The sequence below is a fragment of the Aplidium turbinatum genome, chromosome 9 (genome assembly GCF_918807975.1).
Source record: "Aplidium turbinatum chromosome 9, kaAplTurb1.1, whole genome shotgun sequence".
Taxonomy (NCBI): Eukaryota; Metazoa; Chordata; class Ascidiacea; order Aplousobranchia; family Polyclinidae; genus Aplidium; species Aplidium turbinatum.
The window spans coordinates 4,842,965-4,897,647 of NC_137480.1; the positions used below are offsets into that span (position 1 = coordinate 4,842,965).

The 54,683-nt window shown below is 37.3% G+C and overlaps 2 protein-coding genes across 2 annotated transcripts; both read left to right on the top strand.

Annotated features, from left to right (window-relative positions):
- Window positions 1–3,587: 3,587 nt before the first annotated feature.
- On the top strand, window positions 3,588–21,210 carry LOC145776988 (spermine synthase-like). The gene is made up of 12 exons (XM_082588249.1): window positions 3,588–3,880; window positions 4,872–4,955; window positions 5,931–8,260; window positions 8,907–9,027; window positions 9,317–9,401; window positions 14,408–14,481; window positions 15,321–15,496; window positions 15,704–15,830; window positions 16,422–16,548; window positions 16,911–17,102; window positions 17,372–17,487; window positions 20,744–21,210. The coding sequence occupies exons 3-12, from the start codon at window positions 8,197–8,199 to the stop codon at window positions 20,820–20,822; spliced, it is 1,161 nt and encodes a 386-aa protein (XP_082444375.1). The 5' UTR covers window positions 3,588–3,880; window positions 4,872–4,955; window positions 5,931–8,196; the 3' UTR covers window positions 20,823–21,210.
- A 2,501-nt stretch (window positions 21,211–23,711) lies between these two features.
- On the top strand, window positions 23,712–30,603 carry LOC145777479 (uncharacterized). Its single transcript, XM_082588857.1, has 5 exons — window positions 23,712–24,438; window positions 27,412–28,314; window positions 28,525–28,669; window positions 28,849–28,990; window positions 30,544–30,603. Exons 1-5 carry the CDS (start codon window positions 23,712–23,714, stop codon window positions 30,601–30,603), a joined length of 1,977 nt encoding a protein of 658 aa, XP_082444983.1.
- The last annotated feature ends 24,080 nt before the right edge of the window (window positions 30,604–54,683 follow it).

Genomic DNA, 54,683 nt, shown 5'->3' on the forward strand with positions numbered 1-54,683 from the left:
TGGAATAAAACTATAATCCGCAACACGTGCCACTTAAATTTTACATGCATCGGATTCAGTATTAAATTACCTTTCCAGGGATGTGCACCAATAGGTGCGTATTTGGAAGGAACTCCCAGCAGAACGCTTCAAAGATGGAGGATATATTTACGATAAACATTCAAATAATACGATTATTGCAGAATTGACACCTCTTCAAACATCTTCGAATAAAATAATGATCCGCAACACGTGCCACTTAAATTTTACATGCATCTGATTCAGTATTAAATTACCTTTCCAGAAATGTGCACCAATAGGATGGCATTTGAAAGGAACTCCCAGCAGAACGCTTCAAAGATGGAGGATATATTTACGATAAACATTCAAATAATACGATTATTGCATAATTGACACCTCTTCAAACATCTTGGAATAAAACTATAATCCGCAACACGTGCCACTTAAATTTTACATGCATCGGATTCAGTATTAAATTACCTTTCCAGGGATGTGCACCAATAGGTGCGCATCCCTGGAAATGATGAATCCGATGCATATAAAATTTAAGTGGCACGTGTTGCGGATTATAGTTTTATTCGAAGATGTTTGAAGAGGTGTTTATTATGCAATAATCGTATTATTTGAATGTTTATCGTAAATATATCCTCCATCTTTGAAGCGTTCTGCTGGGAGTTCCTTCCAAATGCCATCCTATTGGTGCACATCCCTGGAAAAGTAATTTAATACTGAATCCGATGCATGTAAAATTTAAGTGGTACGTATTGCGGATTATAGTTTTATTCCAAGATGTTTGAAGAGGTGTCAATTATGCAATAATCGTATTATTTTATTGCTTATCGTAAATATATTCTCCATCTTTGAAGCGTTCTGCTGGGAGTTCCTTCCAAATCCGCACCTATTGGTGCACATCCCTGGAAAGGTAAATTAATACTGAATCCGATGCATGTAAAATTTAAGTGGCACGTGTTGCGGATTTTAGTTTTATTCCAAGATGTTTGAGTGGTGTTTATTATGCAAAAATCTTATTATTTGAATGTTTATCGTAAATATATCCTCCAGCATTTGTGAAGCGTTCTGCTGGGAGTTCCTTCCAAATGCCCACCTATTGGTGCACATCCCTGGAAAGGTAATTTAATACTGAATCCGATGCATGTAAAATTTAAGTGGCACGTGTTGCGGATTATAGTTTTATTCCAAGATGTTTGAAGAGGTGTCAATTATGCAATAATCTTAATATTTTATTGTTTATCATAAATATATCTTCCATCTTTGAAGCGTTCTGCTGGGAGTTCCTTCCAAATGCCATCCTATTGGTGCACATCCCTGGAAAGGTAATTTAATACTGAATCCGATGCATGTAAAATTTAGGTGACACGTGTTGCGGATTATAGTTTTATTCCAAGATGTTTGAAGAGGTGTCAATTATGCAAAAATCGTATTATTTGAATGTTTATCGTAAATATATCCTCCATCTTTGAAGCGTTCTGCTGGGAGTTCCTTCCAAATGCGCACCTATTGGTGCACATCCCTGGAAAGGTAATTTAATACTGAATCCGATGCATGTAAAATTTAAGTGGCACGTGTTGCTGATTATAGTTTTATTTAATTTTTTTGGAATGTATGTCTTGTCGCATTTTATGCCTCGCACTTATTCACGGATAACTTTTTTAGGCGGAAAGCTGAAAAATTATTCTGCCTGAATGACGGTGGTATTTAAATAGACAAAAAAATTGAACATCTGGCAACACTGCTTTCAAGGGATGACAATTGACCAAAGTTGCCAGATTGGGCTACTTATCGCGAATTGGGCTACTTTTAATTCGCTTCGCGACTTGAATTTGAAGGTTTGCGATTTTTTGACATTTGCGACTTTTTGGGCTACTTTTTACTTCTCTTAAGTTATAATGCCCAACAAAGATGAAAGTGGAAAGAATCACAGAATAATCAACTTGCATCACGTCCCTCACTTTTGAGCATTTTTATGTTCTATCTCTTCTTTCTCTTTTTGGTAAAAATGGCGTGATGACCATGTATACTGTTCCTAGCCTAGGGGCGACTTGCTGAGTTACCCAGTTGGCCGAGTATTGTAGCCTCTGCCCTCTATCCGGTTCTATGTGTTTGTTGAAAGGCAGAAGTTCCCCAGGGTTTTTTTTCAAGTAGGCCTAGTTGCTATTGTTGGAGTGTGAATTTTGTGATAGACTCATTTTTATGGTTAAAAGTTGGGTTTAGGTTTGAATTAGTAAACTTTAGACAAGATATAGTTTTCAAGTCCGTTTTCCCGCAATGCAGGATAACGATAATAATAAAACAAGCTAAGCTAATAAGACGAAGACTAGAGGTGTAATGGGTAGTAATGTAGCAAATCTTATTAGCCTAACGGAGGCTAGCTGTAACAGTCTTATACCGTAATATTTTAAGTCAGCAACAATGGTAGCACAATAAAGCTAATAGAGTGATGTTAAAACCAATTTTGTGACCAGTTTTCTTCTGGTTAGCGCCACCCAGCGAAATTGGGCTACTTTCCAATCCATTTTGCTACTTTTTCGCTACTTTTTCTGACAGAAATCTGGCAACTCTGCAATTGACAACGCCGTGGGACGACGTGGACATGGGATGACATCGGTGGCATCCATACAGATGAAATCGTTTATTCGTATACTATAGGCTACTGCTTAAACATATCAATTGTTTAATTGTATCGAAATCCCAAATCCTAGCCTATCTAATGTTAAGTAAATTATTGGTCGTATGCTCGTATCCCACTTAAAGGAAAAAATTGGATAGCCTAATAGTATCAAGTTTTGCTTCTTGTTTGCTTGCTTCATTCATTTAATCGTAATCATTATATGCGACTTCAAGAGCAAAGTGTAGAAATTAAGGTCACCAGACAGATGCGTGTGGTCAAAAGACAAACAAGCGACTTTAATCCCTGTGCAAGACACAAAGAGCCTAGGCTACCCAAGCAGCAAAGCAGTCGCTTTTTACATGGATTAAACATCTGTTACACAATGTATCTTCGCACAGGTGGACTTCATTGGGATGAAAGAAGAGCAAAAGGATTGATCATACTCATCAACTCAAAATTGTAGTTACACAGCCTTGTAGCAGCAACAGGGCTAAAAATATCACCCTTGAAGGGCGTCAGAATTTGCTTTGTGACATACGGTAACAGAATTTAAGATAAAAAAGTCTGATTGCCACAGTTTGCGAGAAAATGCATTGATTGTACTACATGCGCTGAAACAATCGCTGACAATGCACTGTGATGCAACAGGACACAAATTAACTCTCAAATTTAACCAGATTTCTAACAGTTGTTGGATTGTATCGATCATATCATACAGTTGTAATGCTTGTTGCAACCGAGTTAACGCGCACACATTCCCAACTATAACGCCTGATCATGATCAAAATTTTTTCTTGAACAAATTGGTTAAATGTATCAATCGGATTTATAATCATAACAAAACTGGCAATTAGGTGATTAGGCAATTGAGTCTGGCAATTAGGTGATGCCATTAACCGATTTTGTTTGTATTGATATCCAGTTACTAATCAGGGTTTTATTGTGTTTGTAGACAAAAAAGAAGACAAACTGTCCAGGCAGTTTGTGTAATTGTATTTAATAGTATACGTACACTATACAGTATACAGTGTCTATTGAGTGTATATAATTTTAAATGGAGATAAATAACCTTGTTTCTTCATCGCGGCATTTTGTTGATGAGTTAGAGCAGTATAGGGATCCATGGGAAAGCAAGGCACACTGGCATGCAAGAAAAACATTTCTTCGACATAACTGGGAAAATTTTGTGGATAAGACTCGGCTAATATGCTTGTCTTCTGCATGGGCTAATATTCACTTTATGGGAAATAGGTAAGAGCATTTTCGTGGCTTTGTGATTGCGATCTTATCACATATGTGAAATGTACATTCATAAAATTGGCTATTGTTTCTATCTGTATTTGTAGAAATGATCTATTTTAAAGAGTAAAGTTAAATGCAGAATACTGAATCCTATTTAGATTATTTCTAGAACTAAACTCTAATGTTTATCTGCTTTTCTGCACACCATTCTGCCAGTATTGTGCCGACAAACTAATTGCAGATCATGGCGTCAATGATTGTAACAATGCAACATTCTTCACTCACCCACTTCAAATGAAATAGAATGTCTTGAATAAAGCCAAAAATTTCCTTCTCTTTTGTAGCCTTTCATTGCCTTCTTCATGTAGTCATATCATGATTAAAGAAGGCCAAGAGCCCAAGACACAAACTGTTGCCAAATTAGTAAATATATCTTCTTTGAAACTGCAGCTTAATTCAATCAACAAAAGTACAGCCTGAAGCAACTTGATTGGATATAAGGTGGACTGATCTAATAAAATTCACAAATGAAAAATCGTTAACTGAACTTTTCATTAAAAATCTTCATTTAAATTTAGCAATGATCCACAAGAATGCGTAATGTAATACAAATAATCAAAAAAGCGAGGAAAAGAACATTTAATGTTGTGTAATACTTCTTGCTATTGTGATATAGCCTATTGTAATAAAGTTCAGTTCGGTTTGTTTGTTTTGTTGGCACTTTTGGACAAAAAAATGGCTGCCAAACGCTAAAACATCACCAAAGTAAAGTTTAAGCTTACACATAGTCTTCAAAATGTTTGTGTCTTGTACTTGATTGATTGTGGGATTTTTTTTATCCTTGGTCTAAAAAAGCTTCTTTGAGATCTTAATCTTAACAGTTTCGCAATTCGCATACTTGTAGACAAGTAGAGGCTTTGAACCGATGATGCAGACCTGATCACTGAGACTCACAGAGTGCAATGTAAAAATAGTGCTAATTGTAAAATATTTCTATCAGATATCCATCTAAAGTAATGCGACAGATCCTAGCTATGGAAAATGGAATAGACAATGCACATCAGCTTCTACGTGAAGCAGAAAGGTACGGTATGCATTGTCTTTACGAGCTTTATATGATATTGTTTTCATTAAAATAGTTAATTATTGCAAATGTACCAAAGACAGGCAATTGAGAGAGAGAGCGAGAAGTTCTTTTATTTGCATCAACAGCACATGTGGAAAAAATAATACAAGATTACAATGTGAACTAGGTTGTTTTAATGTTTGCTGATGATGATGGGAGTGGCAGAAGGACCGAACTGGTCATCAAGTCTGCCACACCCATGTGGTGTTGATACAATAATACAACAGGGTTGAGCAGTATAACAATATATTTTACATATATTTACGTATAGTTTTAACAGTCGAACGTTTTCGGCTTAACTTAGTCCTCATCAGGAATCTGAAAATATTTATAAAAAATTAAAAATATATAATATACAATAAAATTTCAACTTCTTGTAGTTGTTGTTAATGGAATTTATTGCATTTTTATAAATATTTTTAGATTCTTGATGAGGGCTTAAGTTAAGTCGAAAATGTTCGACTGTTGAAACTATTTGTAAATATGTAAAATATTTTGTTATAATGCTCAACCCCGTTGTATTATTGTGTGTTGCTTGTCTTTGGTACAAGATAGCAAGCTTTCTTCCAAAACTATACTTCTTTATAATTGACAAAATTAACAAAGCCGTAAATGTGGTAGACAACTTGATCCTTTTTTCCATATCGATTTTTACACTCAAGGATTGTCTGCAGGCCTACAAACTTAATTGAACATTACTTTCGGTTTACAAGATATTTGTTTTAATTTTTGTTTGTTTTAAAATTGTTGATTTTTTTTATTGATGTTAATTTCATCTAAATAGAAAGTTTTCTGCCCACCAATGTTTGAAGTTCAATAACGATGACAGTTTGTCTCAAAATTCAAATTATCTATCAAGATGCAAATGACAGTTTGGTTTTGCTTTGCAACCAATTTAAGCTATGATTAATCAAACTTTGTTTTTATCTGTAGGTTGTCCTTCAACAGACAGTGAATCTTGAAAGAAGTGAATTCCACAAGTTAAAGATATGTTTTTTGTGAAAGTTATGTTTTTTGTGATCGCAAATAGTATGTTCAGTTGATTTTTACAAAATCCCAAGTTTCAAGAATTAAAAAAAAAATGTTAAGTTTGTATAACTGATTGAATGTAACTGCTACAAATTACAAATTGTTAATTTTTACGTTGAAAATAAGGAAAACTTGTCAAAAACGCCAATGATTTGTTTGAAAGTTGATATATACTCAATTTCTATGAACTGATGCTATTCGCTCTTGAAACAGTTTGTTTGTTGCTAGGCAATGGAGTGGCACTAGGCACCATTTGTGGTTATTTGACCTAGCTTGACTGCATTGCATTTTTATAAGTGAAAAGCAAGATGATGTCGCACCATTTCTTTCTCGTCATTGTTTTAACTATATACTATTTCTTGCATTGATCACAGTAGTTTAGACGTCTCTTTGGTTATGATCATCTAATATTTAACTCTCAAGGAAAAAACTTGACTGATTATTCTGTAGTATAACTCTGTTAGATTAGAAGATTTTTTGTAATTATTATGAAGTAAAGTTATACGGTAACAGCTACAGTATGTAGTATCAGCAATCAGCGTGGTCCAATCATTTATGTGCAGTAACATTTACGTCAAAGAAGTTGATTATAGCTTTATTCTAGTCTTCAGTCCTTTGTGTAGGTACACGACTTTATGCTGCAGGTCTGAGTGATGTGAACACGAATGATGCTATCCTTAGGCTGCAAGGAACGAAGGACGCGAGACTTATTTCTCACTGAAATTAATTGTTTTTTTAATAGTTCAATCTGTGATGACTGCTTTGAGACTACAGTATCAATACAAGCCTAGTAGATTGAGGTTTGCACCAACCAAGTACCACTTAACCACATGGCACAGTTTACGTATACAACTATCCTAGACAACAGCGTACAAATTTTGGAAGCCAAATTAATAATTCTCTTGCTCACAAATATTCGCCAATGTTAATTGTATCATTATTTTTGTTTACATCAAAAACATAAAAAAATGTGTAGCTAATATAGAAATTTATGTTTTTTGCCTGCTGTAAGCATTGCTTTTGTTGTTTATTAGCCTAGTGAGTGTGATAAAAGCAAAACTAGGCTACTGTCTACCCAGACGGGGTCTGCTACTATTCGGTGAGTCCGATTCGGTGAGTTCGATTCGGTGAGTCTGATTCGGTGAGTTCCTAACCTCTAACCCCTAACCTTAACTCCTAACCCTAAAACGGCAATGATAATTAGGCCACGGTACCCGATAATTAAAAAAAAAAATTGAAAAAATCCCCCGTTAAGAAATCGGACTCACCGAAATGGGCCATTCCGACCCAGACGAACCACCTACTTGCGTAGGCATGCATTGCATAAGCCTACTGGCGAGTTGCATGTACGGTATTTTATCATGATTATACTGCGGGAACTGTACCATACTTTCAATAATTAATTGTTTAAAACCCCTTTGCTGAATTCAGGAAAATCAAAACTCTCTGGCCAAATTGCGCATATGTGTTAAGAAATAATTCAGTTTCGCGTCATTGATGTAACACAGTATTTGTGCGTTGCGACATTCAGGTCTGTCTTGCGTCATTCGGACCACGGCCCATTAAGTCGTGTACCGCCTCTGTGTATGTGATTGGGTATACTTTACAATACAATTCTTTTGATATTAATGTTTTTTTAAACATAATTTGAAGTCCACCTTTACAAGAACGTCTATCTTTCTAAGCAGTATGTGTTACAAACGTAGTAGGACACAGCTCAAAACTAATGATCATCCACTGGCTGAAGAAATTTGATTCTCATGGCCCAATCTTCGAGTGTTTTGTGTCATCAAATGTGTGTTCGGTCTTGCAAAGGCTTTCAGCTAGCCAATTTCTGCCAGGAAAATATTCATGAGCTTTCCTATTTGTCACATCTTCCCAGACCAGTCAATTCTGCAGGCCAATCACAATGATTTGATTTGTTAGTTTAGTAAAATTAATTAAGTGCTGAAATCTTGAACTTTTGTTTTTGTGATAACAAAAATGAAACTGTTAATAAACGTTTATGTCGTGTGTGTCTAAAAGAAACAACCAAGCTAGGCGGAAACTGGCTTTACCTTAGTTTTGGGATTAAAGTTTTGCCATTCAATTTTTTTTTAACACTTTAATAATGTAGGTGTGGTAGGTTGTGAAGTCAGTAGATGATTTGCACTGAGTTGGTTGATCAAGCATGAATTCTTGGGTACTGGATTTCAGATTTGACAAAGCCATCTATGAAAATAAAGAGATTATTAGTGAGTATTGTATTGTGTCAACAGACATGACGCTTTCAAGACCATTGTTTATTAATTATAGATTTTTTTTTTGGGAAACAAAGGTGGACCAAATATGCAAACAATTTTCCTTTATGCTTGATAGTTGTTATGTGCATTTTATTGTTTCTACTAACCCATTTGTACTAATTTTCAATCAGTGTTGAAAATTAAGCAGTTTATTTTATATACCTGTAACCTGTGGAGTGTGTATCTACAAAATTGGTCTGCAACTTATGCACTAATAATTTTAAATTGTGACTTATAAATTTTGTACCATTTCAAGAGACCTTAGTTAGGGGGTGCGACTTCAACCCATAGACAAGTTAAAATACAAACAAAAATAAGTTCAAATCATTGTGCTGCAGATTGCGGTTTCGGTTATTCAATCTTCTTTAAATTACTTATCCCATTTTTTAAATACATTTTCTCATGTTGAACAATAAATTGTTGATTGAAGTACCATAAATATGCATTGTTTTATTGAATGACTTCCTTTGAAAAGCAATTAAAAAAGTTTTCCACCTTTAACTCCACTGGGCCATGAGAGAATTTTGCTTTTTTCAAAGTTGTGTCGTTGAAATAAAGTGATTATTGCGTTGCATTTCTCATGTGGATACGTGTATAGATCTTATCGAAAATGTGAGAAATGAAATTGAGGCGTTTGTTGGTCAAATGAAACTGGTTTACAATGATGCTCTTGTTGGAAATACTAACTTCACAGTCTTGTGCAAACAATCGATGGAGTGGTAAGATTGTTGATAATATGTGTACTTATTTTTGAATTTGAGTTAACTACTAAGAATTTTACAGTTAGTCTACATTTTGTTATTTCAAATCATTACCATTAATGTTTGTACTGTATTTTTTATCAAAATTTTTTTCAAAAACAAGTTCATACTTTGCTTTCCAAACAGTTAATGTGTTACTGAACTGTTTGTATTAGTTTGTGGCGTGTTTTTGAACAAGAAAACCAGCACTGAGTCTTTTACTCTCAAACTTACCAATCAAATGGTTGCATGTATTTGATATCTTCAGTTCTGTCCTTCTGCAAGGAACGGACCATGGCCTCTTTTGTATTGATATTCACACCATGAATGGCTTCACACTCCTTGGCGATGAGGTATTGTTTAATGAATAATGATGTTTAGTTTTTTGAGGATGTGTGATAAAAAATGGTGTTGTCAGTTTGTGTACGTATTTATTGTTTTAAATGTTATTGGTACATTGCTACTTTGCATTCATTGAATGCTAGAATTGCACAACAATTCGCATACTTGTAGAGGCTTTGAACCACTGACATACGCCCGGTCATCGAGATTGACAGAGTTAAGTTTCCGATTGTTGAAGTCTTGTTGCCGAGGTAATTATTCCATCCATTAAATCGGAATGGCCCGTTTCGGTGAGTCCGATCCCTTAATGGGAGATTTTTTCAATTTTTTTTTTTAATTATTGGGTACCGAATAGGGTGGTCCTCAAATGTATGCAAAAATTTTAAACTTAAAAAATTGTAGTGCACAAACTTCTGTTTGGTTCCTTTTTATATAAAAACATTTTCCTGAAAGTTTCAAAGAATTTGATAAAGGTTTAGAGGTGCCAGATTACAGGTGAAAATTTAATAAATTGAGCGATTTACGAAACCCACCCAAGATAATGTAACATTTGTAATTGTACCTCAAAAAGATATAACACATCATGGCAGAACGGACATTAACCATGAGAATAATGATATGTAAGAATACTGTACTCTCATCCAACTCTGCAGTAGGAAACACTGATATAATTTTCTGGTACTGTGCTTCGTGCATCATTATAATTCCAAAGTATATTACTGGAAAACTAAAAGTTTCACTTGCAACAAGATTAACTAGTGCATTCTAAAGATAAATACATAATACAATTCAGTCTGTAGATTGATACGCTTTCTAAAGATTTTTTTTGCTGCAAGTCGGAAGAGCATGCCGGTGCTGTTGAATGTAGAACAACTTGTAGAATGGCTCGGGTTCCAAATAGCGACTGTCAGAACAGCGACTGTCAATAGAGCGACCACATGACAGCGATTCATTTAAAACAGCGACTGTCAATAGAGCGACTACACGACAGCGACTCATCAAAAACAGCGACTGCCACAACAGCGACCTCACTTCTTTTATTAAATCCAAGGCTTACGCGCACAGCCGCACACGCACTCTTTCACCCCCTCCACACATACCTTCCATCCCCCACACCTCTCTACTAATGTTGGGCGATATAGAAAAAAACAAAACGATACGATATTTGAAAAAATACTCGATATTTCGATACTTTTCGATATTTTTTGTACTAATTAAGAAAAGAGTTTCTCAGTCTTCGAAATTAGTGTCGGCAATTGCAGAGGTGATTGCAGATGCATGAATGGCGCATTAGCGTCGGCAATAAAAATGCCAAGGCCGCAAGAGTGCTTGTAAGGTTAGGGTTAGACATTCCTCCCAGTCGTTATGCCACAGCCATAGATTTGCTCCTTAGTCAACACCCTGATGGAGCTCTGCGAAAGAGGCGTGTGGATGGGTATCAAAGCACGAAAGCGGCAAAACGTGGACGCTTCATTGCGAACGACGAAGACAATGTAGATTTACAGCCAAGCGATGAGCCTCTTGATGTGTCCGATTCCAGTGATGACACAACAACCTCATCCTCCGATACAGCATCTGATGATTCCGATTCTGACATCTAGTTCTTCATCAAACAGACTTTGTGTTGCTCGCAGTATCCCAACTGTGCCGAAATTATGTTAGTGCATACCTAAGTCGAGGCAATTTTCTCGCAGGGAGCGATTAGTTTGTTACCGGTACTTGGTTGAGCAATTAACATTATTTTATGATAATTCAACGTCGCTAGATGTCGAATTAATGTAAAACAAACGTAAATTTCCTATTGGGCATTGTTGTTACGCAATATAACCACTATACCCAGCCGGAAAAATTAAATCGATTTGTGCTGACTCGAACGTTGAATCAACCCAAAATTAACTTACTTTTCCTCCCCGTGAGTTATTTAACGTGAATTACCGTAACAGCGTGGGTATCGCGTTGCTCGCTTTATCGCTGCTTTTGGTATTATTACATCACAACAAATCAAACAGTGCGGTCGTGATTGACTACTCTAGCATATTTTTCTCTTCTCGTTTTCCATGTTTGGTACAATTTTTTTCGTAATATACGTTCACAGCAACTGCCGAGGCAATTTCAACTTTTGCCGTTTGACTTCGGCAACGTTTTTGTAGGGGTTTGCAGTTACGAGTTATCGAACGATATTGAAATAAATATCGATATTGAAAAGATATCGTATCGTATCGAAAATTCGATATATCGCCCAACACTACTCTCTACACACGTATGCACGCACAAATAGGCAAACACTGCGTAGTGAAAGATTGAAACCAAAAGGGACTTTAAAACAACATTTTATTTGGACTATCCATAGAATTTGGACTATCCATTCACCCTATATTTGGTCGATTCTGACTCATGACGTTTTTGACCAAGAAGCTGAGCATCTGTACTTCCAATACCTTAGCCTACTAATTCTAACTGTAAACTTGTAAACTAAAACTACCCTAAAAATACTTTACAAACTTTATCACAGATCAACTAGACTAGGCAATCATTGTCAAGCTGGTGCCATACAGAACCACCCAATTTGGCCTCCAAGTCAAAACCTGCTGACTGGCATGATATAAATCCAAAAACTTCTCGCTAAAGCTAAATTGAAAACTAGTTGTGTTCAAATTTGGCGCCTACAATAAATAAAATTCAAAAATATGCCACATAGGTGCCAGATGGGGCATTTTTATGGCACTTAAAGTGTTAAGTCGCTATCATAACAGTCGCTGTTTTAATGCAGTCGGCATTTATACAATCGCTGTTTGGAATGTCGCTCACTTCATTACGTCGCTATTATGAAGTCGCCATTATGACAGTCGCTGTTTTGACAGTCGCTATCCGGCCTGGATGCCTGTAGAATGTATTGAAATTTCTCTTCATCTTTCGTTAATACGTTGTTAAAACTTTGCATCAAAGCAACACCTCTTTCGGCAAGGTCATTGATTACATGGAGCCCACCAACAATGGCTTGCGCTTTCTCATAATTGTCATCAACATTCCATGATGTGATTTCCACCTTCAGAAAGTCACATGGTAAGTTGAGAATCTGGAAAAATCTCATGGTGTTTGATGTGACAAAGTGCGACAGATCTTTTGATGAACTATCATCTGGTACTCGAGAAAGACGCTTTGAAGGTGTACTGCTTTGATGAGTTAACGCGGAAACCATGGCTTTTTTTGAGTAACAGAAACAGCATCATTAAAAAATGCCAAGCAGGCCAACCAAATGCCAACCAGGCCCACAAGTTCACTTGTAATATACCATAAGTGCCTCGAAAATGTTTTCATGGCTTTTTGCGATAAACCTGCATCATGTTGCTCACACTCATTTACCTTTTTCAAGAGCTCCAGGTCATGTCGTGGTGCACATTTAGCTGAAGGTGCTGTGAACCAGGATTTTACATATACACCTTCAAAACAAACAGAACAAATCGCTTTAAACCACGTTGCCCCTGACTTGACAAATCAAACTGCATTCGAAATAACCAGATTTTGAGTGCATATACACTATACAGCAGTTGTCATCCATCTGGCGCGATGAAGGGCACCAGGATGACAGAATCAAATTCCATGCGGTGGTGTTCCATTGAGCATTATGACCGATACTTCTATAAGTTCTTGGCAGTCGTCTCTTGGCTGATTATTGTTACGCAAATGGTGGATACAGAAGTGTATGATTTCATCAGAAAAGCTGCTGTCATCTTTTTCCAATGTCACATACCCATCTTTAATCAATGAACTCCATTTTGATTTAAATCGCTTAAAAAGGAGAATGTCTGGTCCAGATGATGGCCCAAGGCAAGTCAAGAAGTTTTTTTGTAATATTAGTTTCAGAATATGGTTCAATTCTTGTGAAATTAGGACACAAGCACCAGACTTCTGACCAGAATTGCTGAAAGGAACTAGCTTTAGCTGAATCTAGAATATTTGCTCAACTACAGACAAAGCTTTTGTAGCTGGTGTGACATAATTTTATCTACTGTTAAGACTATCAACAATCAACATGGCAGCCAAGTAATGGTGGTCAGTGAAATGGAACAACATCATGCTGATAAAAACAGATTTAAAACCCAGTTTAAAAGAGGACATTGCCTACAACTATATCAACAGTTAGAAAATTACAACTTCAGTGTGTCAAGTATGGTTTTACAGACTGTAGCTTCCCAATTCCCATATGTTTGCATAGGGAAAAAATCTGAATTTTCAAGGTAAATCTGGCACCTCTAAACAAAGTTCAATCTCTCTGAAATTTTTACAGTGTTCATTTTTGGTCATTTGGAGATGTTTTGGGTAGTGTCACATTGCATTTTCTAAAATTCGGTTTTCGGGACCACCCTAGTACCGAAGCCTAATTATCATTGTCGTTTTAGGGTTAGGGGTTAGAGGTTAGGAACTCACCGAATCAGACTCACCGAATCGGACTCACCGAATAGTAGCAGACCCCCATTAAATGCCCCTGAATGGAGAGCAGTCTTTAACGTGCGTTGCTCAACTGCACACCCTGAGAGTCAAACCAGCACTGCTTGATCTTCAAGTTTCTTCATTTTCGAAATCATGCGCGAACGGCTAACCAACTGAGCAATCGGGGCAACAATCTAATCTTTTGACATAATTTATTAAATAATCGATTTTGCTGTCATAATAACAACTTTTGTTTATTCAAATAGGTTTTTTGTAATTATTAGAAATTCAAAATACTGATGTAAATCGAAAAAAACTTTAAAAAAATATTTGATTTGTTGCATTTGAAAAATGTATGGATTATGGTTACATCCTTAATCCTTAGTTCACCCCAGCATCTTTGCTGGGGTAGAATCAGCTGAATCAGAGAAAACGTGTTGAGTAAGCTGCAGTGGAGAGTGGAACTAAATGTTAGTGAAACAAAATACTTTGCTGGTATCTTAATAACTATTATACATATATATTGGTTTTGCTTTGTTACCAGTTTTTACTACTAAGAATGGTCATATACGTTTTTAATTTGTAGGAAATTCAAAAAATACGAAGCGGTATCCTTGAATGTGATCACATTATTCCACGCAAGACTCTGGAATTTTGCAGGTAGTACCCGTGGGCTGAGTTTTGAATCCATCATATTTTGTCATAGTTCGAAGACGTCCTTTGCGATATTAACTGGAAATGTCCATTCCAGGACAACGAATGCTTCATTACAGCTTCGAACTCTAGGAACAGAAATCAAAACATACCAAAACTTTAATTTCTAAAGTGATTAGTGACAAGTATAATTCTCTTTAATTTGTTCGCTTTTTTCGTTGATAAAACTTTGCTCATGTATCATATAGAATATAGATAATAATATATACTTATTTTATGTTAGATGCTTTTTGTTTATATATTTACGGTAGCAACAATGCCCTGGAAAGTTTTTGAAGTGAAGCATCTTGTCTAGATTCAAAGATATTCTAATTTAATCGAAAACACACCATAAGCAAAATATGCTTGGGGTTTTTATTCCCAGTTTTGTTTTCTGTTTTTGGCTTCAATCAAACGATGTGGGAGTGCAGTGCGGATTTTTGATTTTGGCAATAATTTACTGTGCGCTTTGTTTTATCAACCGCAAAGCTTTCATATCCTTTCTAAGGCTGTCTTTACATTTTACTGTTCATGAATTTTGGGTTTGCCTTTAGATTGCTCAAAGTTCTTAATGTGTGGCTGTCAGATAAAATGCCAAAAATTTTTGCTTGTTACACTTTTGAATGGATAAAGCTTTGGCTGAAGGCTATTGTCATATCGTGGACTTTGTATCAGTGTAAAAGCTATAATATTCTGACTGTGATGACATTGCAGACTAAAACGCTAACGGCAAAATAGTCCTACTCTTATCTTAATAGACTAATAATACTTTTCTAAGAATAACAATATCTACTTTAACATTCCAGCTTGCCTGCCATAAAGCGGGGCCAGTCATTTTCCACGTATGACAAGACATCTTTTAATTCCTTGGTTGAATACGATTATAAAGAAATCGTTTTCGAAGAAGATTCCAACTATCAAAATGTGCGGGTCATGCGTTCCCAGCAGTATGGGAATTGTCTTGTGTTGGACAATGACATCAGTAAGCACTAAGCAGTTTATCTTTAGCACAGTTGTTCTCATTACGTTTGAAAGAATTCTTCGAAGTATTAGGTTTTCCTGCATTGTCATGGGTTTGGTCTTGGACAGTTAACCTTTATCATGTACAATACAAACGTGCATTCCCAGAAACCACATAAACTGTGCTGTTCAACAGCTGAATGTTTCTTTATTTGATATTAATTTTCAGATTTGGCGGAAAGTGACCTTTCCTACACTGTGGCTATAACCGGTAATAAAAAGGAAGCTTATGAGGGAAAAGATGTGCTTATACTGGGTGGTGGCGACGGTGGGATATTAAATTATCTTCTAAACAGGTACAAGGTAGAAAAGTTGTGGCATTGCTCTCGAATTTGTAAGATTTCGCGTCGTCTCACTTTCGCGTCGCTCACCATAAATTGACATTCATTTAAGTTAATCACAAAGTTCAGTTATGAAATTTGGGATGTACGGACAGGGCTGTGGAGTCGGGCGAAAAATATACGACTCCAACTTTTCAGTTTATAACCGGCCGACTATGGCTTCAGTGATGCCAGATTTTTTATAACATTTTGCCTTTTTTCATTTAAAAAAAATTTAATTTCGCATTAAGTTGTCATCGAAATTGAAACAGCGACTTTCATAATAACTTACAAGAAAAAACACTTCAAATTTTCGGTAAAGTTGTTGGACTCAATATTGAGTATTCCGTATTTACGGAAAACAAGAAATAATATTTAGAAAAAATATTACAAACAAAAATTTTATTGTTCATCGTTTTGTATCCAGCCGGAGTCACCTTTTTTAACGACTCCAACTTTGCCATGCCAAAATTCTTCCGACTCCACAGCCATGTGTACAGACAGGTCGGTATCGGCCATTGGCTAGTTGTGGTTGCTGCAACTTGTTTAAATGTTTCTGTTTTCAAGCGGCTTGGGTCGTCCCCGCATGATCACCATGATAGAAATTGACAAGACAGTGATGGAGGCAGCCAAGAAGCATTTGCGTGGCATTTGTGGCAATGCACTCGACCAGTACAGAGGAGACAATTACGAGGTAATGTAACTCATTTTCCTATTACTAGACCATCTAGTTGTTGCTAACCTGACTGGTGACATTGGATTGGCTTTCTTGTCACAATAGAAATATTTTGATTTTTCTTATTGCTATTTTTTATTTGTATAAATGTTTTAACCATAACAGCGAAAAACAGCACATGCTAATTAATCATAGACCCTGAAAAGGGTAGAAGCGACAAAACGCGAACGTCATCTACCGCAACAGGATAATGAATATAAAATTCTGCTCGGTTGCAATACTCAGAACATCTGTTGCTATGCTCTCTTCACTAAGTCACAGTTCTTCATGGAGACATGCGATGATGCGCATTGTCGTTAAATTTCACACTTAATGTTTAGGTCGTTGTTGGCGACTGTGTCCCGTATTTGCAAGACTACGTTGAAGAAGGAAAGAAGTTTGACTTCGTAATTAACGATCTCACTGCTATACCTATAAGCACCAAACCTGTCGGTACCCATTGGGAGTTTCTGCGTCTCATTCTTTCATTTTCTATAACTGTATTGAAGAGTAATGGTAAATATATCACTCAGGTAAAGGTCTGCGTGGAAATAAATGTGATTAAAATTCTAGTACATCGAAGCTTTTTTGCTTACTTGCTGTATGTTGGGCTTAGTCCAATACGTTTTACTTTACTTTGGTATTGTATATTTTTTGCTATGGATTTGTAATCATCCTCCACTTTTTGGGCTTGTTTATCTTTTTTTCATCAATTAGTGTCTATATTTTCCATTCTTTTGAAAAGTGGTTTTGGATAGTATTCAACACTGAAGCCTTAAATTCAAAAGAAACACATGTTTAGGGAAATGGAGCGAATAATGTGAAAGCTTTGGAAATGTACGAAGAGCAGCTGAAAATGCTGCAAAGTCCAGTTTCTTTCAGCAAAGAGACTGTTTGCGTCCCTTCGTATCACGAGATGTATCCTTTTCATATCTATATTCTGATTTTATGTTGTATTATTATTTGTATTAAATATTTTCAGTATAATTCTTGTCCTTATTTTCAAATTTTGTTGCATTGCAATCAGTTGTTTGTGGAAAATGAAAAGGTTTTTACTGTTGGCAGAGCACTATTAAGCGGGTCTGCTGCTATTCGGTGAGTCCGATTCGGTGAGTTCCTAACCTCTAACCCAGTGGTTCCCAACCTGTGAGAAAGCATTAGGGGGTCCGTGATTACCTTAATGATTTTTGAAAAAAAAAAACGAAAAGAGATCTTTTTACTTTCATTTCTCTCTTTAAATGCAAATGTGTCAAGCTCCAGCTCGCGCGAATAATCTGTACCGGCATGCATTAAAATAAATCTATGCTGCTGCCTACAGTGTGTAGATTGACCTCAAACTGCATCTACCACAACGCGTGTTGATGTGGCGTAGTAGATGCATGTCAATTCCGAGGTACGTTGGTTATCTAGAGGAGAAGTTTTAAAACGACTGCAGCAGCTAAAAAATGAGGTGTCAACTTTTTTGAAAGCAAAAGGAAGTCCCCTCTCACAATTGTTTTCTATACGGCATGGCCTATTTAGCCGATATTTTCGGTCATATTAACAATGTTAATCGTGGCATTCAAGGACCAGGTGTGACAATAATTGATGCAGCTGAAAAACTGGAAGCGTTTTTAGCCAAGTTGCCGGTTTGGAAACGTAGATTGGAAGCAGGTAACTACGCTAACTTTCCAATGTTAGAAGATCTTATTTTGATGGATGAAACTCAAAAAGAATGTACTCTTTTGATCTCTATGAAAGAAAAATTTTGCGCACACTTGGAAACCCAGCAAATCTCATTTCAACGTTATTTTAATTTAAGAACACCTGCCGAACGGAGTTGAAACATGGATTCGAAATCCTTTTCTTTTTGACTTGAACAACATTAGCGATGACGATCTCAGTAAAGATGACCTTTGTTTGTTTTTGTTTGTTTATCTTTATCCTGCATTGCGGGAAAGCGGACTTGAGCGCTATGCATCGGTGTACGCCTTCCGACATACACCTGACCCACGCTGCAGCCGACGGCAATGTCTGTTTCCGGTTGTCTACTCTACTTATGACTTAAATTTGGTACTACCCATTACTCGAAATCGATCACTGGGTAGAGGCAATTATCGTAAAGTTTCTTGCCCAGAGAAACAACAGCAAGTGCGGGTGGCTGGAGTCGAACATGCAGGCTCTCGACTGCGAGCCCAACGCGCTAACCACTCGGCCACGGCTGCCTAATTGATTTGAGATCAAAAGAGTTATTACGCATTGAATTTCGTTCAAAAACTGTGGAAGAATTTTGGTGCTCACAACTGCAAACCTACCCATTCTTGGCAAAACAAGAAGCAAGCGATTATTTATTTGTTACTATTCATAACCAATTACCTTTGCAAGCAGGCCCGGATTTAGGGGGTGTGGGGCAGAGGGTTCAGGTGCCCTGGGCCCCCCGACTTTTGAAGGGCCCCCCTACGTGGAAAAAAAATGATTTTGTGTTATATTTTTTCTTTCAGCCTTTGAAGTTTCTGCAAAATGCTGTGCAGTGCTGGATTAATGGTACTGTAGACGTAGATGTTTTTTTTGCACGGGGGCCCCCCGATCTAAAAGTGTCCCGGGCCCCCATCAGCTAAATCCGGCCCTGTTTGCGATGCAGGATTCTCAGCTCTTGTTACAATAAAAACTAAACATCGAAATCGCCTGGACGTTGAAGATGACATGCGTGTTGCATTGTCAAAAACTCAACCACAGTTCAGGAAAGGCAACAGCCCTTGCATTAAATTTGCTTACGTCGAAAAAGTTTCGGCATGTCACTTTGGGTCACCATAATATTCAAATACTGCTAACATTTCTTGAACAATTCATTCATTTTCTTATTTGAGCAACTGTTTAACCTGATATTTGCCGCAGGATTCATAGCGGCAATGCAATATGACACAGTACAGTAATTGAGTAGCATAATTATGGGTCCACGTCTTTTAGGCGCAGACAGTTAGGCGCCCGTCAAATAGGCGCGCACTTTGTGGCGTCAGGATATTTAGGTGCGGAACACTGTGGCGCCCGTTCAGTTAGGTGCTATTCCTAGTAAAGTCTGCAAATTGTATCAGCTCAGCTTTGGCAAAACCTAGTCGGGGTTTTGACGGAAAACTAAGTTACTCTTCACTCAAGCCTACCACCCGCTTGAATATAGGCTACGGTATATTTTTACTGATGTTTAGTGTAGTTATTATTTGACTTATACAGTATAACTAAAAGTGAACTCAGTCATGTTCGGAAACTTGAATAATTTATTGATAAAGCTTTTGCCGACGCAAACCTGGACAAACAGCAAATAAATGCCGAACACGCGCATTAAAAAAAAACAATATATTTTTCTGTTCAATATAACAGTTTGTGTTCAAAGCATTGCCGGTTTAAGCAGCTTTACTCACGGAAGCCATGACATATTTTTCTGTTCAATACAACATTTTGTGTGAAAAGCATTGCCGGATAAAGCAGCTTCACTCACTGAAGCCATGACTAACAACAAATAAATGCACGCATATTAACAAAACAACATATTTTTCTGTTCAATACAACATTTTGTGTGAAAAGCATTGCCCTACCTGCCAAGCTGATACTATCTGCAGACTTTACTAGGAATAGCACCTAAATGAACGGGCGCCACAGTGCTCCGCTCCTAAATATCCTGACGCCACAGTGTGCGCGCCTAAAAGACTTGCTCCCATAATTATTACAATGTCAATAGCATGTTAATTGAGTTTAAGGCAAAATTTAGGTAGGGGTCCGCAGAATTAATAATTTGTCTAAAGGGGTCCGTGACAACAAAAAGGTTGGGAACCACTGCTCTAACCCTTAACCCTAAAACGGCAATGATAATTAGGCTACGGTACCCGATAAATTAAAAAAAAAATTGAAAAAATCCCCCGTTAAGGGATCGGACTCACCGAAACGGGCCATTCCGCTATTAAGCACTCGACGACTGTTTTCTTATTAAGCATATCATGAAAACGAATGTTTCGGCTTTCAAAATACGTGAATGTTTAGTTTCTTTAATATGTGTTTGCAACTTTTTCTATTTACAGTTACGGGCTATGTGTAATAATTTTTGTTTTTACTTTCCGGTACCCATACCTTTCCTGTCTTCTTACGCTGTGCAAAAAATATTAAAAACCATTTCTATTTTTCTTGACTTGATTCCGTTGATAAGGTGGGTCTTCTATACGCTTTGGAGAACGCAGACAAATGGATTTCCTGAACCAGAACTGTCGGAAAGTCTGAAATCGTGATCAAAATTTCTTTCGTTCATCGTGTCATAAATATTGTGAACTATTGCTTTGTGTAAGTTTGTAAACTCACTTTTTCTCGTCTGCTGTCCTCGTTATGTCTGCCACCTGCCAGTAGGTTAGTAAAACTATGTTTATTTTACCGGAGAAGAAATATTAGAGAGCTTTAACAAAAGACTACAACAATCATTTGACCTGTTCTTTCAATTGTTGCAATACCATGCAGTACTTGGTAATGATGTATGTGTACTTGGTCAGATATGCTTGTTCTCACCAAAATATGTGATTTTTGAAGTCTGAATTAGTAATTGCGTGATGTCTTATTTATACAGTTTTGCTGTGTGGTACACTACTGTGGATTTGTGAATTCAGATTAAAAAAGATAATTCATGTTGTCGAATAGTTGTTGCTGTTATGTTATTTTCTGCTGTATCTCAGGCTACCGGTATTTGATCTGCCACTGTATGTAGTTGCTCTAAGCGTGGCATACGAGAATACTACACGGCACAACAAGCTGCCTTCATAAATCAAATTAGTGGGGTAACTCTTGATTGGTGCGCTTTTGCCGCGCGCTTTTTCAATTTGTCTCTTGCGAAGTTCAAGCTCGCACTCGCTCAGTCGTTTTCATGGTTACAGAGGTGAGAGGTTTGCACTGGTAGGTGCTGTTGGTAGAATTGTAAGATTTTTTATTACCAAGAAAATGTTCATTAGGCTAGTTGTACGTTCACTCAGTCTTTATGAACTAGGGTAGCTTACTGTCAGCAAATTAATGAACTTCAGCTCAGTTTAAATTAATCTGTTCATTGGGCTAGTTGTACGGTCCATCAGCTAACTAGGGATAGGGAACTGTCAGCAAATAAATGAGCTTGCAAAAATATTTTCTCTTGTCTTAATTTGTAGTTTTATACCGCCAGGATCATTTACTGGTAAAGTAAGGTAGGTACTAGCTGAAAAGTTACTTTGACATGTGAACTAGGAAGCTATGTGAAACTACTGTGCTTTCAGTTTTTATAAATCGAAGACCACCGTCATTCTGGCAGAATAATTTTTCCGCTTTCCGCCTAAAAAAGTTATCCGTGAATAAGTGCGAAGCACAAAATGCGACATGACATAAGTTCGAAAAATCTTAAATAAAACTCTAATCCACATGTGCCACTTAAATTTTACATGCATTAGATTCAGTATTAAATTACCTTTCCACGGATGTGCACCAATAGGATGGCATTTGAAAGCAGCAGAACGCTTCAAAGATGGAGGATACATTTACGATAAACATTAAAATAGTAAGATTTTTGCAGAATTGACACCTTTTCAAACATCTTCAAATAAAATTATAATCCGCAATACGTGCCGCTTAAATTTTACATGCATCGGATTCAGTATTAAATTACCTTTCCAGGGATGTGCACCAATAGGATGGCATTTGGAAGGAACTCCCAGCAGAACGCTTCAAAGATGGAGGATATATTTTCGATAAACATTAAAATAATAAGATTTTTGCAGAAACAACACCTCTTCAAACATCTTCGAATAAAACTATAATCCGCAATACGTGCCACTTAAATTTTACATGCATCGGATTTAGTATTAAATTACCTTTCCAGGAATGTGCACCAATAGGATGGCATTTGGAAGGAACTCCCAGCAGAACGCTTCAAAAATCCTGGAGGATATATTTACGATAAACATTAAAATAATAAGATTTTTGTAGAATTGACACCTCTTCAAACATCTTCAAATAACACTATAATCCGCAATACGTGCCACTTAAATTTTACATGCATCGGATTCAGTATTAAATTACCTTTCCAGGGATGTGCACCAATAGGATGGCATTTGGAAGGAACTCCCAGCAGAACGCTTCAAAGATGGAGGATATATTTACGATAAACATTAAAATATTAAGATTTTTGCAGAATTGATACCTCTTCAAACATCTTCGAATAACACTATAATCCGCAATACGTGCCACTTAAATTTTACATGCATCAAATTCAGTATTAAATTACCTTTCCAGGGATGTGCACCAATAGGATGGCATTTGGAAGGAACTCCCAGCAGAACACTTCAAAGATGGAGGATATATTTTCGATAAACATTAAAATATTAAGATTTTTGCATAATTGACACCTCTTCAAACATCTTCAAATAAAATTATAATCCGCAATACGTGCCACTTAAATTTTACATGCATCGGATTCAGTATTAAATTACCTTTCCAGGGATGTGCACCAATAGAATGGCATTTAGAAGGAACTCCCAGCAGAACGCTTCAAAGATGGAGGATATATTTACGATAAACATTAAAATAATAAGATTTTTGCAGAATCGACACCTCTTCAAACATCTTCGAATAAAACTATAATTCGCAATACGTGTGTTATGTATTTTAGTTTATTTGCATTGAAACGATGTACTTTGTTTTCGTTTCCCTCAGGTCTTCTCTTTTGCTTAATATTCATCCGCCTGCTTTTGTTAATTGGCACTTCTCGCTTTGGGCTTACTTTGCAGGTTTCACACTATATCTTGGTTGTGCAATTTTATAATAAAACAGAATTCCAGTATGACTCTGATTGAATGAGCTAAGAACACAACAGAGTTATTTGGGATGCTGAACGTCTGAACGAGAAACTTACAGTGGTACGCAGAAGTGTTCAGTTTTAGTCCCTACGAGTTTTACTTTCTACAACTTTTAATTTTTACAATATGGACAAGGTGGTGGAATTAATGCAGTCGCAGCTAGAACATATGCGACAACAAATGCAGCAACAAGAAGAACAGGCGCGACAACAAAGGCAACAGCAAGAAGAACAGGCACAACAACAGATGCAACAGCAAGAAGAACAGGCGCGACAACAGATGCAACAGCAAGAAGAACAGGCGTGACAACAAATGCAACAGCAAGAACGTCATCATGAAGAACAACTGAAGGAGTTAATTTCAGCCCTCAAAATTCCATGCGAATCAGTATCTCAAGCCATTCCTAAATTTTGTGAGTTTGATTCAACTTTAGAACTTTGGACTGATTATTGGTCACGTTTTGGCACATTTGTAAATGCACAATCCGTTCCTGAAGATAAGAAGGCTCAAGTTTTCCTCACTAACCAGTCAGCCAGCATCTACAAGATGATCCTCAATCTGGCCGCACAAGAGTCTACGGCAAAGCCAATCAATGAACTTACAATGGAGGAAATTTCGAATTACATGAAGGCACAGTTCGACCCTAAGCGCTTCGTTATTCGTGAACGATTTCGCTTCTGGAGCAACTTGAAGCGGAAACCAGGTGAGACTGTTCCAGAATTGGGTGCACGAATAAGGCAAGCCGCTGCCACGTGCGACTTTTCTTCTATTACTAATCCTTTAGATGAAGCTTTGCGTACTTGTTTTATGTGCTCGGTAGGAAACGAAGCAGTTCTTAAAGCTCTCTTTAAAATTAAACCTGACGATCTTACTTTTTCACGTGCTCTTGAAATAGCCATAGAAACTGAAGACGCTGCAAAAGTGGCTAAAGAGACGGTGTTTGGCACTGAACCGTCGGTGGTACATAAAGTTAAAGGCACCGATAGACGATATTCTTTCAAGAAAGCTACAGTGGCCAGTGCTAATGCGAACAAGCAAAGTAAGTGCTATCGATGTGGTAATTCTAATCACCTTGCTAACAACTGCAGATTTAAAAATGCGGTCTGTCATTTCTGTAAACTTACAGGGCATGTACAATCCGCATGTCGTAAAAAAGCCGCACAAGTTCATTCTTCTAAGGTCAACTGCATACTAGGGTGGGCCGTTTTTGACTTTTTTTCCAAATCCAAAAACGGCTAGTCATAAAAAGTGGCACATGCATGAAAAAATTACGTGTGCAAAATTTTGTCAGTTTGGGGGTGCATCTTCTGCCCCCGCAGGGGGGTCAAACTTTTAATTTTTTGAAAAAAAAGGGGCAATTTCACTTTCCGTTTTAACATAATTTTTTTATAATTTTTCTACTGGCTAGTTATAAATTGTAAGTGGGATGTACCCAGAACTTTCCTATGTAAAGGCATGTTTGAAGCTTAAGGTTTACTGCCCCCGCATCGACGACCAAAATGCTGAATTTTCACCAATTTGAGATGCTATTTTGTCATTGCTCAATAAACAAACTTGTCGCAATAGGGCGAGATGGTGTTAACGCTGTACGCTCATTTATGTTCTGTCCATTAACTTGTTCCAATTTTCCGCAATGTAGGCTACTTGCCCGCAGAAAAATCGTGTCCCTGTTACAGAACAACAGTTCCTTCTTGATCAAAGAACAACTCGCATAATGGTGATTGATAAACATGATAAATCGGCCACAACATCTAATTTTAAACGTTTTTCGAGGAGAGTCGCAAGATCAGAACAATTCCGTTCTTTACGTGAGGACCCAAGAGCAGGCACAAGTAGGCCCTAGTGCTTTAGTTAAAACACCTTTAATTTACTCAAGCTCAGAAACTTCGTCATCCAATGAAGAACGCTGCGAAGATTTTGATTATCAACCGAGTTTTGCCTCGAAAAACCCCAGAAAAAGCAAGGTTGCTTCCAGTTTAGTAGTATTTGCTGAATCATGCGATCGTACTGGTATTTCAGATAGGTCTGCAGCACTTATTGCTTCATCATTTCTACAAGATGCGGGAGTTGTAACGGATAGCGAATCTCAATCAGTCATAGATAAAAGCAAAGTGAGAAGAGCGAGAAAAAAATGAGGTTTACAACTCAAATGGAAAGTAGGCCTATCATGTGCGTAAATTTGCAAAGCATATATTTTGATGGCCGAAAAGATTAAACCATTAAACAAAATGAAATTGCTTGGCGACTTCGAAAACATTTTGAAGTTGAAGAACACATTACTTTACTTGAGGAGCCAAGTTATCATTTCATTGGTCATTTTACTGCAGCCAACTGATCTAATGTGTCAATAGCTACCGGTATTCTTGAATATCTTGGATCCAATTAAATTAGCTACGATAATGTAATGGCAATTGGATGCGATGGAACCGCAATAAACACAGGTCAAAAAGGCGGTGTGATAAAGCTCCTGGAAGATCATTTACAAAAGCCACTTCAATGGTTAATATGCCTACTCCATAGTAATGAATTGCCTCTTAGGCATCTTATAAAAGATATGGCAATATTAGCAGACCTGATAGCTTCACTGGGCCCATTATAAAGCAGCTAGCCACTGTCACACAACTAGATGTTGTAAAATATAAAGCAGTTCCTGCACCAGAGATTGAAATTGATGAAAATGACCTCAGCACTGACCAAAAATATCTTCTACACATGCACAGAGCAGTGAAAGTTGGAGATATATCAATTCATTTCGCATATAGGTAGGAGTCCAGGTATGATGAACCACTCAAGATGGTTGAACACAGCCAATAGAATTCTACGTTTATATGTTGCATCTAACGCGTCAGCTGTATTGGTGGAACGTGTGGACTATATTATGAATGTTTATATTCCAGTATGGTTTGCCATGATAAAGGAAAGCAGTTACACTAATGGCCAAAAACATTTCTTTAAAATTCTACACTCTGCTCAGAAGCTATCGAATAAACCCCCAATATCCTCAACAAAGTAATATAGAGCAATGCGTTTTATGCCCATCCTGAAAACATTTGTAAATGACAAATTTGTGTAAACAAAATCATGATAACAATTCAAGTGGAACTGTACAGTACATTCCATTTACGGAATCTGCAGATCATATTGCTTTTATTCTGAAGTAGCCTAAATTATAGGTTGCGTTTTATAGCTGCAACTCATCAAACGTAGGCTACTATTGCTTTTAGTTTAAGCAAGACTGCGTCTTATAGTTTGTCAGTTCGTATCATCCTGCAAAGTTAGTGGACAGAACATAAATGAGCGCACAGCGTTAACACCATCTCGCCCTTTTGCGACAAGTTTGTTTATTGAGCAATGACAAAAATAGCACTTCAAATTGGTGAAAATTCAGCATTTTGGTCGTCGATGCGGGGGCAGTAAACCTTAAGCTTCGAGCATGCCTTTACATAGGAAAGTTCTGGGTACATCCCACTTACAATTTATAACTAGCCAGTAGAAAAATTATAAAAAAAAATTATGTTAAAATGGAAAGTAAAATTTCCCTTTTTTTCAAAGAATTGAAAGTTTGACCCCCCTGCGGGGGCAGAAGATGCACCCCCAAACTGACAAAATTTTGCACACGTAATTTTTTCATGCATGTGCCACTTTTTATGACTAGCCGTTTTTGAATTTGGAAAAAAAGTCAAAAACGGCCCACCCTACTGCATACAGGAGGTAAATACTGTTCATAATTCGTCGAGTAAAGTTCCTAAACTCGAGGTTCGAATTTTTATTAAGTCTTTTCCCGTCTTAATGGAACTTGATACAGCTACAGGGGGAAATTTCATCTCTTCTGAAGTTTGGTCGCTGCTAGGCAAACCTATCTTGCAGACTCCGCAGCTACGTTTTCAGTCGGCAAGTAAGCACTCGATGCCTATTATTGGATCTTTCACTGCCGAAGCGAGCTGCAACAAATCGGGAAAGATAACCACAGTTCAATTTATGGTATGTGAAATCCCTAACCTTAACTTATTAGGGCGTGATGCTATTCAAGCACTAGATATTTCGGTAGATAAGTTCTTTTCTTCATCTTTACATGCTATTCACCGTCACAACGACATAGATTTTAACTTGCAAAAATCATGTTCCGAGTTATGTGACCAATACGAAGACTTATTTAAACCTGAGTTAGGTTGTCTTCAGGATTACGAATTAGAGATTGAGTTTAACTCTGATTGTAAACCAATGTTTTCAAAGCCCAGACCAGTGCCTTTCGCCATTCAAGAAGACTTAGCTCTTGCCTATGACGCCGGCATAGAAAAAGGTATCTGGACACCTGTACAATTTTGCGACTGGGGAACTCCTGTAGTACCAGTTCGCAAGGCTTCTACCGAAGGTAAGAAATCCAAATTAAGGGTTTGTGGTGACTATTCTTCGACGGTTAATCCACAACTTAAAACTCACAGGCACCCTTTGCCTCTTCCAGAGGATTTAATGCGTAAACTAGGGGGTGGCCACGGATTCACTAAGATTGACCTGGCAGATGCTTATAACCAGATTAGGTTAGGTCCAAAGAGTCGAAAAATATTGGCATTAAGTACCCATAGAGGGGTTTTACTGCAAAATGTTATGCCATTTGGCATCTCTTCTGCCCCAGGCCATTTCCAAAAGATAGTGGATGATTTAACTAGTGACCTTCCAGGTGTAGCAGTCTACCTGGATGACATTTTGATAAGTGGAGCTACAGCGGAAGAGCATTTCCAGAACCTTAAACGACTACTCGATCGTTTATCTTCGAAAGGTCTTAGATGTAGGAAGGAAAAATGTAGATTTGCCCAGGCAAATGTCGAGTACTTAGGTCATGTTCTTTCTAAACAGGGGATTTCAAAGGGTCCTAAAGTCGATGCTGTGCTGAACATGCCTGCTCCTTCCAATGCTGGTACCTTACGTTCTTTTCTGGGGTCGGTTCAATTTTATTCTAAGTTTATGCCCCCAGAATTTTCTACGGTAGCGCAACCGTTATATCATTTAACCAAGAGTGGTGTTCCTTGGAGCTGGGAACACAAAGAAAAATGCGCTTTTGCAAAATTAAAAACGTTTCTTTCCGCAGAAGATGTTCTCGTACACTTTAACCCGTTGCTTCCTTTAGGAATTGCATGCGACGCTTCAAGCGTGGGCATTGGCGCCACACTGTTTCACCGCTCCCCGGACGGAAGCGAGAGGCCAATAGCAAATGTGTCGAAAATCTTGACAAAGGCTCAAAGAAACTACAGCCAAATCCAAAAGGAGGCTTTGTCCATCATCTTCGCTTTGAAGAAATTTTATCAATACCTCTACGGTAGGAATTTTATTTTGGTAACGGATCATAAGCCTTTACTTTCACTTTTTGGTCCAGATAAACCTACCCCTTCGCTGGCGGCTAACCGGTTAGCACGCTGGGCGTTGTTTTTGAGTCAATTTAGTTATACTATAGACTAGAGTATCGCAAAACAACGCATCACCAAAATGCTGACGCCTTGAGCCGTCTTCCGTCCAACGATGACACAATTTTTGATGGGGAGGAAAATGCAGATGATGTTGATATTGTCTGCGCAATTGATACGTTGGATTCGCAGGTTAGTCATTCCGATTCTTCTACTTTGCGCAAGGAAACTTCCAAGGATCCAGTCTTGTCTAAAATCATTCGCTTTACACAAGAAGGATGGCCTGCGAAATCAAATGCTAACGATCCAATCGAACAGTTTAGAAGAGTTGCTGATTCTCTAACAACATGTTATGGTTGTTTATTATATGGTTCTAGAGTAGTTATTCCTTTTAAACTCCGCAATGATATTCTTTCTCTTTTACACGAAGGTCATTTCGGCATGCAGCGAATGAAACAGCTGGCCAGGACAGCAGTCTACTGGCCCAATATCGATGCGGACATTGTCGACCTCTGCCGAACATGTACTACATGTGGTGAGCATCAAGCTGCACCAAGCAAGGCTCCTATCCACCCATGGATAGCTCCAGAGAAGCCTTGGAGTCGAATTCATGTCGATCACGCTATTAATTTTTTAGGTCATAATTGGCTTATTGTTACCGATGCTTATAGTAAGTATCCTTCTATTCACCCAACTTCTTCCGTATCGACGTCTGTTACTATTGATCTTTTAGAGCAGGATTTTGCCCATTTTGGATACCCCCACTCCATTGTCTCAGACAATGCGACTACGTTTTCTTCAGAAGACTTCAAGAATTATTGTAAAGCTAGGGGTATAGTCCACATCACTGGAGCACCATACCATCCAGCTACGAATGGTGCTGCAGAGCGTTTGGTGCGCACTTTCAAGCAGGCGTTGAGAAAATCGTCGTTACCGCCTAAAAGTGCCACCACTCAATTCTTGATGCAGTTTCGCCGTACGCCTAATGCCAGTGGTTACTCTCCCAGTGAGTTATTAAACCACCGACAACTACGTACTAAATTAGATATTTTACTTCCTTCCTCAGCTCAGATCACGAAACCATCGACGAGTCCTTCGCCTCTGGTCACAGCGGTAAACCATAATTTCTTCGTGGGAAAATTGTAACTTAAAGTTCCCGGATCCTTTCGTCTGCATATAATGACCGAAGAAACACACACTTGAACTTCTTTTCAAACAGTGTATTTCTGTAAAAATTAGCCCACGGCTACCAAAAACGAGGGGGTGCAACGCGTACACCACTGAAAACTGTCACTACAGAACAGATTACTTGGATAAAAGACGGAACCTTTGTCCAGCTAGCAAGCACTAAGCCAACAGTTAAAGGTGCGGCCAACTTTCAAACAATCATTTTACGAATGACCAGAATAGATATCAATATCTCAAATTCACGTAGAAAGTAACTGTGACGCAATAAATGAAAGACAATTATGAAGTCATTCCAACAGGTGTTCAAGCTGATGTAATATTTCCTGTTTAAACAGGCCCAAACAAGTCCAAACAAGTTTGACACAAGTCTATGAACGATGGTGCAATTTTGGCACATTTTCTAGCAACTTCCATGACGTAATATTCAGTAAACTTGAACGGTTTTATATGACGTTTGATTTGTACAGAGATTGGCCGTAACAGCCTCGGAAACAAAACCGGAAAACAATTAACTTCGATGTTGGTGATCCTTGTTATGCTTTATACTTTGGTTCCAGGCAAAGCCGAAGCCCTCGGTGGGTTCCTGCCGTCGTGGTGAAGCGACACGGGAGTCGTAGTTTGCAGGTTCGAGTGGACCCTCGAGGTCCAATATGGAGACGCCATATCAACCAGCTACGTCCGCGTTACATCTCGCCGGAAGACGGGGACCCAGGGGAGACTACTTTCACGTCGTCATCGACAGCTGACGAGTTTCCGGTTCCATCGACGCCGATTGCGACCAAGGATTCATCGACGCCGACAGCGACCGAGGATTCATCGACGACCGAGGATTCATCGACGCCGATAGCGACCGAGGACTCATCGACGCCGATAGCGACCGACGATCCATCATCGTCATCGCATCAAGAACAAACATTAAGGCGATCAAAGAGAAGACGCCAACCACCTCTTCGTTATGGGTGGTCATAAATTTTATTGGGGAGGTGTTATGTATTTTAGTTTATTTGCATTGAAACGATGTACTTTGTTTTCGTTTCCCTCAGGTCTTCGCTTTTGCTTAATATTCATCCGCCTGCTTTTGTTAATTGGCACTTCTCGCTTTGGGCTTACTTTGCAGGTTTCACACTATATCTTGGTTGTGCAATTTCATAATAAAACAGAATTCGAGTATGACTCTGATTGAATGAGCTAAGAACACAACAACGTGCCACTTAAATTTTACATGCATCGGATTCAGTATTAAATTACCTTTCCAGGGATGTGCACCAATAGGATGGCATTTGGAAGGAACTCCCAGCAGAACGCTTCAAAGATGGAGGATATATTTATGATAAACATTAAAATAATAAGATTTTTGCAGAATTGACACCTCTTCAAACATCTTCGAATAACACTATAATCCGCAATACGTGCCACTTAAATTTTACATGCATCAGATTCAGTATTAAATTACCTTTCCAGGGATGTGCACCAATAGGATGGCATTTGGAAGGAACTCCCAGCAGAACGCTTCAAAGATGGAGGATATATTTACGATAAACATTAAAATACTAAGATTTTTGCAGAATCGACACCTCTTCAAACATCTTCGAATAACACTATAATCCGCAATACGTGCCACTTAAATTTTACATGCATCAGATTCAGTATTAAATTACCTTTCCAGGGATGTGCACCAATAGGATGGCATTTGGAAGGAACTCCCAGCAGAACGCTTCAAAAATGCTGGAGGATATATTTATGATAAACATTAAAATAGTAAGTATTTTGCAGAATTGACACCTCTTCAAACATCTTCAAATAAAACTGTAATCCGCAATACGTGTCACTTAAATTTTACATGTATCCGATGTAGTATTAAATTACCTTTCCAGGGATGTGCACCAATAGGATGGCATTTGGAAGGAACTCCCAGCAGAACGCTTCAAAGATGGAGAATATATTTTCGATAAACATTAAAATAATAAGATTTTTGCAGAATTGACACCTCTTCAAACATCTTCAAATAAAATTATAATCCGCAATACTTGCCACTTAAATTTTACATGCATCGGATTCAGTATTAAATTACCTTTCCAGGGATGTGCACGAATAGGATGGCATTTGGAAGGAACTCCCAGCAGAACGCTTCAAAGATGGAGGATATATTTTCGATAAACATTAAAATAATAAGATTTTTGCAGAATTGACACCTCTTCAAACATCTTCAAATAAAACTGTAATCCGCAATACGTGCCACTTAAATTTTACATGCATCGGATTTAGTATTAAATTACCTTTCCAGGGATGTGCACCAATAGGATGGCATTTGGAAGGAACTCCCAGCAGAACGCTTCACAAATGCTGGAGGATATATTTACGATAAACATTAAAATAATAAGATTTTTGCAGAATTGACACCTCTTCAAACATCTTCAAATAAAACTATAATCCGCAATACGTGCCACTTAAATTTTACATGCATCAGATGCAGTATTAAATTACCTTTCCAGGGATGTGCACCAATAGGATGGCATTTGGAAGGAACTCCCAGCAGAACGCTTCAAAGATGGAGGATATATTTTCAATAAACATTAAAATAATATGATTTTTGCAGAATTGACACCTCTTCAAACATCTTCAAATAAAACTACAATTCGCAATACGTGCCACTTAAATTTTACATGCATCGGATTTAGTATTAAATTACCTTTCCAGGGATGTGCACCAATAGGATCGCATTTGGAAGGAACTCCCAGCAGAACGCTTCAAAGATGGAGGATATATTTACGATAAACATTAAAATAATAAGATTTTTGCAGAATTGACACCTCTTCAAACATCTTCGAATAACACTATAATCCGCAATACGTGCCACTTAAATTTTACATGCATCAGATGCAGTATTAAATTACCTTTCCAGGGATGTGCACCAATAGGATGGCATTTGGAAGGAACTCCCAGCAGAACGCTTCAAAGACGCTGGAGGATATATTTACGATAAACATTAAAATAATAAGATTTTTGCAGAATTGACACCTCTTCAAACATCTTCAAATAAAACTATATTCCGCAATACGTGCCACTTAAATTTTACATGCATCGGATTTAGTATTAAATTACCTTTCCAGGGATGTGCACCAATAGGATGGCATTTGGAAGAAACTCCCAGCAGAACGCTTCAAAGATGGAGGATATATTTACGATAAACATTAAAATAATAAGATTTTTGCAGAATCGACACCTCTTCAAACATCTTCAAATAAAACTATAATCCGCAATACGTGCCACTTAAATTTTACATGCATCAGATTCAGTATTAAGGTTTGTTTCAACAACCTGCTGCATTCAAGGTGAAACATCGTGGGGGGTCTGCCATGGGGTGCCATAAAATATTTTTCTCTTCTGAAAGGTATCGTAAGCCTTAAAAGGTTGGGATCCACTGATCTAGTTGGACGGCTAGCTTAATCGGCGCTTAAAAAATGCATTAATGGTGCATCAAATTTGAAAATAACTAAATTTTGAAAAGGTCATCACTAGAGCAAGTTTTTTATGATCTAAAAAATCAAAAGATATGACTTTATTTTTTGAGATACATGACAATATATGACTTTAGTTGTTAAGCATCAAGTTTATGCTAATTTTCATAATTAACAACTCGCATAAGTTACAAGTTTTCACATGTAGGCTTAGCCTACTTTGAACAATAACATATTAAAACAACGAACCCAAACATTTACGTTATTTCACTTCAAAATCTCAAGAAGAATTCAAATGTCTAACTCTAATGCATCTAATTAACAAGCACTGAAGTACAATTTCATTTATTGGACCTATACATATACTGTGCAATGTTTGCGTCTGCAAAATTTATATTAGGATATAGCATTGATTTCAAAAAGGAAAATGATCGCTCCACATAATTATGCTAAAGTAGGAACAATTTTGCCATAGGCTACAATGCTGGAGAAATGTCTCGTTTACTCAGCTTTACAATTGCATTTACATCATGTTTTCTAAGCATTTCTTGATGTTTTTTCTCAATTGCACAGAGTAGCCTAATGGTCTATGATGAAGTGTCTAGCGAAGCCAGGGATATCTAGAACAACTGGTGTTCTAATATCCCTGAGCGAAGCTCAATGAACTTGAACCTCATCAGGGTTCACACAGAAAGAAGGAAATAGCAATAAGCTAAGTCTTTTTCAATTACAGCAAAATTGCAAAAGCAGTTGTTGAATTCGCTAGCAGAAAAATCAATAAATGCTCGCCTACAAACAAACTTGATCTTGATCATTAAGAAACTTGATCAATAGTAGAAACTACACTTACATACAACCTCGCCAACATCAAGTTTAATGTAAATCCAGACAAAATTAATTGTCACATAGCCTATCTATGGTTGTCGTCATTGTTCTGTCAGATTCACCACAGGCAGGTAGAATATGGCTACTGGCGATAGGTCCTGCCTTAACAAAAAATTTAGCGACCGCATGAGGTTGCCTCAATGGCGCGGTAGGAAAACCTTGCACATCACACCGATAATAGTTCTATTCGAAGATGTTTGAAGAGGTGTCGATTATGCAAAAATCTTATTATTTTAATGTTTATCGTAAATATATCCTCCAGCATTTTTGAAGCGTTCTGCTGGGAGTTCCTTCCAAATGCCATCCTATTGGTGCACATCCCTGGAAAGGTAATTTAATACTGAATTTGATGCATGTAAAATTTAAGTGGCACGTATTGCGGATTATAATTTTATTTGAAGATGTTTGAAGAGGTGTCAATTATGCAAAAATCTTAATATTTTAATGTTTATCGAAAATATATCCTCCATCTTTGAAGTGTTCTGCTGGGAGTTCCTTCCAAATGCCATCCTATTGGTGCACATCCCTGGAAAGGTAATTTAATACTGAATTTGATGCATGTAAAATTTAAGTGGCACGTATTGCGGATTATAGTGTTATTCGAAGATGTTTGAAGAGGTATCAATTCTGCAAAAATCTTAATATTTTAATGTTTATCGTAAATATATCCTCCATCTTTGAAGCGTTCTGCTGGGAGTTCCTTCCACATGCCATCCTATTGGTGCACATCCCTGGAAAGATAATTTAATACTGAATCCGATGCATGTAAAATTTAAGTGGCACGTATTGCGAATTATAGTTTTATTTGAAGATGTTTGAAGAGGTGTCAATTCTGCAAAAATCATATTATTTTAATGTTTATTGAAAATATATCCTCCATCTTTGAAGCGTTCTGCTGGGAGTTCCTTCCAAATGCCATCCTATTGGTGCACATCCCTGGAAAGATAATTTAATACTGAATCCGATGCATGTAAAATTTAGGTGGCACGTATTGCGGATTACAGTTTTATTCGAAGATGTTTGAAGAGGTGTCATTTCTGGAAAAATCTTATTATTTTAATGTTTATCGTAAATATATCCTCCAGCATTTGTGAAGCGTTCTGCTGGGAGTTCCTTCCAAATGCGATCCTATTGGTGCACATCCCTGGAAAGGTAATTTAATACTGAATCCGATGCATGTAAAATTTAAGTGGCACGTATTGTGGATTATAGTTTTATTTGAAGATATTTGAAGAATTGTCAATTCTGCAAAAATCTTGTTATTTTAATGTTTATCGTAAATATATCCTCCAGCATTTGTGAAGCGTTCTGCTGGGAGTTCCTTCCAAATGCCATCCTATTGGTGCACATCCCTGGAAAGGTAATTTAATACTGAATCCGATGCATGTAAAATTTAAGTGGCACGTATTGCGGATTATAGTTTTATTTGAAGATGTTTGAAGAGGTGTCAATTCTGCAAAATCTTATTATTTTAATGTTTATCGAAAATATATCCTCCATCTTTGAAGCGTTCTGCTGGGAGTTCCTTCCAAATGCCATCCTATTGGTGCACATTCCTGGAAAGGTAATTTAATACTAAATCCGATGCATGTAAAATTTAAGTGGCACGCATTGCGGATTATAGTTTTTATTTGAAGATGTTTGAAGAGGTGTCGATTCTGCAAAATCTTATTATTTTAATGTTTATCGTAAATATATCCTCCATCTTTGAAGCGTTCTGCTGGGAGTTCCTTCCAAATGCCATCCTATTGGTGCACATCCCTGGAAAGGTAATTTAATACTGAATTTGATGCATGTAAAATTTAAGTGGCACGTATTGCGGATTACAGTTTTATTCGAAGATGTTTGAAGAGGTGTCAATTCTGCAAAAATCTTATTATTTTAATGTTTATCGTAAATATATCCTCCATCTTTGAAGCGTTCTGCTGGGAGTTCCTTCCAAATGCGATCCTATTGGTGCACATCCCTGGAAAGGTAATTTAATACTAAATCCGATGCATGTAAAATTTAGGTAGCACGTATTGCGGATTATAGTTTTATTCGAAGATGTTTGAAGAATTGTCGATTCTGCAAAAATCTTATTATTTTAATGTTTATTGTAAATATATCCTCCATCTTTGAAGCGTTCTGCTGGGAGTTCCTTTTAAATGCCATCCTAGTGGTGCACATTCCTGGAAAGGTAATTTAATACTAAATCCGATGCATGTAAAATTTAAGTGGCACGTATTGCGGATTATAGTGTTATTTGAAGATGTTTGAAGAGGTGTCGATTCTGCAAAAATCTTATTATTTTAATGTTTATCGTAAATATATCCTCCATCGTCTTTGAAGCGTTCTGCTGGGAGTTCCTTCCAAATGCCATCCTATTGGTGCACATCCCTGGAAAGGTAATTTGATACTGAATCTGATGCATGTAAAATTTAAGTAGCACGTATCGCGGATTATAGTTTTATTCGAAGATGTTTGAAGAGGTGTCAATTTTGCAAAAATCTTAGTATTTTAATGTTTATCGAAAATATATCCTCCATCTTTGAAGCGTTCTGCTGGGAGTTCCTTCCAAATGCCATCCTATTGGTGCACATCCCTGGAAAGGTAATTTGATACTGAATCTGATGCATGTAAAATTTAAGTAGCACGTATTGCGGATTATAGTTTTATTCGAAGATGTTTGAAAAGGTGTCAATTTTGCAAAAATCTTATTATTTTAATGTTTATCGAAAATATATCCTCCATCTTTGAAGCGTTCTGCTGGGAGTTCCTTCCAAATGCCATCCTATTGGTGCACATCCCTGGAAAGGTAATTTGATACTGAATCTGATGCATGTAAAATTTAAGTAGCACGTATCGCGGATTATAGTTTTATTCGAAGATGTTTGAAGAGGTGTCAATTTTGCAAAAATCTTAGTATTTTAATGTTTATCGAAAATATATCCTCCATCTTTGAAGCGTTCTGCTGGGAGTTCCTTCCAAATGCCATCCTATTGGTGCACATCCCTGGAAAGGTAATTTGATACTGAATCTGATGCATGTAAAATTTAAGTAGCACGTATCGCGGATTATAGTTTTATTCGAAGATGTTTGAAGAGGTGTCAATTTTGCAAAAATCTTAGTATTTTAATGTTTATCGTAAATATATCCTCCATCTTTGAAGCGTTCTGCTGGGAGTTCCTTCCAAATGCCATCCTATTGGTGCACATCCCTGGAAAGGTAATTTAATACTGAATCTGATGCATGTAAAATTTAAGTAGCACGTATTGCGGATTATAGTTTTATTCGAAGATGTTTGAAAAGGTGTCAATTTTGCAAAAATCTTATTATTTTAATGTTTATCGAAAATATATCCTCCATCTTTGAAGCGTTCTGCTGGGAGTTCCTTCCAAATGCCATCCTATTGGTGCACATCCCTGGAAAGGTAATTTAATACTGAATCCGATGCATGTAAAATTTAAGTGGCACGTATTGCGGATTATAGTGTTATTCGAAGATGTTTGAAGAGGTGTCAATTCTGCAAAATCTTATTATTTTAATGTTTATCGTAAATATATTCTCCATCTTTGAAGCGTTCTGCTGGGAGTTCCTTCCAAATGCCATCCTATTGGTGCACATCCGTGGAAAGGTAATTTAATACTGAATCTAATGCATGTAAAGTTTAAGTGGCACATGTTGTGGATTATAGTTTTATATAAGATTTTTCGAACTTATGTCTTGTCGCATTTTGTGCCTCGCACTTATTCACGGACAACTTTTTTAGGCGGAAAGCGGAAAAATTATTCTGCCAGAATACCACCGTCATTCTGGCAGAATAATTCTGCGCGATCCGCCTAAAAAAATGATCCGTAAAAATTTGCGCGATAAACAATGCGATGAAAGTAGCAACACTCGGAAGCTGATAAAATCACTTCTCGTTACCACATCAAAGCAAATCTTATATTTTTTCCATAGCCAAATGAACAGTGAACACAGAAATTTAAATAAAAAACTCGACTTGTCAAAGATAAAGCAACTGTAATTGCGAAAAGTTAGACAAAAAATCGTATCTATTAAGACTGCTATATGTGATATGGCAAGAAAAGTAAGCATCACAAAAACGACTATAAAAATACTTTCCCGATATATTTTTCGGAATTTTATTTTTGAATCGTGTTCAGAATTAAATTTCCTTTCCAGGGATGGCAAGCTCGTGGTGGGGCAGACGAAGGAAACGCGAGCAGAATGGTTTAAAAATGGAAGAAATGTCTTGCGTATTTAAAAACAAATAGAGATTTTAACGTTGATAAACGCCTTCAATTAGGCGTCTATAAAAATATTTTCCCGATATATTTTTCGGAATTTTATTTTTGAATCGTGTTCAGAATTAAATTTCCTTTCCAGGGGTGGCAAGCTCGTGGTGGGGCAGACGAAGGAAACGCGAGCAGAATGGTTTAAAAATGGGGTAAATGTCTTACGCATTTAAAAACAAATAGAGATTTCAACGTTAAAAGACGCCTTCAATTAGGCGCCTATAAAAATATTTTCCCGATATATTTTTCGGAATTTTATTTTTGAATCGTGTTCAGAATTAAATTTCCTTTCCAGGGGTGGCAAGCTCGTGGTGGGGCAGACGAAGGAAACGCGAGCAGAATGGTTTAAAAATGGGGGAAATGTCTTACGTATTTAAAAATAAATAGAGATTTTAACGTTTATAGACGCCTTCAATTAGGCGCCTATAAAAATATTTTCCCGAAATATTTTTCGGAATTTTATTTTTGAATCGTGTTCAGAATTAAATTTCCTTTCCAGGGGTGGCAAGCTCGTGGTGGGGCAGACGAAGGAAACGCGAGCAGAATGGTTTAAAAATGGGGGAAATGTCTTACGTATTTAAAAATAAATAGAGATTTTAACGTTTATAGACGCCTTCAATCAAGCGTCTATAAAAATATTTTCCCGATATATTTTTCTGAATTTTATTTTTGAATCGTGTTCAGAATTAAATTTCCTTTCCAGGGATGGCAAGCTCGTGGTGGGGCAGACGAAGGAAACGCGAGCAGAATGGTTTAAAAATGGGGGAAATGTCTTACGTATTTAAAAATAAATAGAGTTTTTAACGTATATGCACGCCTTCAATTAAGCGTCTATAAAAATATTTTCCCGATATATTTTTCGGAATTTTATTTTTGAATCGTGTTCAGAATTAAATTTCCTTTCCAGGGGTGGCAAGCTCGTGGTGGGGCAGACGAAGGAAACGCGAGCAGAATGGTTTGAAAATGGAAGAAATGTCTTACGTATTTAAAAATAAATAGAGATTTTAACGTTTATAGACGCCTTCAATTGACCGTCTATAAAAATATTTTCCCGATATATTTTTCGGAATTTTATTTTTGAATCGTGTTCAGAATTAAATTTCCTTTCCAGGGATGGCAAGCTCGTGGTGGGGCAGACAAAGGAAACGCGAGCAGAATGGTTTAAAAATGGGGGAAATGTCTTACGTATTTAAAAATAAATAGAGATTTTAACGTTGATAAACGCCTTCAATTAAGCGTCTATAAAAGTATTTTCCCGATATATTTTTCGGAATTTTATTTTTGAATCGTGTTCAGAATTAAATTTCCTTTCCAGGGGTGGCAAGCTCGTGGTGGGGCAGACGAAGGAAACGCGAGCAGAATGGTTTAAAAATGGAAGAAATGTCTTACGTATTTAAAAACAAATAGAGATTTTAACGTTTATAGACGCCTTCAATTGACCGTCTATAAAAATATTTTCCCGATATATTTTTCGGAATTTTATTTTTGCATCGTGTTCAGAATTAAATTTCCTTTCCTGGGGTGGCAAGCTCGTGGTGGGGCAGACGAAGGAAACGCGAGCAGAATGGTTTAAAAATGGGGGAAATGTCTTACGTATTTAAAAACAAATAGAGATTTCAACGTTAAAAGACGCCTTCAATTAGGCGTCTATAAAAATACTTTCCCGAAATATTTTTCGGAATTTTATTTTTGAATCGTGTTCAGAATTAAATTTCCTTTCCAGGGGTGGCAAGCTGGTGGTGGGGCAGACGAAGGAAACGCGAGCAGAATGGTTTAAAAATGGGGGAAATGTCTTACGTATTTAAAAATAAATAGAGATTTTAACGTTGATAAACGCCTTCAATTAGGCGCCTATAAAAGTATTTTCCCGAAATATTTTTCGGAATTTTATTTTTGAATCGTGTTCAGAATTAAATTTCCTTTCCTGGGGTGGCAAGCTCGTGGTGGGGCAGACGAAGGAAACGCGAGCAGAATGGTTTAAAAATGGGGGAAATGTCTTATGTATTTAAAAATAAATAGAGTTTTTAACGTATATGCACGCCTTCAATTAAGCGTCTATAAAAATATTTTCCCGATATATTTTTCGGAATTTTATTTTTGAATCGTGTTCAGAATTAAATTTCCTTTCCAGGGGTGGCAAGCTCGTGGTGGGGCAGACGAAGGAAACGCGAGCAGAATGGTTTAAAAATGGAAGAAATGTCTTACGTATTTAAAAACAAATAGAGATTTTAACGTTTATAGACGCCTTCAATTGACCGTCTATAAAAATATTTTCCCGAAATATTTTTCGGAATTTTATTTTTGAATCGTGTTCAGAATTAAATTTCCTTTCCAGGGGTGGCAAGCTCGTGGTGGGGCAGACGAAGGAAACGCGAGCAGAATGGTTTAAAAATGGGGGAAATGTCTTACGTATTTAAAAATAGAGATTTTAACGTTTATAGACGCCTTCAATCAAGCGCCTATAAAAATATTTTCCCGATATATTTTTCGGAATTTTATTTTTGAATCGTGTTCAGAATTAAATTTCCTTTCCAGGGGTGGCAAGCTCGTGGTGGGGCAGACGAAGGAAACGCGAGCAGAATAGTTTAAAAATGGAAGAATTGTCTTGCGTATTTAAAAATAAATAGAGATTTTAACGTTTATAGACGCCTTCAATTGACCGTCTATAAAAATATTTTCCCGAAATATTTTTCGGAATTTTATTTTTGAATCGTGTTCAGAATTAAATTTCCTTTCCAGGAGTGGCAAGCTCGTGGTGGGGCAGACGAAGGAAACGCGAGCAGAATGATTTAAAATTGGTGGAAATATCTTGCGTATTTAAAATTAAATAAGGATTTTGACGTTTTGGCAAGCCTTCAATTGAGCGTTTATAAAAGATAGTTGAAAAATTGGAACTTACAGAAAATAATGGAAAAGACCTGTACAAAAATAAATTCCTTGTGTTACATTTGTTCATTAAGTTCTGTATTGTTGTAAGGTTTTCCCACCGCACCTTTGAGGCAACCTTATACGGTCGTTAGGTTTTTTGTTAACGCAGGACCTGTCGCCAGTAGCCATATTACACCTGCTTATACAGCACATCTTGAGTAGTGCAAAAAAATTGTACAGAATAGTTAATGCTTTATCAATATTGAACTTTTCAGAATTTGACAAAATGATGTGTAAATTGAAGAGATCCTAATTTGAAAACTTAAATTTCTCTAGAAAGCGATTATAGGCTATACATTTCGAATGGGTATTTTTTTAAGTTTTAATAGATTACAGCATCTACAATGATTTGATTTAGAAATCACTAGGTTTGTTTGTCGTATCCAGACTTACACCTGGTGGTTGAAGATTTGGATTAAGTGGACACGAAAGCAATGAAGCCAATCTTCGTGTCCACTTTCAGGCATGCCTTTAAGTGTCCTGCCAAAGACACACCCGCATGCTCTTGAACGGTGTCGAACCCGGTGCTCTTTCGATTGCCTTTCCAAGTTCTCACCACTCGGCTATGCCGACCTCACCACTCGGCTATGTAGTAGGTATCAGTTAATGAAGAATAATTTGTATTCTCTGAGCACAACATAAACTTCTAAACATTTGTTCAGCAAATCGAGTAGGATGCTGCGGATTCTTTTGCTGTATTCAGTCTTTAGCTTTTACGTAGAAAAACAAGTATCCGCGATCCTGTATTACCTTTGTCATTTCGCAGAACGAAATACATCGAACTTTTTTGTCATTAAATTCCCAAACTACATTGGCTCCTTCTAGACAATAACAAATGTAATGGCCGTTTTCCTTCCCTTCACCAAAATGTGCAATGGCACTTACGAATTTGTAATTACATTCAACGCCATTTGCATCCTCAAGAGTAAAAGTTTCATCTGCTGTGACACATCTTTTGGATTTGATTACACCAGTATTTCTACCTAAAGACAGAACCAAAACTTTGGGGAAACTAAATATTTGTTTACTCGTAGTGCAGTTCACACTTGTACATTTACAACATGGTGACATTTCGTTGTCAACGAGCAAGTTCTTTAGATATAAGGATAAAAGATTATTTTCCGAAATCCAGTGGTACATTGGTAGAAATAATACTTTTTCGTTATTTCTATGAAGCTCACTTTTTGAACCGCATTCAATACACTGGTGATACGTGACGTATTCCAGTGCCAATGTTATATCAGACCGCTCTAATAACAATGGCAATGACGATTCGCTAAAAAATTCGGCAGGGTCATGTTGCAAATCCAGTGGAAATTTACTTCTTATATCATTCAACGTGCTTTTAAGTAGTTTTTCTTCTACGTTTCTGTTAACAATAAGATTATGCATTATAAGAAATAAATTTCTGTCTAGTTTTGCAATACCTTTGTCGTTTTCCAGCCACGATATTGGCACATCACATGTTATAATTACAAATTTAAGCGCTTGCAATGCAACGTTCAACCAACAGGAGTTACCTACATTTACTAAGCCAGGAGGAAGATTGCTATTAGGAGTTCCAGATAGAATCATTAAATCAGGATGAGCTTTGATAGCGTTTGTAACGATGTAATATATCATCCAATGTCGATAGGTTGTGAAAAAATCAACATCCAAATTTCTTTGGTTAAGCTTTTCATTGCTGTTGTTGCAAAGAATATCCGCTGTCATGCAAACGGCCACTCCACAAGTATTGTTGTCTGGTTGCATCAAGATGTGTTTAGTGTCTACGGCACAATCGTCCTTACATAGCCCGTAATCAACCAAGACATTTAATAAACAATCTACGCCGTCACAAAAGAACTTTGAAACATCACTGGACATGCCATTGTTTAATGAATCATAGCAATGTAACAACTCCTTTTGGATGGAAAAATGTAACAAACGAAAATGACCATTGCACAAGAAAGGCAGAAGAACGACGGGTCGCAGTTTGTCCTCGTTTTCTATCATGGCCGTTTTGAAAAATTTTATTGACTTTACGGGTGTTCCTTGAAGAAGCTTGCTTGTGGAATCGCAGTCTAAAGCTCCTATGGCGTTAATGTTGCTCGGTTCATTGACTTCTAGCAAAATGTAAGCGTCTACCAGACGTTTGCTTAGCCAACCAACGGCCGTTGGATTTGTATAGTGCTTTTCCAATTCGCTCTTGATTTTCCTACAGGGGTTATTACACGCCGTAAGTAAATCTAGCCAAGACACTTCGTGGTTTTTGTCTATTACGAGAGCGGCATCAGATAAACAGTTACGATTTATTGCCAAACCGTGCCACACCTTTGTTGAAAATTCTTTCATGTACTCGAAATCTTTTTTTATAGCAGTCCAAAAGTCATTTATCCGTTTGTCATCACACATAGAGGTTGCAAAAGCAGTGTTTTTATAAACAGCCGATGTGGACATGGAGTCACTTATGACATTGCCGTATCGAATATGCTTTTTTGATTCATTGTTAGTGTAAAACCCAGATGAACGACGTTTTTTTGGTTTTCTAAATTTAGAAACTACCAGACTAGTGCAATGGTTTGACTGATCTTTCAATGTTTGGTCGCTTTTGTTTTTGGAAGAAATGTGAGGTTTTCTGTAACCTTGGTGTATATAATGTGCAGAGTATATTTTTTCACTAGTTCTGATTTCATTTTCATATTGTTCCACAAAATTATCGATACTTACAACTCGCTTTCCTTTTAAATAAATTTGTTTCAAATCCCAAAAATGCTGCTCAATGATTCCTTGAGTTAAGTTATCCTGAGAAATATTTCTTAATTCGGAAGAAATAACATTTTTAAACCAAGAGGAATACCGAAAGTAGAGTTGATCATTTGGGCATTGATGATGATGAGACGAATGCCGGGATAAGTCTCCCAGAATTAGCTGCGAAGTTGTACTAATTCGACTTAAAACAATTCGAATGAGTTGGGAACAAAAGGTTTTGTCCATATAAACATTTTCGTGCTTTAGCTTGGAATTGCAATGGTTAAGGTGATACGAAAAGTTATTAGAATCTAAAAAAGCGACAAGTCGGTTATGGTAGCGTAAGTAAAATGGAGATTTCAATTCTTGTTTTTGATCCTCACGCATGCTGGTATGAAAATTGTCAGTCAGGTCGTTTACATCGGTTTCTTCAATTTCATTTGTTACTTTTGATTTAGTTTCGTAAGGTTTAACGCCTTGATGCAGTCTGTTAAAATGATAGTCCACTTGAAAAGACGTTCGTTCGCAATTGGTTACCCAAATAATGCTTTCCATTATTTCGTCCAGTTCACGCAGGGTTGTACATGCAAATAACAACGAAATCCAATGCATTGCAGTCAATCTGTGTTGTTTATGTTTGTAATGTTTTTTTGCCATAACTTTAGCTGCACGCATGGCATGACTCAAGCAATTGTGAACGAACGTTTTTTCTAAGTCGTACGTTATTGCCTCGCCTGTAACTACTCTCCAGCATCTGTTGTAATAATCTAACCTTGTCTCATTGCACATAGCACTTAATACAGCATTCCACATAGCCATGGAACCGTCAATCATCATCAATGCCGGCTTTTTTACTTTCCCGCAAATTTTTACAGTGTCCATTAAAAATTTTCCCAGAAAACTCCGCATACTCTCAGAATTATGAGTTGTTGCGATGTTTGTTGCCACCGGGAGCGCTGGACCCCCGGCGTATGGGCTTCTCACTAAAAGCGAATAAATTTGAAAGTCTTTTTCACCTTCTTGTTTTCTGACTATACTTCCAGTTGCGTCGAAATAAACTACATCAATGGGGCATAAATCCCGATAAAGTTTCACTTGTGCATTTGAATACATTATAACGCCTGGTGGATGTGTAGTTATTTGTCTTATAAAGGTTCGATTTTTCTTTTCAAACTCGTATCTCAGGCGATTGATGTTATACATCCAATTTTTTGAGTATCTATTGCAAAGCTTACCTTCACTTTTTATATTTCTCAAAACAGACGAGGCAGGAGCAAAGTTATACGCTCCGTAAAATAGTTCATCTTCAGTTAAGTCATCTACCAACTTTCGGCCAACTTCGCTAGGATGTTTACATTGTAATTGTTCCATAAGTAATTTACGTTGTTCTCCTGCGACCGGCCTTCGTTTAACGCAATGCGATTCATGGCTACGCTTCCCCTTCACACTTACGACTATTTCAACTTTATCAACGTACGAAAATATACGAATGGTCCCCTTTACTGAGCATTCACAACAACGCGAGTGCTTGCAATACATGTTAGCATGGCCATTGTAAAATTTTGTATCGCCGCTACTTAGAGATTCACCTGCTGCTGGTTCTACCAAATAATGATTTCTGAAACAAAAAATACATCTGTCATAAATTTTTCTAACTTTTTTGCATATAATATCGCGATATAAACCAGATGAAAATCTATGCGCAGTGCGACTGGGAGTCATTTCTTTCCATTCATCTAACGTGAGGAATAACGACTTACTATCTATGTTAACCAATTCACAACGTCGTTCACGCTTTTGCGATACTGGCTCTTTAAAATCCCCTAACTCCTTCAATGTTTCATCAGAAATCCAAGGTTTCTGATTTTGGGAGTATCCAAAAATGCTACCTTCATTATCATTTACTCCGTTTGGGTCATTATTTTTGTTTTTTACATCAGTAAATATTTTTTGGCGATCAACTTTTAGGCCTACATCATCTTCAGCTTTGCCATCAGGTTTTAGATTATCTATTTCATTTAAGGTTTCATCAACTTTGACTTTTACATCAATAAATTTTTTTTTATTATGATTAACTTTTGCTTTTAGATCATCAATTTCGATTATTTTGTCAGTTTCGGTTTTTAGGTGATTAGTTTCGGTCTTTACGAAATTGTTGTCGCAGTTAGATAGAAGTAAGTTTGATCTATTATCAGACAATTGTAAATCATCAGAATTAGTTGGAGAGGCAGATTTACTAACGTTACAAAGCAAATCAGATTTCTGCTGGAAAACTGGAGGTAAGACATTTAAATGTTGAATGGGTTTGTTGCTTACACCAACAAGTTTATGACAAAACACGGAATTTGAAGAATGCAACACTATCTGTTCACCTTCGCATACAAGATGACTATTAGCACAATTCCATTGTTTTTCTGTTATAGCTAATGCCGGACTATTTGGTGAGAATATGCAGCGAGGGTGAAACCATTTCAAGCAAGTTCCGCAGCACACATATAGGGATCCGTCATTAGGCTTGTTACATATGCAGTAGAGAGGATTGTCTTCATGATTTTGTAAAGAAATGTCACTTCGATAGGCAACAGAAACAATTGTTTCGTTTTGATCTGGGTTATTCTGTTGACCAACATCGCAAAACTTTTGCGCACCTAGCGTTGAGGAGATATGTTGAGATGTCACGCCTTTCGCTATATCTTTTTGTTTAGAAGAAACATATAGTAGTTTTACCGATTCCCTAAAAGAAGAATCACGACGCCATCTAGATTTAATTGTTCTCACTTCAGAGCGAAAAAAGGAAGCAGGCCAATGATTTTCCTTTAGCATTGCTGCGACACATGAACCAGGAAGGTAGTCATCGCGAGGGAAGTCGTCCATATGCTTGCTGATGGAATTTGCTAATTCAATATCTAACTGAGAGGGCACAGTTTGTGATACCGAAGCGGAATTTGTTTTGAAATGATCTATTAAGTTTTTATTTTTTCGACAAAACGTCAACAAATATTTCTCTCGTTTAGAAGCAGCACACTTTGCACGAAAACTCGAAGACGTTAAAAACTCTACACGGTTTGATTTGTTGCTCAGGGAATGCAAATTATTTTTCGCTAAATACCTACCAATTTCATTTGCTGTTTGACTTACTAAGTCATCAGAAGCACCTCCAAAGTTCATTGTCAACACTTTGCTGTTACGTTTCGGAAAGGTGCTCTCTTGGCAAAGTTCATCAAAATGAAATAACGTTTCAAGTGGAGAAAACCGATTTTGCGAAACAAAGCTTCGAGTAGGATTACAACTGGCATCACGCGTCCCTGTAGCAGACCTCACACCAGGACCGGCACTATTCATGCTTTTAGCAGACCTCACAACAACAGGACCAGCACCACTCGTACGTGTGTCAGACTTCAAAACAGCACCAGAATAGGCACCACTCGTACCGGAAGCTGACATCACAGCACCAGGACCGACATCACTCGTCTTGGTAGCAGACCTCACACCAACAGGACCGGCACCACTCGAGCCTGTATTAGACTTCATAGCACCAGAGCAGGCACCACTCGTACCGGAAGCAGACATCACAGCACCAGAACAGGCACCACTCGACCCTGTACCAGTACTCACAACAACAGGACCAGCACCACTCGAGCCTGTATTAAACTTCATAACACCAGAGCAGGCACCACTCGTACCGGAAGCAGACATCACAGCACCAGAACAGGCACCACTCAATCCTGTACCAGACCTCACAACAACAGGACCGGCACTACTCGTCCTTTTAGCAGACCTCACAACAACAGGACCGGCACCACTCGTACATGTGTCAGATTTCATACCACCAGAACAGGCACCACTCATCCTTGTACCAGACCTCATTTTTTTTAAACCATTCTGCTCGCGTTTCCTTTGTCTGCCCCACCACCAGCTTGCCACCCCTGGAAAGGAAATTTAATTCTGAACACGATTCAAAAATAAAATTCCGAAAAATATTTCGGGAAAATATTTTTATAGACGGTCAATTGAAGGCGTCTATAAACGTTAAAATCTCTATTTATTTTTAAATACGTAAGACATTTCTTCCATTTTTAAACCATTCTGCTCGCGTTTCCTTCGTCTGCCCCACCACGAGCTTGCCACCCCTGGAAAGGAAATTTAATTCTGAACACGATTCAAAAATAAAATTCCGAAAAATATATCGGGAAAATATTTTTATAGACGCTTAATTGAAGGCGTGCATATACGTTAAAAACTCTATTTATTTTTAAATACGTAAGACATTTCCCCCATTTTTAAACCATTCTGCTCGCGTTTCCTTCGTCTGCCCCACCACGAGCTTGCCACCCCTGGAAAGGAAATTTAATTCTGAACACGATTCAAAAATAAAATTCCGAAAAATATATCGGGAAAATATTTTTATAGACGCTTAATTGAAGGCGTGCATATACGTTAAAAACTCTATTTATTTTTAAATACGTAAGACATTTCTTCCATTTTCAAACCATTCTGCTCGCGTTTCCTTCGTCTGCCCCACCACGAGCTTGCCACCCCTGGAAAGGAAATTTAATTCTGAACACGATTCAAAAATAAAATTCTGAAAAATATTTCGGGAAAATATTTTTATAGGCGCTTGATTGAAGGCGTCTATAAACGTTAAAATCTCTATTTTTAAATACGTAAGACATTTCCCCCATTTTTAAACCATTCTGCTCGCGTTTCCTTCGTCTGCCCCACCACGAGCTTGCCACTCCTGGAAAGGAAATTTAATTCTGAACACGATTCAAAAATAAAATTCCGAAAAATATTTCGGGAAAATATTTTTATAGGCGCCTAATTGAAGGCGTTTATCAACGTTAAAATCTCTATTTATTTTTAAATACGTAAGACATTTCCCCCATTTTTAAACCATTCTGCTCGCGTTTCCTTCGTCTGCCCCACCACGAGCTTGCCATCCCTAGAAAGGAAATTTAATTCTGAACACGATTCAAAAATAAAATTCCGAAAAATATTTCGGGAAAATATTTTTATAGGCGCTTGATTGAAGGCGTGCATAAACGTTAAAATCTCTATTTTTAAATACGTAAGACATTTCTTCCATTTTTAAACCATTCTGCTCGCGTTTCCTTCGTCTGCCCCACCACGAGCTTGCCACTCCTGGAAAGGAAATTTAATTCTGAACACGATTCAAAAATAAAATTCCGAAAAATATTTCGGGAAAATATTTTTATAGACGGTCAATTGAAGGCGTCTATAAACGTTAAAATCTCTATTTATTTTTAAATACGTAAGACATTTCCCCCATTTTTAAACCATTCTGCTCGCGTTTCCTTCGTCTGCCCCACCACGAGCTTGCCACCCCTGGAAAGGAAATTTAATTCTGAACACGATTCAAAAATAAAATTCCGAAAAATATATCGGGAAAATATTTTTATAAACGCTTAATTGAAGGCGTGCATATACGTTAAAAACTCTATTTATTTTTAAATGCGTAAGACATTTCCCCCATTTTTAAACCATTCTGCTCGCGTTTCCTTCGTCTGCCCCACCACGAGCTTGCCATCCCTGGAAAGCAAATTTAATTCTAAACACGATTCAAAAATAAAATTCCGAAAAATATTTCGGGAAAATATTTTTATAGGCGCTTGATTAAAGGCGTCTATAAACGTTAAAATCTCTATTTATTTTTAAATACGTAAGACATTTACCCCATTTTTAAACCATTCTGCTCGCGTTTCCTTCGTCTGCCCCACCACGAGCTTGCCACCCCTGGAAAGGAAATTTAATTCTGAACACGATTCAAAAATAAAATTCCGAAAAATATATCGGGAAAATATTTTTATAGGCGCCTAATTGAAGGCGTCTATATACGTTAAAAACTCTATTTATTTTTAAATACGTAAGACATTTACCCCATTTTTAAACCATTCTGCTCGCGTTTCCTTCGTCTGCCCCACTACGAGCTTGCCATCCCTGGAAAGCAAATTTAATTCTGAACACGATTCAAAAATAAAATTCCGAAAAATATTTCGGGAAAATATTTTTATAGGCGCTTGATTGAAGGCGTCTATAAACGTTAAAATCTCTATTTATTTTTAAATACGTAAGACATTTACCCCATTTTTAAACCATTCTGCTCGCGTTTCCTTCGTCTGCCCCACCACGAGCTTGCCACCCCTGGAAAGGAAATTTAATTCTGAACACGATTCAAAAATAAAATTCCGAAAAATATTTCGGGAAAATATTTTTATAGGCGCCTAATTGAAGGCGTCTATAAACGTTAAAATCTCTATTTATTTTTAAATACGTAAGACATTTACCCCATTTTTAAACCATTCTGCTTGCGTTTCCTTCGTCTGCCCCACCACGAGCTTGCCACCCCTGGAAAGGAAATTTAATTCTGAACACGATTCAAAAATAAAATTCCAAAAAATATATCGGGAAAATATTTTTATAGGCGCCTAATTGAAGGCGTCTATAAACGTTAAAAACTCTATTTATTTTTAAATACATAAGACATTTACCCCATTTTTAAACCATTCTGCTCGCGTTTCCTTCGTCTGCCCCACCACGAGCTTGCCATCCCTGGAAAGGAAATTTAATTCTGAACACGATTCAAAAATAAAATTCCGAAAAATATTTCGGGAAAGTATTTTTATAGACGCCTAATTGAAGGCGTCTTTTAACGTTGAAATCTCTATTTGTTTTTAAATACGTAAGACATTTACCCCATTTTTAAACCATTCTGCTCGCGTTTCCTTCGTCTGCCCCACCACGAGCTTGCCACCCCTGGAAAGGAAATTTAATTCTGAACACGATTCAAAAATAAAATTCCGAAAAATATATCGGGAAAATATTTTTATAGACGCCTAATTGAAGGCGTTTATCAACGTTAAAATCTCTATTTGTTTTTAAATACGCAAGACATTTCTTCCATTTTTAAACCATTCTGCTCGCGTTTCCTTCGTCTGCCCCACCACGAGCTTGCCATCCCTGGAAAGGAAATTTAATTCTGAACACGATTCAAAAATAAAATTCCGAAAAATATTTCGGGAAAGTATTTTTATAGGCGCCTAATTGAAGGCGTTTATCAACGTTAAAATCTCTATTTGTTTTTAAATACGCAAGACATTTCTTCCATTTTTAAACCATTCTGCTCACGTTTCCTTCGTCTGCCCCACCACGAGCTTGCCACCCCTGGAAAGGAAATTTAATTCTGAACACGATTCAAAAATAAAATTCCGAAAAATATATCGGGAAAATATTTTTATAGACGCCTAATTGAAGGCGTTTATCAACGTTAAAATCTCTATTTGTTTTTAAATACGCAAGACATTTCTTCCATTTTTAAACCATTCTGCTCGCGTTTCCTTCGTCTGCCCCACCACGAGCTTGCCATCCCTGGGAAGGAAATTTAATTCTGAACACGATTCAAAAATAAAATTCCGAAAAATATATCGGGAAAGTATTTTTATAGTCGTTTTTGTGATGCTTACTTTTCTTGCCATATCACATATAGCAGTCTTAATAGATACGATTTTTTGTCTAACTTTTCGCAATTGCAGTTGCTTTATCTTTGACAAGTCGAGTTTTTTATTTAAATTTCTGTGTTCACTGTTCATTTGGCTATGGAAAAAATATAAGATTTGCTTTGATGTGGTAACGAGAAGTGATTCTATCAGCTTCCGAGTGTTGCTACTTTCATCGCATTGTTTATCGCGCAAATTTTTACGGATCATTTTTTTAGGCGGATCGCGCAGAATTATTCTGCCAGAATGACGGTGGTGCCAGAATGACTGTGGTCAGAATGAGGGTGGTAAATCGAAGAGTGCACCCAGCAGGGTTGCTAACCTTGCGGTTTTCACCCTAATTGGGCTGGTTTTCGTCCTGAGTTGCGGGATTTTTTTGAAGGTTGCGGGTTGCGGTTTTTTGGGCTAGTTTGAGTAATGTGTCTCAAAACAACGTGAGAATGCTAAAACTTATTAAAAGGAGAGAATGTAGCCGAAGTTCAAATGTACTGTAGTTAGGTTGAGGTAGGTTGTATAGAATGCTGTAAGTTGCTGCTCTAGTGCTGTCATGTCAGCCATTAAATTGGTCTCATAAAGAAGGCAAGTTTATTTTGTGCTTGTGAGATGCATAAATTAATGTTTTATTATTTTTCTATTTTCATTCAGAAAGTTTACATAAAAGTTCAGTAGGCCTACAAAGCTTTACTAAACGCTGTTGTGTTCATAGCAAGGCATTGTTTACCATGGGAAAGTGGGCAAAATAATGCCATCTCTGAAATTGTTAGATAAGTTTGACGTGAATATGTATGATCATAAACGTGTAGGTAATGTGTAATTTGTCAAAATTGGACATACTGTGCCTGCTGTGCTGACCTGTGTTTAGTAAAGTTACATATTGGTTAATTGTTATTTTGTTTGCACCATAGGCGCCGACTTTTCAAAAAACCTTGGGGGGCGAGAAAGGTGATGACGTCATAACCATAACGCTATTTTACTCAATTAAAATAGTCTTTGATTAAGCTTAGTGTCTTGTTTATATTGACAGTTGACACCTAGGTCCTAGGTCGCAAACCGAATTTATTGGAACCGCTGCTTAAAATGATTAGTTTTACGCATGCTGTACGCCTAGTTGTAAAAAATTTGATATTGTTAGCTCATAATTGGAACTGTTGGAAAACAAGCCGATTCATTTCCTTTTCGTGCGAGTGAATAACAACGATCAAGACAGTAAAGTTATCGAAATAAAACGCAAAAAATCATGATCTCAAGTAGAGTAGAAACCCGCTATCAGTTTTATTAACCTCGTTTTGCTAATTAGCCTACTTATTTTCAAAGCGCTAACAACGACAAAGTGTTTTCTGTTTTTTATCAAAAGTCTTTACTCTTTATAGTCTTTTATCGAATACCGTATATACTCGAGTATAAATCGAGATGTTCGCAAGAAATTTTCACCTCAAAAAGACAGGTTCAACTTATACACAGGACAAGCTGTTGTCTCCAGCTCGGCAGTTTTCAAAATTTTTGCTGGGGCGAAATCATTGCCGACGTAGATTACGGAGTGTGTAATGGCGTAGTCGTCGGCTGAAATCAAAATTTTGAATACGTTTATTTGCAGTCATTCAAACTTAAGTTTCAAATTTAATGATTACTTGTCAATTCTAAACCTTATGCAATGTTAAGCAGTATGCAAAGCTCACGAGACAAAAACAGCGGAAAGAGCTGTTTTAAGAGATCAATTTTTTTATTTTGCATTTTTGCGTGTAGGATATACCGGTAATCGTTCTTATTACGTAACATTCCATGATCGTTAAAGTCGATGTCAAACCTTAGCGGCCGCATAAAACGATGTCAGTTGGCTTGGTGATAATAGCCGTAAGAGGCGTCGTTAAGGCAGGTAATATCTGCGACCAAAACCATTGAACACCTTTTCTTTTATCGGTTTTCGATTTAATTCTCACACATTGCGAACAAAACAATGCGTTCTGTTGAATCATAACTGATCTCACAGCGGGAAGACCTCGTTGACAATAGCGCGTCTAATTTAGCTGGTTTACTTAATATTGCAGTGAAGAGTTACGTGACTATTCCAGCAGCGTAAGTTACTCTACCATCTACTTTGAAATTTCCATACCGTATGAGAAAGCCAGCTGCTGTTTTGCGGGCAAAAACAACGTAAGTGTTTTATCTTTGAAACAACACTTGTAATAACCATTTTTCTTGCCCCTCAACCATAACTTTACAGGGGGCGCCGCCCCCCGGCCCCCCCGGAAGTCGGCGCGTATGGTTTGCACTGTAATTATCTTAATTCTTACACATTGATTGTTCTTTTTTTGCAGGTACATGCTAATTTCAGCGTAAATTATTAGATCTAGATATGTTAGACATTAGTACATATGATTGAATTGATTCTATCAAAAGCATTTTGGAAGTTTAATTGCATTATAACGTCAAAAAAGCGTTTGGGCTGGTTTTGGGTGGGTTCAGTGATCAGTTTGGGCGGGAAATATTTTCAAAGGTTGGCAACCCTGGTACCCAGACAGCAAATCACTCAGAGTTTCTTTACTTCGATTCAACGTCTTTAGACGTTGAATCAATGAAAAAACGTCTGATTTTCTGTCTCGGTAATTTTAAATGTAGAAATAGCAAAAGATAAAGATTTAAAACCAACTAACCATTTATAAATACTTTTTTAATAGGTTACATAATTCACATTCAAGACAATCACTCAGTAGACTTATCATGGTAAAAACGTGTTCTGTTGTGTTATGCAAAACTGGATATCGAAAACGACTGAATGATATTGTTGTGGTTTCAGAAAAGCATCCAGTTTTTAACTTTCCTCAAACCAAAGTTGCTTTGTGTCAAAAGTGGATTCGATTTGTCAATCGAAAAAATTGGAAGCCAAGCAAAAGTTGTGGGATAT

Coding starts and splice junctions, on each gene's coding strand:
- LOC145776988 (XM_082588249.1), top strand. CDS start 8,197: ATGAATTCTTGGGTACTGGATTTCAGATTTGACAAAGCCATCTATGAA. Junction 15,831..16,421: donor TTAAATTATCTTCTAAACAG/GTACAAGGTAGA, acceptor TCTGTTTTCAAG/CGGCTTGGGTCGTCCCCGCA. Junction 17,103..17,371: donor ATGGTAAATATATCACTCAG/GTAAAGGTCTGC, acceptor ACACATGTTTAG/GGAAATGGAGCGAATAATGT.
- LOC145777479 (XM_082588857.1), top strand. CDS start 23,712: ATGCAACAGCAAGAACGTCATCATGAAGAACAACTGAAGGAGTTAATT. Junction 28,670..28,848: donor CAAATCCAAAAGGAGGCTTT/GTCCATCATCTT, acceptor GTTATACTATAG/ACTAGAGTATCGCAAAACAA. Junction 28,991..30,543: donor TTGATACGTTGGATTCGCAG/GTTAGTCATTCC, acceptor CTTTGGTTCCAG/GCAAAGCCGAAGCCCTCGGT.